Source organism: Liolophura sinensis, chromosome 7 (genome assembly GCF_032854445.1).
Source record: "Liolophura sinensis isolate JHLJ2023 chromosome 7, CUHK_Ljap_v2, whole genome shotgun sequence".
In the NCBI taxonomy this organism is placed as follows: Eukaryota; Metazoa; Mollusca; class Polyplacophora; order Chitonida; family Chitonidae; genus Liolophura; species Liolophura sinensis.
The window spans coordinates 49,252,178-49,324,266 of record NC_088301.1 but is presented as its reverse complement, the minus strand read 5'-3'; the positions used below and the strand labels follow the sequence as shown (position 1 = coordinate 49,324,266).

General features: G+C 38.2%; 3 protein-coding genes across 5 annotated transcripts in view; 1 reads left to right on the top strand and 2 right to left on the bottom strand.

Moving 5' to 3' along the window:
• The window catches only part of LOC135470143 (inactive histone-lysine N-methyltransferase 2E-like), a 24,880-nt gene extending 5,022 nt beyond the window's left edge, over positions 1-19,858 (top strand). The window contains exons 3-29 of one of the 3 annotated variants that reach the window (XM_064748917.1): positions 1,370-1,466; positions 2,323-2,552; positions 2,928-3,067; positions 3,559-3,791; positions 4,053-4,097; positions 5,456-5,526; positions 6,498-6,591; positions 6,860-6,934; positions 7,078-7,184; positions 7,571-7,688; positions 7,824-7,933; positions 8,610-8,693; positions 8,947-9,157; positions 9,511-9,636; positions 9,816-9,950; positions 10,100-10,167; positions 10,418-10,447; positions 10,842-11,010; positions 11,209-11,484; positions 12,123-12,258; positions 12,621-12,817; positions 13,125-14,330; positions 14,935-15,118; positions 15,744-15,881; positions 16,458-16,550; positions 16,856-17,014; positions 17,782-19,858. In XM_064748917.1, coding sequence (XP_064604987.1) covers positions 1,370-1,466; positions 2,323-2,552; positions 2,928-3,067; positions 3,559-3,791; positions 4,053-4,097; positions 5,456-5,526; positions 6,498-6,591; positions 6,860-6,934; positions 7,078-7,184; positions 7,571-7,688; positions 7,824-7,933; positions 8,610-8,693; positions 8,947-9,157; positions 9,511-9,636; positions 9,816-9,950; positions 10,100-10,167; positions 10,418-10,447; positions 10,842-11,010; positions 11,209-11,484; positions 12,123-12,258; positions 12,621-12,817; positions 13,125-14,330; positions 14,935-15,118; positions 15,744-15,881; positions 16,458-16,550; positions 16,856-17,014; positions 17,782-18,200 — 4,951 coding nt within the window. In that variant the 3' untranslated portion in view covers positions 18,201-19,858. Of the gene's footprint in view, positions 1-1,369; positions 1,467-2,322; positions 2,553-2,927; positions 3,068-3,558; positions 3,792-4,052; positions 4,098-5,455; positions 5,527-6,497; positions 6,592-6,859; positions 6,935-7,077; positions 7,185-7,570; positions 7,689-7,823; positions 7,934-8,609; positions 8,694-8,946; positions 9,158-9,510; positions 9,637-9,815; positions 9,951-10,099; positions 10,168-10,417; positions 10,448-10,841; positions 11,011-11,208; positions 11,485-12,122; positions 12,259-12,620; positions 12,818-13,124; positions 14,331-14,934; positions 15,119-15,743; positions 15,882-16,457; positions 16,551-16,855; positions 17,192-17,781 lie in introns of all 3 variants that reach the window. The other 2 variants (XM_064748915.1, XM_064748916.1) reach the window with 2 other exon arrangements.
• Positions 19,859-21,308: 1,450 nt separating this feature from the next.
• LOC135471416 (universal stress protein Sll1388-like) lies at positions 21,309-49,301 on the bottom strand. The gene is made up of 4 exons (XM_064750646.1): positions 49,045-49,301; positions 40,976-41,056; positions 23,084-23,175; positions 21,309-22,448 (listed from the first exon to the last, which is right to left on the bottom strand). The coding sequence occupies exons 1-4, from the start codon at positions 49,115-49,117 to the stop codon at positions 22,230-22,232; spliced, it is 465 nt and encodes a 154-aa protein (XP_064606716.1). The 5' UTR covers positions 49,118-49,301; the 3' UTR covers positions 21,309-22,229.
• Positions 49,302-53,539: 4,238 nt separating this feature from the next.
• Positions 53,540-62,784, bottom strand: LOC135471675 (indoleamine 2,3-dioxygenase 2-like). Its single transcript, XM_064750987.1, has 15 exons — positions 62,675-62,784; positions 61,230-61,345; positions 60,832-60,927; positions 60,426-60,539; positions 59,830-59,948; positions 59,295-59,309; positions 58,794-58,893; positions 57,962-58,079; positions 57,735-57,786; positions 57,261-57,330; positions 56,818-56,896; positions 56,297-56,395; positions 55,802-55,898; positions 54,347-54,423; positions 53,540-53,777 (listed from the first exon to the last, which is right to left on the bottom strand). Exons 2-15 carry the CDS (start codon positions 61,305-61,307, stop codon positions 53,716-53,718), a joined length of 1,176 nt encoding a protein of 391 aa, XP_064607057.1. The 5' UTR covers positions 61,308-61,345; positions 62,675-62,784; the 3' UTR covers positions 53,540-53,715.
• Positions 62,785-72,089: the final 9,305 nt, after the last annotated feature.

Genomic DNA, 72,089 nt, shown 5'->3' with positions numbered 1-72,089 from the left:
TGTTCCCAGAAAGGAGCCTACTTTTCCATGTCAGATTTTTCATCTGCCTCTTAAAAAATATCATACTTTTGTTTTAAAATTTTATAGGTAATAAGTTACGAATAGAGAAAATTTCACACGTTCTAATTTTAGAAATGATAGATTTACAAAATCTGCAGTTGTGGTTATTTTATTGTGTTAATACTGTTCAAAAGATTATCTTAACCATATAATCATTTGCTTCATGAAAATGGATAGTCAGTATTTCCACATGTGTTTTTTGTTGGTGCTAATGTCCAAATTAGCTTGCAGTGATTTGATTTTGTATGGAGTGTGGAATAAGCAAAAAAACGCTTTTTTCACATTTACTCCAGGACCGAAAATAAAATGTTTCGTCGTCATATGACTGAAAAATTGTTGAGAACGACGTTAAACCCCAAGCACTCACTCACTCTTAATTCAAGGGGGGTAATTGTGTAAAGTGGAAATCTTGAGTGTTTTGTTGGCCAGAGACCTGGCCTTAAGCCAGTTTCAGTTCTTGAGCCGATTTATCTGTGTTGTGTGAATGGCAACTGGCTTAAATGTCCCTGATACTTGGAGGTCATGATGACGTCGTAATTACTAAACTGGCTTAAATGTGACCATGTGAACGGGCAAATTGTTGTCATGTAACAAGGGAGGTAATTCAGTGTAGGCCTATTGATGGTAAGATTTAAAAAGTCTATCACCCCAATAAAAATCTCAGATGATTTATTTGTAATTGTTCTTTTGAACATTAGGCTGCTATATTTTAATGTTTTGCCCAGTTTCTTTTCTTAAAATCAATTTAGTATTAAGTGTTAATTTTGTACATGACTTAAAAGTTGTCTTCCTTGGATGTCCTTCTCAGAGGTTATAAGAGAGGTATTGAAAACACTTAAAGCCTGTGCCGTTTTGGTGGCCTAATGGTTAGAGCGTCCGCCTCAGAGTAGGAAGACCCTGTGATCAAACTTGGGTCAGTTCAAGCCGAAGACTTCCATAATGGTATTTGCTGCTGCCTTGCTTGCTGCTCAGCAGTGAGAGTGCAGAGCAAAGAAACAGGACTGGTTTGCTCGTTGTCAGTGTAATGTCATGTCTGGTGTATTCTGTATATTGCTTCAGTGGTGACAGTACTTTGGAGGCATGGACTTGCCTTGCCACAAGAGAGCATAGTGTATATACACACACCTACTGACTTGTCATCGTCATTTGACTGCAAAATTGTTAAATTTGATTGTTGATTTGAAATTATGTCAAAATACAAAACAGGACAAGATGTGAAAAGCTTTGAAATTTCAGTGTAACTGTTAAGTGGTTCAAATCCATGTACTAGAAAGACGTGTTCAATGTTTTTTACTGTTTTTGTTAACAGTCCTGATTCTATGGAGGCATCACCTGTACCCGAGGACCTTTATGTGTATCATCCTCCTCAGCAGACTTATTCCAGTTGTTTTGGACTTCCCTATCAGGTATGTAGGCTTGATTCTACAAGTTATTGTTTGACTGTTGGCTGTAGCAGGAGGGAAACCACTAGTCTTGGTAGTCCATATAAGTAAAGGTACCAAGGCAGCATTGATTTGACATGGAACTGTACAGACAACTCTGTAAATATCCCAGATAGGTAACAGTAGGTATAAGAATTATTTGTGCATGTAAACTTCTGCAATAGACACTCGACAACACGTTATGACTACCAGTTGCTGAGGATCTTGAGCTTTCTTGTTTGCGAGTCTGTAACAACTATTTCATGATCTAGCCTGAAAATAACATGAGAAAGCAGAGAAATATTGTGGGCCAGTCTGGTCTTACAGAAGTAAAGTATTACATGTTCACATTGCATACATGTGCCAATAAGAAATCCTAGATATGTTATACGTCGTGCACTTCTGCAGAGTCAAAAGTGACAGTACAGTTTTTTTGAGTAACAAGGCACTCATGATGTCTTCCTTGCTGTGTTCAGTCAGTGATTTCGTGTACCAGCTTTTTTTTTCGTTGAGAGGATTTTGAAATGTAATCTGTGTGTCTGTCCATCTTTCCATATGTAACAACTGATATTCTGAACAAGACATCTTGTACTGTTCTCAATCATGCAAGGTCAGCCAGCCTGGATTTTCTGGTGTCTCTCACCTTTCTCTTTAGGATTTACTATTTGGCACATAATGAAAACGACAGTTTGTCTCGTAATAACATAATTATGAGTGATATGTCAGCTACACAGCTTGTTTCTTAGTTAACTTTTCTAAGTCTTATACTTAATGACATTGTCCAGTCCATTCACGTCTTCAGATGGCTTTGCTTTTCTAACATCGTTCTGTTTAAATTCAGGACCATAACTATGGTGCACCTCCGCCCCCAACACCTCCCCAGTCACCACCACCATGTGTAAAGGTGAATGGGCATATTGATGTTGTTGAGGAAACGGTGAACATAGTAGTGGCAAAGGCTGTGAGCGAGTTAAACCAGGGAACAGGAGATAGCGGGGATGATAGTATAACAAGGTGCATATGTGATTACCAACATGATGATGGCTACATGATTTGCTGTGACAAATGCAGGTAAGAATATAGAATTCTTGTAGACATCACTTTTAAGTACTTAACTGCATACTTTTTTAGCCAAGAAAAGTAACAGAAATGGAGGCATTCATAACATAAACATAAGACGTGTCTAAATAGTCTTTTTTGTTATATTATGGGATGTTCATTTGTGAGGAAGTGATGAGTATCAGCAGGATTATGTGTATATTGTGAATATACATATCCATCTTCTTTCCTTCCCTATTTTCCATTATTTTTCTTGTGTGTTCTTTGTTTAAGAGCTCCAAAGTTTCCAAAATAGGTTTGTAAAACTCTAGCACCATCACAGCATGATGTCAGTTTATCCTAACCCATGGGGGCAAAGTCTCATTGTCTCTCGCTCTGTCCTAACAGTGTTTGGCAGCATATTGACTGTATGAGTATAGACCGAAACAACATCCCAGACGCTTACTGCTGTGAACAATGTGAACCCCGGGTTGTCGATAAACAGAAAGCCAGAGAACTTCAAGCCAGAAAACGAGAAGAAATGACGGGTGAGTGAGGGACGTGAAGAGGAGTTCAACTGAGAGCACGCAGATATACACTCAAACTGCAGCTCACTCTCCTCATATCCATGAAATGAGATACCAACGTGTGCATGTCACAGGACATTTTAACAATTTGGTTGGCATCAGTGGTATTTCAGTCATCAAAACAACTGAACCAGTGTAATGCAGATGTCATGAAAATAATTATTCAGTAGTACAGAATGATAAGGCTTTACCTTCACAGCTTTGTGACATACTTGCTGTAAGGGCTTTGGAGACTGTGAGCATGCTGAAGGCACAAAGTTTTGTAGATAACTTCTTCTGTTTTATTCTTAAGTGTTATGGATAACTTTTTGTTTATTCAGAACTTCAAGGATAAATAAGAAGTTTTTATCTGCAAGGTCCTGTTCCTTCAGCTATATGTCTTTCCCTTCGGTGTCTGTTGTGTTTAAATTTAATCTGTTGAAGTGGTTAGTAGAGTTAGGTTTTTTCTCCAGATTCCAGTGCAACAGATACAGATCCTGATGAAGCTGCTCACCATTTAGCCTTACTCAAAGCCCAAGCAAATGCAAACAAGAAAGGAAAGAGTAAGAAGGCGCTTAAGAAAGATATCACTAAGGACCTCAAGCCTCGAAAACAGAAAAAGGAGAAAGAGAAGAAAAAGGACCAGAAAGAGAAAAAAAGGAAACTTGGAAACACGAACAACACTGATGTATCAACAGTTAATAAGGTTAGTATCTTATTCTCCAGTTCGTGGTAAAACAGTGACTGGCTCTAGCCATGGTGCTTTATATGTGTATATGAGTATTTTATTACCATATCCCATATACAATAAATTATCTGGCAAGTTTTTCAAGTAGTGGCATGGTGTAACATCATTGTACTACTTTCAGATATTATACCTTCAGCATCGAGATATATTAATCTTTGTCATGTTTTTTGCGAAGTCCTAATTTTATATTTTAGTTGCTTTCCTTATCTTGTTCCACAGTTACAAAATAATAAAGAAAATGCCAAGAAACTTGCACAGCTTAAGGTGGGTAAAAATTGGAATATATGCATATTCTTCAACATTTTCAGCAGATTCTGCAACCAATATTTTGAAACATTCTGAGAGAACTATGGGGTGCGGAGAAATAATTTGCAGTTTTGTGAAGCTTGCCTCTTTAATGGCACAAACAAATCATTTTAACATTTTCATAATAATTGTGTGCATAATTTCTACTGAAAAAATGTTTTAATGGTTGAAAAGGTTGAAGACCGTAAATGATATGATGTTATTGATAATCTACAAATGGATCCTGAAGAGATGTTTGCATGTCTGAACCAGTGGCAGATTTTCGTGATCATTCTCTCTGTTTTTAGTTTTTGCTAAAAGCTTCATTATGATTACTTGAAACTTTGTATATATATTATCCAGTAGGAAAACTGCATGGTGAGGGCTATATGCCTAGAATCCAAAATACAAACAGACCAACGATTTTAGATTCACAATCAAGACTTTTATTGCGTTTGCACTGCTGATGGACTGATTTTTATTTGCACCTGTGCAATATGGCGTTGTTATTCATACTAAATAGGAGCATGGCCTTGTGTGTCCACATGTAAACATTTTGGCATTACTGCTATATTTGCAGAACTACTTTTGGTAATAGTTTCAAAATTTGTTGTCTTTTGATCTCTACCTCCAAAGCTGAAGCATACTGAAAATCAGACACATTGATTTAAAATTTACACGGTTATGCCCCTTGTTCATTTGTATTGGCCTTACAACTGTAGTTGAAGAACTACTTGACTTAAGAGTTGAAAATATGACGAACATGTGCCTTTTGATCATCAGGTTCAACACTGAGGCTGGTGGTGTCTGTCATGTGTACCCTACCAGTACTAATTGAGACCATAACGAATCAATTTTCTAGACTTCTTTCTTTACATCATTCATCGTGTTGAATTAATGGTTCATAGTTTTGTCACGATGACTTACAGATCATTTCGAGTTTGTGTCCATTTCGTTCTTCTGCAACCAAGTTTTGTCCTGTATTTGGATTTACACAGTTTTCCAGGCTTGCCTTCAGATTCAATTAAAACTTGTTACATATCTTCACCAGTTACAAAACAAATTCAGACTTCAGACAGTGCTGTCCATTCTCAACAATATTCTGGCTGTTTTTGTTGTGTTTGGCTTCAACAAGACAAGTTACAGTTTCAGTTTTTGGCTTGTTTGTTTGGTTTCTTCAGATTTATGGCTGCTTTTTTTCTGCTGTGGACTTTGCTACAGGGATATTTCTTACAGTTCAAATTTGCAGGGGTCATGGTTTGCTTTTGCCATAATTTAAGATTCCTTATTCAGTTTGTCGAGTTACCTTGAGATTCCAAAACTCTTGTTATTTACAGCCATGTAAGAAAAATCGTTCAGTGGATTTCCAGTTGGATGAAACCAGAGATGCTTGGAACAGCTCTGTGAGGTAGGTGTATATATACTCCATACGTTTGTTCATAAAAGAGAAGCAATTAGGACTGAGCTTTCTATATTTTTCCTCCATTAGCTGTGTTTTTTCTGTTTTCTGTGTTTTAAGCAGTAATTAATTTTCTTAGTCTTTCTTTAATACCATTTCAATGCACGAAAATTAATGAGCATTATGGTATAGGGATGTAGAAAGTTGCTTGGCAGAGTTCGTACAAAATGGACACTTATCATTCCATTTTTTGGCAGCCAGACAACATTCAGAGATCATGTGATAAACACATATACGATAAATAATTAAATTTAATACACTGTGGTAAGTGAAAAGTGGCTGAATCCCACATTGTTGATTTGGTCCAGTCATCTTTTTTATATTAATGATGTAAGCATTAGGAAACCCAGGATCAAACCGGTTTTGAAAACTGTCTGCATAATACATGAATATTTTTGCATAACACAGAAAGGTGTTGAAACGTGGTTTTCTAACTGAATTTGTCTTCGTATTCTAGCGTTTAACTTTATGGCATGCCAAGCAACTTTAGTAATTCAAGACAGTTATTAGCCACGATACCGAAATTCTCCAGTAGTCAAAAATAACAGTTCAATGGATATATACCAGCAGTTATGGCCCTGAAGGTGAAAAACGCCCTAGTAGTCCTTAATGACGTACGGGCAAAAAAGTACAACGGTTGTATGTTGCCTGCTTGACATTCTGTGCAGCAAAGATCATGTTACAGGGGGAGGAGCACTGTTATTGAAGTGTACCATTCATTATCAGTGTCCATTTGGAAATGAAAACAGTTTCGTTTTTCTCTGTGTTCTTACAAGCTAGATGATTGACAGATTGATGTAATGTAATTTTCTTTCACAAAGTGAAATAAGAATTTAACTTTGTGAAAGAAAATACATGTATTCCAGAGGTCAGATGTTATTTCCCACATTTCCACTGACTGGTCATTGCCTCTATTGTAGTCCATGGGCAGATGGGTATGAACCAGCCCGAAACAACCATTATTCTTCTGCTCTTCAAGAAATATTATCTGTGAACAAGTTCAATGGACAACATGTAAGTGATTGTTCATTTATTTGTACATGTTGGTTTTAATGACTGCAGGTTGAATTAAACTGCCATAGAAGAATACCATTTTAACATAGGACTAAAACCTTTGCATATGTATTCGTAAATAGGATTTGTATGGTTATTGACAAAATGGCATAATTTCAAGTGAATGACAAAATGGCATAAGTTGATTAATGAAATTTTTTAAAGTGTCAGAATTTCTTGTATTCTTTTGAATCGTCACCCTGATGTGTCTATCTTTTTTGGTTTCTAGGCAGATGAAGTCAAGAAGGTTGGAGAGCTGCAGGTTCAGCTCTGCTGTGTGGCTGATGTTAAGAAAAATAGAAAGGTAAAAGTGACTCTCTTGTCTTTTTGTAAAATATGGTATGATATTTATATTTTAGTAGTTAGTTTCATTGCATGATATTAAAGCAATGAATGTCCAAGAAAACCAGTGTAACTGACTGTCCATTTTGTGATTTTTGTACTTAGGGTTTGAAGGCTTCCATGCAGATCCAAGAAAATGAAGCTATCATAGAATATGTGGGCAGGGTCATGTTGAAAGATCAATATGACACAGAGAAAATCTTCTTCAAAATGTAAGTCTTGTATGAGCCAATAGTAAGAAGTATAATACTATTTCTGCATTATTCTATACTGTTCCTTAGAGTAAAGAAGGTATTCCAGAGATCTTTGAGAATCAAAATCATATTTTCTCTATTTACCAAGAACAGCTGAAATTATTGTCTTTCAGTAAATATCTGACTCGTGCCTGTACTGTATATAGTGTTGAAAGGGTTCTAAAGTTTGAATAAGTGATGATGGATCCCATTTTATAAATTTTAAAAACTTTATTACGGATTTGATCAGTGACATTTTGTGAGATATTTTGTGCATGTGTATTTAAAAAAGTCAGGATGTAAAATATATTATTTTATGTCTAATAGGTTATGTCCTCTTTTTTTTTTTCTTTGTTTTTTTGCAGACTTCATCCATTTGTACTATTTTACACCAAGTTTGATAACACGAGTTTGTGTATTGATGCCAGTAACTACGGAAATGATGCGCGGTTTGTTCGCAGGTCATGCACACCAAATGCTGAGGTAAATGATACATGTGTAATCTTTCAACAGGGTAAAAAACAGCAGTAATGATTCCAATTTTGATAATTTTATTACCTAACACTTTTGACTGTTTTAAATATGTAACTCCTCATAAGTATATGTTTTCTTTTTCAGATACGACACATTGTTTCATCTGGGAATATCCGGTTTTACATTTTCTCAACAACAGAGATTGCAAAGGGCACAGAAATTACAATCCCATTTGACTACCAGTATAAAGATTGGTAAGACATGTAGTAAAATTGCAGTTGAATAGCATGGTTTGTGTGAGGTACACGTGATCCAATCTCTTAAACCACACTTCAATCATTTACTGACATTAAAGTCCATGACTTGCACACAAAGGACCACATGACTCAGACATATTCAGGATTGGACTGATGATTTTAGCCAGTTCTCATTAGTACCATTGAGTCTTAGCAGTGGGATCACTCAATCAGTCTACTTCATACGGACAGCTTTTATAAGGTGTATTTCATGTCTGAGGATAGTTTTGATCCTTGAGAAGATGCTTTGAATTACCTTTAGGCGTTAATATTTTAGGTTGTGCAAAATGCACCTGTATGCAATTTTGGCTGATCGTTGTGCATGGTCCAGGAGTTCAAAAGCATTGCATTGAACAACCTATCTTTCTAATCTTACTGTTAAACAGTTCAGTAATTTTTGTGAAAGAACATTAATTGGATTCCTTGATATTTGCTAATCTTGATTTGCCAGGTACATACTTTTACTAGTTTACATGTAAAAGAACGATCCAGTGCATGTACATATTTCTCATCCTCCACAAGTACAGCTTGCTGGACTCTTTGGAGATAAATGGCATGAGAATTTTAGTACGTGCTAGAACAGTACATGTACATATTCATGGCTCTTAATATGTCACTTATTTTATATTTTCAGTTCATATAACGTGGAGTGCTCTTGCTCAAAAGTCAATTGTGTTGTGTCCAAAAAGAAAAGGAAACGCAACAGTGTTCAAAACAGGTACAACTGTTTAGTTTTCATTATTTTCCAGTAAAGAATATCCTTGGGTTTAGGAAATATAATATTACAATACATGGCAATAACACATGTAGTAAGCAGCAGAAAGTCCATAAAATGTGCTCAGATATGACATATACCTATTTATTGACCTTATTATAATATCCTTTGGTAATTTTGGTTAAAGTACAGGCATTCCTGAAACAAAGTTATTTACTGTTCAATATATTTCTTTGTGTTTCTGTATTTCTATCAGCAACGCAGATACAAGTCCAGTGGTATTCCGTACAAGCAAGCGTTGTCAGGCTCAAAAGGCAAGAGAGCAAGAAGTGAAGAAAGAAGAAGTACCTGTAATCCCTACAGTTGCTCCACCAGATACCAGTTTCTTGGAGAGCTTAGCTAATGCTGCTGTCGCAGTCTCAATGGCCGAACAATCTTTGTCAGAATTACCCTTGTCTTCCTCAGATGTGAGTATATTGTTGCTTTTGTTTTTTATTCTGAACTTTGGCAAAAAAACAGGAGTTTCAGTTTGGATCTGTGTCTCTGTCACACTTTGGTTACTGTGCATTGCAATAACTCCTGCAAATATGTGATAAAATTTGGTGCCTAGGCTCATTTTGTGGAATCTCTGATAAAACATTAGCCTGATCCATATGGTTGTTGAATATTTAATGAATAAGTTTTTGTTTGACCTTAATTACAGGTGGTTGCTACATTGGGTGCAGGTAAAAGTTTAGTCTACTGAAGTACACAGAATTCCCAGCAGAATTTGCTTCTTGTCTTTTTTGTTGCTATTTTTTATGTAAATCTATGCTTTCAGGATAGCCCGCATAAGGTGGATACTGTTGATAACAACCATATCTGTAGTTCAGATAATACAATATCATCTACTGGTCCGATGGAGGGAGAAACGGAAGAGCAGGCTGCTGAACGGGAAAGAAAGTTGGTAAGACTGTTAATTGAAAAATTTCATAGTTTCCAAAGAGAAGCATTATTTCATTCTGGTATCCCCAAAGTGTGTCATCATTTTGTCTACCCTAATCTTTATTTAGGAAGTAATTGGTGTTGGACAACATGTTATGATTATTTTGCACAAGATATGGTTAACTCAATTTTTTTTTTCAGACTCGAGAAGAGAGAAAAATGCAGGCAATAATGAAAGCATTTGAAAAGCTGGAGAAAAGAGAAGAACGAAGGAAAGAAGCATTGGCCAGGTTAGAAGTTGCCAAAAAGACGAAGGTGGAAAAATCACAGTCAGAGGTAAGAAATATGGAAGGTAGAGAAGTCGACAAAAATTTTGAAATGTTAAGAAGTTAGTTGTAGAAAGGAACAGTTTTTTTGCTTTCTAACTTTAGGATGTAGGGAAGAAAAAAAAAACAAGAGATAAATTCAACTTCTGTTCATTTTAGGACTTGGAATCTCTACCAGCTGTTGAAGTTAAACAAGAAGTTGTTGCTGAGCAGAAGCCACAAAAAGGGTGAGTTTCTGTGGCAAAAGTTTTAATTTAAATATCCGTGAAAGCAGTTCAGAGGTCAGTTGGATTTGACACCTGTATCATTGATAAAAGTTTGCCAAATTCTGAAGAGATTGGTGTTTTCATAGATTTGTGTGATGATCAAGCCTGAACTGAGTTTTGTAATTGGTTATATGTTTTTAACTGACATCAAGCAATATGTATGAAGTGACTTTCTAGGCATTGATGTTTATGTGCTTGGTTTTCTTTGCAGGAAGAGAAGGAAAAGTCATCCAGCGAGAAGGTATGAATCAGATTTTTTCATTGTATTAGGGGTCTCTGTGGCTGAAGGTGTTGGCATGTCAGTGCAGGGCAATGACCCAGGAGCCTCTCACCAATACGGTCGCTGTGAGTCAAACCCTTGTTGGCTCTCTCTTCAGCCGTACAGGGGAAATACGTCAGTAAGCAGCAGAGGGTTGTTAGTTTCCCCTGGACTCTGCCCGGTTTTCTTCCGCCATAATGTTGAGTGTGGCTTAAAACACCAATCAAATAAAGAAATAAATATTCATTATTTCGTTTTCGAAAAGTAAATCCTGTATCAGTGTTATTTTCGTGTAGCATTTACATGTACATCTAGTGTCAAGTTAAATAACGGGAAATGTTGTGAAATTTGTACATAAAGTAAGCATTGTTTTCAGACGCAGTCGTGTTAGCAGTGGCAATTCTGAGTGCACAGTAGGAAGTGAGGACAGCAATATGGGCATGCCAGCCAGTGCTCCAACAACTCCTTCTCCTAATGCAGAGGCCAACAACACACGATGTCCGAATTCATCAGATAAAAATTTTCGTTTTGTAAAAACCAAAAGGGTGAGTTTGATGTTCTTTGATAGACCATGTGAAATTACTACTGAATGTCAAAAAAAAAAAGAAACTTGCTATTTGACTTTCGGTCAGGTCACTGCTATGGCAATGTAATACTTCCAGTACTGGTTATGGTGGTTGTTGAGTGCTGCCATCAAACAAGCTGATCCAAAGTAAAATTGATCATTGTGCCTTGCTTTGTAGCATCTGATGAATGAGTGGCTAAGTGAGAAAACACAGGTGTGTCCTTTGCCACCAGTTACAAGTCAACCGAATGCACCTCCCACTTTGCCTGCCACTCTTAGTGCTCCTGCAACAACCTGCATCCCGAAAATAGAACCTTTGGAGGTAAATGTTGAGGAGACCATGTTTGTCACCTGCTTGCCAAGTCCAAGGAATACACTGGAGTACATGAGGAGGAACAGTCATAGCTCTGGGGACAAACAAGGACAAGGCTGCAGTATTGGCTCTGCCAAAAAGGTGTGTGAAGAGCTACTCTTTCTGCAAGGGCGCATTTTGTGAAAAACTAAGTGTTAGTAAGTTGAAATTGTAATAATGTATATTATAATTGTTATAATGTGTCATAAATACTGCAGTTTGTTTTTAGCACCCCTGAACAAAGCACAGGCATAACTTTGCCTTGCAGTGAACAGTGGCGGCATTCACCACTAATAGGGAAAGCAGTGTAAGCAAAATGTTAGTTGTATTTTCTTACAAAGTAATGCCTGAGCTCATAACATAAGCAGGAGTTTCCATCATTCATTAGCTGTGGGCATATTAATTATTAGGATCAATGGTAAGGTAAATGTTAGGGGTGGCATTGTAGAAAGTGGTGCATGTATTTAGCTGAAGGTTTACAGACATATAAAGCACAATGGTACAATGGAGATGTTTCATCACTGATGCTCTGTGTGCAAACGTATTAATTTCCGCAAATTACCAAATTCACAACTTCAGTATTTTATGTATTGAGTTGAAGTTTTATATTATCTGTCTTCTACAGTCAAGCACTTTGGTAGCCTTACTAGATTAAATGACCATACAGGTATTTTGATCCACAAACTGATTCTACAATTCTTCTGTGTTTGTAAGATTGTTGTTTTTTTTTCCTTCCACAGAGGTGGCTGCGTCAGGCAATGTGCGAGAGCACTCAAAGTTCTGATAGCGGTAAAGAGTCTCCAGCCCTGTGCTGTGATGATACCAGCCCATGTCACACTGCCACCATGCATAGTCCAGGGGGCTCCCCTCCTGTGGGTAAGTTTTCTTAGTGAAATACAATTCTGTAGACTCTTCACTATGCATTTCTCACATTTTCATGTGGTTTAAGGACTGGTCAGTCTGTTGTTGGAAATGTGTGACTGGATGTATTTTGATGTTTAATCATTTTGATGCATTGTCATCTGTGATGCACTGGGTGTATTGCTTCCATGTCAGACAGCAATTCAGCAGATAAGCTCTATGGTCACAAACATAAAAAAAACCAATTCTACCAAATTCTACTCCTGACACAAATCTTAATCAGATTTGAGTGTAAATTAATTGTCAAGGTTTTCTTGAGCTAAATATTGTTAAAATACCTGAAATGTTTTTATTCTTGTGTCCTGCTCGTGTTCCAGACTTTGTCACTCCATTAAAGAAGCGTCGTCTTGCCCGGGAATCTTTATCAGCTGACCAACCTCCCACTCCGTCCGCGCTCTCGCCTCCACTTTCCTGCACGGGGGATGAGCCAGCTGGATCTGCAGCCTTCAGTTTGGAGGATGCAACTAAGAGTTATCCCACTGTGCCTGAATCATCAGCATGCACAACACAGGAGGTCTGATATCTTGACAACTTTTCTTAAAACTATGATAACTATTTTGTAAGGGAGTCCTAATGAGAATCCTGTACACTATAAGTAGTGTTTTATTCCTCCTTGTATATCTAATTACTGGTGATTCTTGCTTCAGTAGTCTGGTTCATATCAGGTGCAGCAAATTTAAAATTCACACCTTAAAAGTGGAATAAACCTGTTATAATTTGAAACCTAGCATCTGCATCAAAAAACTATATATACCTGTGGCATGTGAAATCTGTGACTGTATGTCTCTCACCTCATGCTGGTTTTTTGTCTTGTATTACAGATGCCTGGTGGTGTTCATCCAGCAGGTAGTGAAGGTTTTGTGTCAGCAGAACATCCCAGCGGACCTCATTGTAAGGAAATGCTGGAGATGACTGTTGCTGACAGTTCAGTAGGCCAGGAGAAATCCAATGTGAATATTGACACTTCTGTTACCATGGCCACATCAAGTGAGGTGGTCACGGATAGTGCTTACGTGTGCAGCGAAGTGAGCACAGATACCAAATCGGCTATGGAGGCTGAGGAAGTCACAGACTCAAGCCTGTCACAAAGTTTTTCACAGGAAACACATTCAGTTTCAGAACAGGGCAATCTGGAAGGAGAGATGGAGAGTCACGAAAACAGTGACGTAGTGTCCTCCAATGTTATCTTGGCAGCACATGTGGACAAAGATAGAATATGTAGTTCCTCTGAAACTGATTGTAGTGCCCCTGTATGTAGTGCTGATACATCAACAGAGACAGCTGAGATTTCAAAATGCGCACAAGACTATTTGGAGAGCCATTCAAATCCACCGCAGCCGTCCTCTACTGCTGCCACATCAGATAGTAGTTCTAGTGTGAATGAAGATTCCGAAGTAATGGAAAGCCAGGGTAGTAGACTATGTGACTCTGCTGGAGCAAGGAGTTGCTTATTCAGTACCCAAAGTGATGTTTCATGTACATCACCTAAGTCAACCGAATCAGTTGACAGGACTACAGTGACTTGTGATGTCAATTTAGTGTCTGGCTCTGTAAGAGAGCAGAACAGTGGTAGTAATTTACATGTAGAAAGTAGCAGTACCTTAGAGAGATTGACAGACAGTGGTAGTGAGCCAGACCAGCCAGCATGTGATCCCTCAGTATCTAGTACATCACAGACTGTCCAAGCTCTGCATACTGCCTGTGTGGGCTCAGGGGATACTTTAGAAGCCAATGAGGCTTTTTCTCCCGGTGTTTCTAGTACAGTTTCAGACTTGCAGCGAGATCACGTCTCCTCATTATCAGGAGACAGCCTGAAGATAACTGGTAGTGTTGGGGAGCGTCTGCCAGCATCAGCCTGTGACAGTTCGATGGGCGTCAACCTACCTGTTGAACCACCCGCAGGAGTCTTTCACAGCTCAATGACAGTGATGTCTGCAGACTCCACCTCTACAGCTCCACCGCCCCCTTTGCCACCACCACCATTACCCCCACAGCCACCTCCACCACCTGTACCTGCCAAAAAGAAGGTATAACTGAACATTAATATTTAAGTAAATTCATTGCCACATATTTATGATAGAGGGTTGAACACTAATTAGACGATATTCATGGGTTACGGCCTACTAAAACCAGAGTGTACTAATATTACTGTATTTGACCTAAAATATCATTCTTGACTCCAGTCACTCGTTTTGCCCGATTCTTACATTTTCATTTTCTGAATTTCGACACTTCCCATATATAGATACTGCTTGGTGTGCTATGATGTCTAAATACATCTTAAAGCGTACACTATTCTCAAAGTACTAGCTTCTTCAGGCGTATGTGTGAAGGTCTGCTAGCAACCTGCAGATGGTCGTGGGTTTCCCCCGGGCTATGCCCGGTTTCCTCCCACCATAATGCTGGCCGCTGTCGTATAAGTGAAATATTCTTGAGTACGGCATAAAACACCAATCAAATAAATAAATAAATATAATTTTAGCCAAATTTTTGTACATGGTTTTGAATATTTGAAAATGATCATTGATTTGGTTTTATGTACTTCCATTTAACCAAGATATTTTCCCCTCCCAAACAACTTAGATTATACAGGGTGACCGTGTTAATGTATACCATTTTGGACATTTGCAGGTGAGTCTTTTAGAATATAGAAAAAGATTGAAGGAGAAGGGAAGTGGGACCAGCTCGAACGGCACTCCAAGTAAAACTGTTCCGGGTGCACCTGCCACTCCTCCAGCCCCGGGAAGAAACACCCCTACTCTTGCACCTTTACCTTTCTTTGATCCAGGAAGTCCAGGGAGACCAGAGTTCCGAGGTAACTTGTTGTTCAGTTTATTTTAATGAGACCAGGAGTGGTCATCAGTCATGCAGTTTATGATACAAATGATATCAGGAGTCCGTCATCATTCATTCAGTCTATCACGCAATAAAGAGCAAAGAAAAAAGAAGAAAAAAATGGCATGGATTGTCTCCCTTACTCCCTCCCATTGCATGCCAAATATTATACAGAAATCTTGACTAAGGCCAAGGCAATTATGGTCATGGTGATGAGGTAGAAAGTAAATGTCAGCAATAGACGAAAAGTATAATACTTGAGACATATCTCTTCATCTAGTGTGTGTGCCACATGATTAAAATGCTGATTATTCTGCACAAGAATATTAATGGGTATGCTAACCCCTAGCAAGCCCATGTGTGTCAGATTGGGTTTCAGATGTCAAACTTGTCCAGAGGTGGCAGAGATTTAAAATCTGCAAATTGGCACATGCTCTGTAAGGAGTGATAGTTGCAATGCTTTTTTTCCCCCCTGAAATATACTTATTTCACAGGTCCAAATGTCTGATGTATATTGCTTAATTTTATGGGATTAGATGTATTCTTTATTTTTTTGTTTTTGTTGTATATTTTGTCTTTCATTTTAATTTCTTGGGCTTCATCAGATGGGCTTAGCTCACCTTTAAAGAAAGATGAAGATGTGAGGTGGGGATCCAGATCACGAGATAAACCTCTCAGTCTGACCGAGCGACTACGGATGGAGTTTGGTTTGGATGACAGTGATGAGGAAGAGTCTAGTCCTGGTGAGTCCATTAAGATACAGTTACATATTTGTGTCCAGCTTTTAGCTTTCAGGTTTGGCTTCATTTACACCAATGCCTTGTTGAGTTTTTTGGCATTTGCTGGTTTTCATTTTTTTAATTGAACAAAGTCTTTCAATATTTGCAAATATGGTTATTGCTGTGCTTCTGTTCCATAAACTTTCTAGTTTAAAACACACCATCCCTTAATTTACGCTTTATCATATGCTTAATGAGTTATTTTTTTTTAATCAAACACATATTTGGAATTTCCTGCCTGTGAATGTTACAGGATACATCTTGAGTGATAACATTTCTGGTTGTTTACTTGAATTCTGTGGGATGAAATAAACATAGATTTAATTTAACATAGATGAAAATTAACTATACTGTCACTATACCTGTAATAATTATTACTTTGTAGAAAAATGTATGTTGATTAACTCTTTTTGTGTTGAAAATTTTCTCAAAGATATGTGTTATTGTGTTATTCTTGTAAATACTGGCTGTCTGTTATGACATGTTATGACAAACAAAAAAAACATTTGTACAATTTTCATTTTATTGCTGCTTGGGCAGACAAGAAAGTCGGCTCTCGGGAAACCTCGCAAACCCCCCCACCCCCGCCTCCACCTAGCAGTGTGCCACCACCTCCCCCTGGGAAGCCTGTGGGTGAGTGATGGCTTGACATGGCTTACTGCATGCTATTGCTGTTAGAGGCACGATGTTCATTGGAAAGCAGAAAGCCTTTGACTAATATTCTGCAGTTGTACATTTGTGTAAATTAGAAATAGCCTTGAGCATTTGCGCTGTCGTGACATGAAATATTAGTTGAAACTTACATACTGTATGTTTTACTGAGATTAATTGGAACAGTATTTGTTTATAAAAAGGTGACTATCTCTTTTTAGAAGCATGTTTTCTTCTGTGTGTGTTTTCTATGCACCTTTTGTCAAACATTGTTCATTTATTAACAGAGCTGAGTAGGGATGCGCAAAGTGCTCAAAATGCAGTTGTTCACCGACCCGTGTATGCTAACCACGACCCCCGTATACAAGGACTGGCAATACCACAGCCTGTACCACCGCCAGGAGGACAGCCAAGGCTGGGACCCCCAGTGCCTGGTCAGCCCCCGGGTAGGATTCCTTCACTGATGTCCCTACAGACATTTCCATCCCGACCACATCCGTCTCATCCTAACTCCACTCACCAGTCTCCCCATGTGTTCAACCAGTCCCCACCCCCTCCTCCGCCTGGGGCAGCTCCTCCTCCTCCTCACCCAGCAGCAGCACCTGCACCAACCCCATATCAAGGTATGTTATGTTATGAGAAGTGCATTAGCCTTGTCACAAAAGTATTTGTTTTAAGGGATGTACATGGTACCTCAGTCTAATCTTCAAGTTGTGCAACCCAATTTGTTTGCTTCATTATGATTTCATTTGGTATACTACATCCACAAAAGCCTTTGTAAGATATTGTGCATTATATGAAATTATTGAAAATGTTTCAAATGAATTGTTTGGCGAATGCAGTTTATTGTCTCAAAGAAATTAAATTTGACCATGCAGGATTGTGTTCAGTCTTTAAGCATGGAAGTGATTTTGTGGTAGCAAGTGCCACTGTCGTACTTTAGGACTTAGAGCATGAGAAACATCTCCTCAGGAAAATTAATGGATTATGCCTGAGAGTGATGCTCTTGGGTTGTCTTCCCCTTGTGTTGGATTGTACATTTAGGTGCATTTCTTAGTTTACCAGTATTCATTATGCAAGCTTTGTTTCTGCTGCAAGTTTCTGTTAGGTTTCCTCTAAATTGGATGGCCCAAGCTGTGTAATATGCTAATAGCTGATATTCTCCCTGTTTGTGGGTGGCTGCTGACAAAGACTTCTGTGTTTTGCCTTACAGGTGGGCTACATACAGCAAATCATGTGGGAAGTGTGAATAATACATCACGCATACCGGCTACGCATCATCCAGCAGTGTACACCACACCCACTCAATCACAACGCACAGTGGCTCATCCAAGTCCGGGCTTCCCCCAATCTAACAAGTCCAACTACAGCATGGGACCACTGCGGCAGAGGGCAGGGGGTCAGCCCAGTTATAATCACACCCAGTATTCAGCTCATGCGCCAACCAGACCACCCCTGTACTCTGCTGGGGCAGCCCCACCACCTCACCCATCCTCCAACAACCAGCCATACCCAAGCAAACCTCTCCCACAAACGGCAGCAGCTGCAGCCTCCCCACAGACACAACCCTACTCATCAAGGACTTCTTCCTCCTTTACATCGCACTCGTACAATCATAAGAAACACTATTAATTGGTGCATGGCGCCTTATGTCTGTGTAAACTGCTGCTGTTCACCTGCATTTCCGTGATCTCTGCTAAATTCTGCAAGGTGTTGCTGGTTCTGTACATAGGCTGATTCATTTTTTTTTTGTTTTTTTTTTTTACCATGGTTTCCTGGTTAAAATTGTTAGTGCTGGTGAGGAACCAAGTGTCACACTTTGGTGCAGAAAATTGTTTTTGTTTTTTTTTTTGCTATTTTGGCAACAATAGAGTTTTACAATTTTGAAAAATTATGATAACTTCTACATGATATTTGCATTTGCCTATTCTTTGTAGGCAATCATGTTGGCTCTGTTACTGCATTTTTAGCACTGTCTGTGTGAGTTGAGCTTCAGTAATTATTCATTCATCAAGTTGTACATTGTCATCCCATGATTCATTCAAATTCAGCTAATCTAATAATTGTAAATACATGCGTTGCTGGGCCTGGATCGTCTTTATCTTTGCGTACTGGCGAGAGCTGTCTAGAAACTGTTAATAGTAAGTCGTAAATAATGTCTATTTTGTGTAATGAACATTTTTGTATTTGCAGACCATGTGATGATGATAAAGTCATGTGCTATTCTGTAGTGGTATTGTACTAATTGTTCGTCTGTTATTTTTCCACAACCGGTAGTTTGTATGTATTAGGTCTGGGCAGGTATGGAGTTCAGTTCTCAGTGGTTTTACTCTGTCCTCAAGGTGTGTTTTTTTTTTTTTTTTTTTTTTTGTGCCAAAAGGATAGTGTTTGACTAGCATCAATATGGCAGCAGATACCAAAGTTTTGAAGGAAAACATTTATAGTTTTCCATGCTAACCTGTTCGGTTCTTACTCCAAGGCTATATTTAAAAGAAAAAAACCTTGCCTTCTTTTAACTCACATTTTTAGAATTATATTATTTCAAAATTTTGTGCTAACATTTGTCTCTCCTTTAATCAACAACCAACAGTAAAGAAGTACCTGTAATTTTTACTTTGAAACAGTTGTTGCAGTCAGTAATTTTTCTTCAATATTTTGGAGGGTGTATACAAATATCTGAGTATTTGCGACAGAAACGTCTGGCCAATGTCTTTTACGGATAGGTTCCTCTTTGTATTTTTGAAAATGTTCAGAGTTATCTATGGAACCTTTTGAGAATTCGCTGTCATTGTCAGTTTGTGTAAACTCTCACATTCAGACTTCGTCTGACACATCTAAATCATTCAAATAGTTTAAAACTTGATTGTAGCGTGTATGTGCTTGTAATATAATGCTGTTAACATCGAGTGCATTATATGAACAAATAAAACTGCAATTAAGTTCATAAACATGAGTTGTTTTATTTTAGTTTATAGAAGGTGCGATTAGAATGTGAGCTCCTGGTTCTGAGAATTAGGGTTGCCACTATATACAACCAAGTTGTCAAAAGCCAGATTGCTGATTTGAACATGCTGAAAAGTACAATGTATGAGAGCTTGTTGAATTTAACATAGGGGTGGAATTAACCTGCGGTATACTGACTTGCCAGTTTGATACCATATATGAGACCCTAATTCTCTAACCTTTTCAATCGCTTCTGGTCGAATCGGACCGAAATAGGTGCGGTAAGAAAGTGCAAATTTTAAAATCCCAGCACAATTCTCTAAATTTCCAGATCATAAGTATAAACTTGGTCAAAGCATCCATAAAAGTTACATGGCCTTGTAAGAGATGGTTGCTTAGTAATAACCGGCCTAAGATGTGTTCCTGGACCAAAACGCAAATTTTTCGTTCAAGCGAGGTAATGTGTTTTTAATTTACAGCATTACGATCAACGTTAACCAGAAAAATATCTTGACTGAAACTTCCATATGTGTATTTCAACATGCTATCAGTGTTTGGGTTTGGTTAACGTTTGTCTTCATATGTAAAACATAAACTTTATAATGTGATCAGTTTTGTCATTTTTGCAATTTTAAAATCGCTATTTCTTCCAGAGTATCACAGGTACCTTTCATAATACAGCGGACGAAGGAAGTCTGTGGGGAAAAAATTTAACCTTGAGAAAGAGTTCGAATCACGGTCTTTTTTTCATATTTGGAAAGACACTTGTGTGAGTAAAGATATGTGCCGCGTTGTATTAAATGTTATCATGATTTAGAACGGATAAACTAAGGTATCATGTAACGTTGAGCAACTACACCGAAATCCTACTTGAATCCTGGCTGAGAGCACATGCGGTCCTTGGCTATCATTAACACTAACGTGTTAACAATAGGGCTGAAAGTTAAATTTGTTATATATTTATTTAAGTGACTGGTGCTTAACTGCGTGCTCAATTGTTCAGAAAGTTGTATTCGTGGAGCAGTGATTTTCCCCATCACTCTACTGTGTCCAAAGAGATATTTCCGTGTGACTGGAGCATGCTACCATTTTTCGATTTTTTGACCTATACATCGCTTCAATGCACGTTTGGGGCTTTATAAGTCACATGCTTGCCAAATAAGAAAAAGAAGCAGCCTTGCGAGTGTGTCGCTCACAGTTATATTCATTTTCGCTTCTTGAGGTGCGCAGTTTCTTGGGATGGGGTCGATTCCGCGCGTTACCATACCAGATTCTTTCTTTCAAGTGAACGAAGAAACCGCTGAAGCAGTGAGTCTTTTTCCTTTTGGACAGTTCCAAAATAAGAAATTCCCCACTGCCTCTTTTAGACACACTGTTATATGTATTTTCCATTCGATTTTCTGCAAATTACTCATCCACGATGTAACCACACCATGTTTTATGGACAATTCTTATTTATGATTGGTCAAATTTGTGTCCCTAAATTACAGGCTTGAAAGTATCTAAAAGCCTTTATTCATGTGTTCAGGGGAGAATACTGTGTTAAGCTAGGTGTGCACCAGTACAGTCGTTGGCTGTGGGCCATTCACGTAACACACAAGTCGTGTGCGCACATGTCTTAACGTAGTGTTTTCGTCAGAGTAGATAAAATCTACCTGTTCGGTATCAGAGCACAATGGAATATTACTAATTTTGAATTTTTAGATATGTTTCAAGGTGAGACATGGGATTTTGTGCGTTGAAAACCTGGGAAGTGATAGGAACAAACAACCATGAAACTCAAACAGGCGAATATGTAAAGGTTTCTTTTTTTAATATGGAATAGTTATAGTATACATCTGTGATTTATGCGGAACAACACACTAGCAAAAGGAGGTATTTTAATTTCCGTATTTCCTTGTCCACTGACGAAAAGTAAAGACATCAGCCAGTTGCACTGGTTTTGAACACAATAGCATGACACAGACTACAGATCCCAAGATAAAACAGAAGTTTCCTGTTCAATACAACAGCACATCATACAGAAGAAGATCAATATATTTCACTTAATCGCTTCTTGATTGTTTCAGTACAACAGTACGCATGTGTTACGATGACCATACATTGTTTGGCAGAGCAAATGTGGCTCATCGACTGATATTCATGTGTCACTTAAGCATAGTTTCTTTTCTGTTGGCAGTGCAACAACTACTAAGGTAAAATTAGCAGGGAACACTCGAAAGAAACACAAAAACACTACGCATGAAATTGGTCTGCTAGGATATGATATGTCATACTACATGTACATATACATCAGCCTCTTGCGGACAGTATGTGTAAGTCCAAGAATATTACTATGCATAACGCGTCTTGCACGTGTTTCTTTTTAACAAACATAATACACAATCATAAGCCACCAGCCACTGGCTTTTAGAAAACATCAAGGAGAATAATCCCACGGCGGATCAGTAGGGGAAAGGCATACTAGGGTGCATCGATTTTGTCATACATAGCGTTTATTAAAAGGATCATATCACCATCAGTGCTGGGAATCTTCTCTACAACGACATGTCGCATGGAGACTTGTGAAACATACCAAGTACGTTACAAAGTGTCTTGGACAGTATTGTGTTCTCCGACAGGTTCCTCCAACGGTGCAAGGCCAAATTTATGCGTAAATATTAAAGCTCACACTTTCTACTGAATCTTTATACTGGATTTTTGTGACATGGGTTCGTGTCAATTCCGTTTGTCTTTGTCCTTGGTGTCAAATCTGCACACGAGCACCGGCACCATGGAATGGTGCACAACGAAGTCACTAACACTTCCCAGGAAGGCACGTTTGATTTTACCCAGGCCACGTGTTCCCGTTATGACCAGCGCTGCTTTCTCTTCTTTAGCCGCCTTCACGATGACTTCACCAGGCTTTCCAACACCAGTTTTAAATTTCCCAGCCAGCTGTAATACACAGATTACAAAGAAAACTTCAGATATGATATGCATGTATACATACGCTGGGTGAACCTACGTACGCCAACATGTAGAGTAGAGCCCATTTGGATACATCTGGAAAATATGTTTTACCTATAGGTTATAGCCTAACAAAAAATCATGTTATTGGATATATTTCTGCATATGGTGAGTGGGAAGTTTTTATCCTAAAGATCAGTTGAATTCTAGGCTAGGATTCATCGTGGATACAACAATACAATTAGCGTATACTGTGTTCGATGACCATACATTCAACGGGTCACTGGTGCATGTGTACCTCGCCGCCTCCTGAGAAATGTTGTAGGTTTGTAGAATAATTACTTTTAATTCGAGAATAGTATACTTAGGCTATTACGACAGTGTTCAGCTATATAAATGGCGGAAGCCAGTAAAAACCTGGAAAAAGCACAGAAAGCTCACCTCATGACACCTCATCCGTTTGATGAAAGGTTAAGTTGGTCAAAGTTATAAACGTATTGGACACAAATATATTTTGCCCTGACAGTATCGCCAGCGGTTTGCAACGATTAACGTAAGCTATACGTTCAAAGCTATCAGTCACATGTCAAACGTACACGCGCAGAAAATGATGGAATCCTTACGTCTGTCTTTTCCAGCTTGTCTTTGTACTTTTCGCTCAGCCTCTTCACTTTGGAATCTACTTCCTTCATCACTTGCTCCAGAACACTTTGACCTAGACAGGGGAGACAAAAGTGACATGGATATTAAAAGCTGCAGACTTCCATGCTTTAGGTGGTCCTGTTACAATTTCTCTTTTATTTATTTAATTATTTATATGATTGGTGTTTTACGCCGTACTCATGACTCACTTATACGACGGCGGCCAGCATTATGGTGGGATGAAACCAGGCAGAGATTTCTCCTTTAATTTAATTCTGTATACACGTGATAGTAGATTTATTTATTTGGTTGTTGTATTTGGTCATGATCAATAATTTTTCATTTATTCGATTATGGGAGGAGAGGAGAAAATTGCAATGCCCTGGTTAAACCACTCTGGCCAATCAATTTCCCACATGTGGCGTATAGATGTGCGCACCATATTAGTAGAAGCCAAGTGGTATTCAACGAATGTAAGCTTGCACACAAACAGTCACACGAACGTCACTAACGTCCAACAATCAGTGAAAGCAGGAGAATCTTCAATTTCTCTGTCCAAAGGTCGGTTTTGAACCCTTACTTCGTGTGTGCCAATGATTGAAAGTTTAATCACTAGCCCATGGCTCGCTCTACGCGTGGATAGAGACGAGTTAGTGTATTTGCAAGTACGCTGTATATCGGTGTGTTTATGGTCTGACTCCTTTGTTTTCAGTACTCGATGGAATTCTCAACCATACCACAAAATCCCATCCGGAACAAATATCATGTCGTCCAGCTGGAACGGTTCAACTGGCCCTACCAGTAGAAGAGTTCCTTGTACCAAAATCAATATCTGACGGTTCTAAATTGGTGAATGTGAACATGTATGTATCAATACTAACCGCAGAGAAACCTAGTATGGAACTAGCTGTATGAATTTTTCATGTAAATCTCATTTGACAATGCACTTTATATGTCCCAGGAGCATGTCATTCTGTAGAGAGCGGAATTCATACCGCAAATATCACTTGGGGCTTTTGGGTCCATTTGAGTCCTTTGGACTTTGTAGATCTATGGGTACATTGCTACAAGGAGCTCAAATGTGCGTAAAAGAACATTTTATGTTGTCTACACACACACACACACACACACACACACACACACACACACACACACACATATATATATATATAATATATATATATATATATATATATATATATATATATATATATATATATATATAAATCTGAAATGTTTCCAGTAATTTACAGATTGGGTAGCGTCTATGAATATATGGAATTAATATAAAGAAAGTGAATGTTGCGTACAAGGAGACATGGCTGAAAAGGAAACAAAACGCAGGTGTAGTCATTTTCTGTATTGATTGTACATAGCGACACCCATACAGTTCACATGTAATGTTGCCAAGGTAACAGTTGGCATCCATGATGCTCTTTCGCCGCCTGGCTTGACTTGCAAACAGGTAAAGTGTCATGTAGTTAATAACGTGAAAGAGCATTGTTCTTCTTGTAGGATCCTGGTGTTATTGGCAAACGTACAACTATACTTTTACGTATAGGTGCCTTAATGTGGACAATATTCTTTAGCTCGAGTAAACCCGTCCTATTCCTTTCATTCGGATCCTCTGCAAGAACGCTATGTTCCATTGAATTCTCTGGCCATTTGCATTGCGTGTATTGCCTCGTGACTGAGAAATGGCTAATCCGTCATCCACTCTTGTGACCTGGCTCACCCGAAAAGCCCGGATGCAGATAAGTACGCTGGTAACACTAATGATAAAGCCGCGGTACTAGAGTGGAAGCAACATAACCATTAATCATACAAAAGCCTCACTCTATACGCAGGCGATCCAGACAAGAACCAGCCCTGGTGTGTTCAACAGAGGAAAGGTACTAAAATCGGAAAACTATAAAAAAAACTCAGTCAAATTGAACTCCTGAGTGGCTGTGTTTGTAAAAATTTAAACTGCCGTGAGAGATATATACTTGGCGTATTTCACGAAGGCATCGATGCCACCACTGAACGGTAATTGCTCCTTCAACCCTACTTACTGTGCGTGACAATTTGACGAATTGTTCCATTGGGGACAAAGGCGATACTTAACAACCCTATCAGGCTAAAGGTCCGGGAAAAACAGAAGAAACCTACTCCAGGCACTTATCTGTAGGCTACATTTACTGGCTCCTGAGTATATCATAATACTGCGAAGGTGATTTATTAATAATGATGACTGATATGATGGAAATAATGCCGGGACATGATATTGTAAATAAATGACATTAAAGAAAATCCCAGTGTCGTTTATAGCTTCAAGTCAGCTTGGAACAGAAGATCATGCAGGTACAGGATGCTGGTTATCCCCATGACCACCTAACTCTTTCATCTCGTAGAAGCAGAGAATTCAGATTGAATATATATATATATATATATATATATATATATATATATATATATATATATATAATATATATATATATATTAAAAGATATAGGTATCTTTTATAAAATGCTTTTTTGCGTGGTGAAGAAATTAAATCTAATCAAAACGTCAGGGAGTTTGGCTGGGTCTCTGAGGTAAGGCACTAAACAGAAAACGCTCACAGAAAATGCGTTAACACCATCGTCACCCAATACCGTGAGCACATCATAGCCGTGAAATTTTCATATGTCGTCATTATACAAGCATGTGACACTAAAATTGACGTTTTTCTGTATATATTTACACATATAATCTCTTTTTCCCAAGTTTACACAAGAATATTTACACACATATTCTTGCATCCATGGGAACAGAGTACAGTTCTAATATTGATTGCGACATACCCGTGTGAAAGTTGTATAACCATTGCCTGGTCAATATCTAGTCATGTTTGCAAAGTAGGAGAGCGGTAGCTGCATGGCGTCTGTTGAAGCCTATTAATAATTCCAGCATCAAAAGCTGTCAGTAATATGGGAGTGGAACCGATATTTCAGGTATTTCCATAACTCAGTTTTACACGGCATGAATTTGTGTTTCGTGATGCCTCCAAACTATTGGGTTAAAATACCGAAAATTTCACTTGTTATTGCCGCATAAAAGTAACTAGAATGCTACAACATTTCCCATTACCACACGCTCATCTTAGGCGCGAGGAAACACCAGGCTGGTAGCATTGAATGCAGTGCGAAATGCGAATCAATTTATATGCATCATTACCCTGCAGTCTCCATCAAACTTAATTGTAGCTGCAGGGTTTTAGTTCATGTCCAAAGGGCTTGCGCCGTTCGATTGTGTACCATGAAGTTCAATGGGCTCATCCAAGACTGGTAATGATGGAATGGTGGACCGAGAAAAAGCTTACTACGATAAAACCTCATAGCTGACACAAAAGACACATGCAGCAGCTAAATTGCATGCTGTACCCGCCAGCATGATGAGCATTTGACACAACAATCTTAGATACGCCGCCGACCGGACAAAATGGGAAAGCCTTTTAATTATTTGACCCTGACCAACGCTCAAATAGAACGTTTGACCTTGCGTCGAACCTCAGACTGGTTGCACACAAGATTAGTTGTACCAGCTTAGTGAGCCTTTGGCCGAACACTGTCAACCAGTTTGTATAGATTTTGGTCCAGTGTTGGCACAACCAGCGTCATAGGCCGAATTCAGGCGACTACCGTGATGATCCACGAACACAATCCTGCCAGTCAGCGTGTTTGGTTTTCTTTCGAATGCTAGAAATCAGTGTGTTTAATTTACAGTTGTGTTAACCGGAGTGATGATCCTGTAACCGAATGTTTGCAACAAGTGCTAACATTGATTCTTCCGCAGACTGGTGGCAACTCTATTCAAAGACTGTGATAAGCATTTGGTCAGTTATTGTCAGCTAGGTTGCATTCCTTATTAGCTTTTTAACTCAACTTTTGACCACCGTGACGACTTCCTTATGACACACTTCAACAGTTACTGACATAACATGTTGACTGAACTAACGTCTTTGACCAACTTTTGACCGTCATCCGTCATATAAAACATGCCATTAATAACTAACGTGTTTAACGTAGCTCTAGTCAGACGCTGACAATGAACATATGGGACATTCCAATGTGACGGTCACCTAACGTGTTCAACCTAGTTTGGAAAAGATACTTCGCTTGTTTAACCCCTGACTGGTCACTGCAGCCAATACATTATAGGCTAATGTCAACTTGATTGTACCCCCCCCCCCCCCTCGCTCCCCAACCCCGGTCAAATTAGACACACACCAAACAAAGTTTTAGATAGTGTCAACTTGCGTGTTGGCTTAAACTAACTGCATTATTCGGCCGTTTTGTCTGCCATAGACAAAAGGCGAGTTGAGCCTTTGAATGTGTTGCAAAAAACTTAGCTTGTTCAATCTTTGAACAGTCCTATCAACCGGTTTGTAAACGTTTAGACACAACTAACGTGTGGCAAGCCACAGAAGGCAGTGAGAAAGCGTATTAAAGTTTTGGATTATCAATTCTTCAGTAACATGTAAATCCTGCATCAGTCTTAAATTGGTTTATTGAAACCTATTGCCACTCTTGGTAATTGGATAACTGACTCGTAGCAGAATACGTTTAATTTTTCCCTTTTATATAGAAGCCGCCCTTTAGAGCACTGAGTAGCCATATGGTGTTGTCTGGTAAATAGATTAATACTTTGTAAACTAATTTTAGTCGGCCCAAAGAGTTTTTAATGGTCGATTAGTAGAAACTAAGGGAAGTGGCACTAATGTGTGCTGAGGTCCATTATATGGTTTAAAGGGGCATTATTATTGGTGAAGAGCGTTCAGATATGACATTACACATTCACAACAATCGGTTCTTGTCTTGAACTTATGCATCATATGACCTAGAATCAGCCAGTACTGAGGGCACACTACATATGCTGGGGTTCCTCAATATGGTTATTTTATGTTTAGAAAGAAAAGAATTGTATAAAAATATCCCCGGCATAATGGGTATCCGTCTGAAAACTGGACTGACCATTGTACTCTACAATACATGTGTACCACATAACTATGTTTCCCCATAAAAACTTTATGGCGAAGGCAGGAATGAACAATTTACGATACAGCTTGGAGCCATATTAGTTTATGAAGAAAATGTTACCCATTAAATCCGTTCTTGGTTCCCCATTACAGAAACAAATTGTTCTGAATAGTGTATTATATTCTTCTGTAAAAGCTGGACCTGGAAAAGTAAGGGCAAAGCTTTTGCATACTCATAGTTTAAGTTACAGAATCCCAATAGATGTGTCATTGTTGAGCAGTATCCTTAACTCTGTAAGGTGAACCAGGAAGGTCAACGGAACCAGCTAGCTCAAGGAAAGCTGGAACAGCTCTGTGAATAAACAAGAAGTCTTCTCAGTGTAAAAATGCAATGCCTGATACGCCATAGATATAAACGCCTCTCAGGGCGGCAGGATCGCAGGCTAAACGTTGGAATCATGTTATTTGGGTTTAGGCGCCATGGACAAACCCGAAGGACACGTCTCAAGGGCATATCGAAAGACGGAAACCGTCTATTTTGCCCGCTTCTCCGGTAACAAGGAACGTATTCGATTCAATGGCTATTCTGACTACGCTCCTTTTGAAAGTTTACGGGAACGACAAATCATTTTCTAACTATGTGTGGGATACACCATAATCGCATGGAAATGCGGTTTGTATGCCTGATATGCTATCTCTTTGTTTTTGGTATGAGAGATGTTAACTTTTTCTCAAATTAGGTCATTCACTAGTGCTTAGATCACCCAGACAGGTATCCCGAAATTTTGATTTTTTAAAATAAACATTGCTTTTAATGTATCAAGAGCCGTTTAGCCTTTCCTTAAACCATAAAAGCTGAATCTGCTGATTTACGTTTTAGTTTAATATGTGACCACTTGTGTATATTTTGAACACTTTTTAGAAATTCGTTATAAACAAAGTCTTCATGTAGTATCCATTTGAAAGAGCCATGCACATGAAGACTAAACATGAGCTGATTGCGCACTGAGCAGATGGTAAAAAGGTTGGTTAGGTTTATCTTATGTTATCCTCCCGTAATACTCCCACAAAGCATGCTTGTTATTATTTCCGAGGCACGTAGAGGAATAACCCATAATGAAGTCATCTCCCAGCCTCGAAGGTGGGCTGAAGCATTGATGAGCCGCCTTGTAATAAGCACTTGCGTCGATTAACAGATGAATCACAACTCTTGACAGCGTGTGAACTAAACTATGTACATCTAAAAGAGAATTAATGGGTAGAACCGAAATGAGGAGCACAGAGATTCCTTCTTGTTCAAGCGGCGAAAGAGGCACGGAGTTGTTGAGACCCGTTATTCCGCTCAGTAAATGGCTCCGCACAGTGCAATATATATACGAAGCCCTACGATTCTCGGAATAGTGATTATTTGTACGCATAAACAGAGCAATAAAATGTCTTCAGTATTGACTAGGATACCTTAGCCGAAATAAATCTCACCGGAAAAACAAATCAATTCCGTTTGCAATCAAATGACGCAAGGTAAAATCCGGTTGTTTTGCTTGTAATAAAAATGTGTAAGCTTTAAATATATTCCTTCATGGCGTAAAACGTGGAAGCCACGGTAATTAAGCCCCCGTGTAAGAAGTATAAAAGCGTCTTTTTCGCATTTTAGATAAAACCCACAATAAAGGACGTCAAATGAGAACGGTGAGCCAAAGACGGTTAAGGCACTTTTTCAATGTACATTATTTACTATGTGTTGGCGTAAAGAAACCTTGTGTTCCACTGAATAGTTTAACATAATGGTAATAGAGTGGTATAACTCCGAAAAACGAAAGACTCATTTTGACTTAATATTTCGGCACTTTATTTTGCCATCATCAGGAGAAATAAATTTCACCCTGAACATTACAGACATACATTCAGGTATGGAGACAAAACCACAAAATACAGACGAGGTGTTAAATCAACATAAGATATAGATACAGGAGAATAAAACAGCAAGATAAGATAGCAGCCAGACATTATCTAAACCATGTTCTATAATATTATATAACGTTACACATGGATTTAAAGCGATTATAGAATTTGTGAAGCATTTTATGCCATAACAAAACAATCCAGCTGACAGTTAATAGCCACATTTCTCCCGCTGAGGGAACAAGAAGAGACCACGAAAAACTATATATGTCGTGGAATATTCAACAGTTTACCTCTAAGATTGCTGGAGTCGAACATGGCACTTTTGTTGCACCAGCTTTAGTATTGATTCGTAATCACCCCAGATGATAATTCATTCAGCACAGGTGTAAGTAGGCCTCAAAAATATGAAAACCTATTCATTAGACATGCCATTTGTAATGACTGAATTATTCGGGCGTATATCATCACATGGGCATAAAAGGAATGAAAAAATAACCTGGAGTGTGTTACCCAAAAATCTCCAGATATCACACGCCGCGGTAATCACCGAGAACAAGTGTTTATTCCGTTGCAAGGCTCTAGTAAACATCCTTCTATAACTACACACCTGCAAAAATTAACAATTAAGCACTGCGTATACTGTTGGACTATCACGAATGACGCTATCAACGTCTGATGGCGTTCTTTACTCCATTCAGTTTTCAAAACAAGCATTACACTGGGCCAACCATTATAGGAATAATGGCACATGCGTTTACGTGTAAAGTTCAAATTTCTAAACGATGCGCTACAATATACTTTGTATTTCCTGTAGAGCCAAGTAAAAAATTGGGATTAGTGAGGTGGCAAGCCCATATGGGCCCACCACTTGAACAGTGGCAGGTGTGGTATTGGGCGTCGATTCCGATGCCACTCACTCAATGCGCCAGGCATTAAAATATTTCATGTTTGTATAAAATATGAACACGAGTCTTGTAGAGTAAGATTGTTTAGATTGAAGACTTTCGAATTCTTACCTACTGATTGGGGACATTTTTGGAATGATTATTTATTTATTTATTTGATTGGTGTTTTACGCCGTACTCAAGAATATTTCACTTATGCGATGTCGGTTTTTGGAATGACAAAATAAGTACAACAATACACATTACATTAACCGATGAGCCAGTTCAGCTAACCATTGCCTGTCAGTTCCAAATATCCAGTTGGTGGCGTGTATGTGATAGGATTTCATAAATGAATGGCCATGGAATTTCTGGATGTTTTGTTCTCGTTACAACATTCTGTGACCTCAAGGGGGCATTCCCATACAACGTATCGCGTTGTATATTCATAACAAAGTAGTCGGAACAAAGTGCTGTGATAATCAGTTAGAGCAGTATATGTACAATGTTGGTAAACCTTTCCCGGCCATGTTTAATCTCTGAAATGAAATAAGAGTAAGTTCCTTTCTTTTATTGTCTCAGACAATCGGTGAGAAAGAAGGCATACGGAAATGTCTTGACGTAGTGTTACTTTCAGCTGAATCAGCAACCATCAAGGGTAATCTGTTAAAGGTAATTATGTGCTAATTTGATGTGCTGAAAATTAAATGGGACGTACATGTATGCTTGCAATGTTGAGGACAATAATACCCTGGACGATCGCAGCATTATCTGTTCAAATACGCTTGGCAAGTCTTGGAGATATTGGTGGAGCGTTCCCTTGGTGTTACGAACACACAAGCCAAATAAAAGCCTGTACTCTGAGTGATTTACGCCGGTTACATTAATCCAGGACAAAAACCGATTTGTTGATGACGGTTTAGTACCGGGTTCAGGTGTATAAACAACGGCGTTCTGTTTCTAATTACGATTGTATTACGAGGCGTTCCGTTCTTGGAATGAGACCTATCGCATTACAACTCCATGTGTTTCGGACTCGAAAAAAGATTGGTCATCCTTGGAAGTCACAATTAACCTGCTTTAAAAATAGAATCAGTATGGCGTCAAATCGGTGGCTTTGAAATTTATTGTTGTTTTGTAATCTTACTACTGAGTTACATGTAAGGAGATTTGGTGATGTTTTGTTGTGTCCTTTGTGGCATATTTGCTTAATTAATGCCGATCTGTTAAAAGATTCGGTAAAGATGTTCATGAAAATGCAAGATTGCGACCACAATAAAAGCACTTTCATAACTGGCGCTGTAGCATCGGCAGGGTGAAAAGTAAAAATAATAATTATTCATTATGGAAAGACACCCAAAGATGTCAGATATGACAGATGTATTACTTCATTGGTTCCTGGCTTGGGCACTGATATCACACAATTTGGCTGCTGATAAATAATCACGGGATTCCATAGAAAATACCTCAAAATGGGGATGTGCGCAGGCCATTCTTCATGGGTGTCAAAGGGCGGTAAAATTCCCACACGGGACAGTACACGGATCTCAAGGGGTGAATGGTTTACCGGGTCATATGATTATACTTGGCAAATCAATACATCCGATGGTAGTGTTGTTATAAATTTTTGCACGTACACGACTTTTAGTGCGATATGATAGATAGTCTTACCCTACAAAATTTAGGGTTCTCATTAGTGGTGCAGTAATTCACTTTGAAAATCACACAGCAGCAAACGTCAAGACATTTGGGTTAACCTGACAGTTCATTAGACTACAGAATTTTTGCAAATTTTGGGTAACTGAACTGTTTAAGAAACATTTCCTTTTGATTGACGGCTCGGTGCCACCTCCCCGATTGAGTCTATATGATGAAAAATATGACGTATGACGTACCTGTAGAATGCACAAGCTCTTCCCTGCCGCAACTGTACAGAACCGTCCTTGGTTTTGTCAGTCAGTATTGCCAGATCTTGTAGTAGAGCTGATACTTTTCAAGTTCCTCTTTCTAAAAGTCATTTCCAAGTACCACATGTCATGTTAGCATGAACCGTTGTTGTAGCAAAAATGCTTTCCTGTAGTTTAAATGCCAGTTCTGATAATACAGGCATCTATTCTTGCCTTGTAACTCAATGAAAAAAACGGGCGGATGAACATGTCATTGTTCATTGCCAGGTTTGCACACGTTTAGTAAAATAAACATCACATGCTGTCCTTTTTATAATATTGAACACTGAAAGCAGTGAAAACAAGTTTTTATCTTTGGAGACTGGAAAATACGTAACAATGCTCCTCAGAAGTTTTTCTGTCCATCCAGACTTCATTAATTTGTCTCTTGGGAATCCGTGTCAGTCATGATGGACATCGGCACTCGAAGGTGTTCGTTCACATCTAAGGGACTACTTTGATCAAGGCACAATGAAGTTTTTTTTATCAGCATAAATGGGTATGTTATCGTTGACAGAAACGCAAGATCAGGAGTGTATATCTGTTTGGCTAGACCTGGGCAACCAGCAAAGTACAATGACGCTTGTAGCCACGTGGACATAGCTAAGCCCCTTACATGCATTGGGCATCTAGGGATGTGTAAGGGGCATCTAGGAATGTATGTTTTTGTTTACCACTCTCCAAGCAAAACATCATGATAATTTGTTGTAGCACAAATATTCCAAGCCTAACTGCATAACATTAGTTTATGTTACCCCCCTCACCCCCCTCACCACCTCCTCCCCTCACCCCCGCTGATAAATTGCTGTTTGCTTCTCTTATCTTCTTGTGTTTCACCAATGCCAGCTCTCTGGGCCAACACATTATAGCATTAGATTACAAAAACTTGGATGCAAACGCTAGTTTGTGTTGAACACGAACACATCTACCTTCATTATCTCTAAATGCTAACAGGCTACAAACTGAAGATCCATTAACCTTGCTAAGACATACTATGTTCTTTGAGATGTGCGCTTCATGCATTATATCTTAATATTTATGCAGCTACTTTTCCCAAATGACCTATTCCTGACTCAAGCCCATGTCCATCTCTCTCTGTACACCTCTGTTACTTTCTCACTCACTATGCCGACTTTCCTGCCTTATGCCTGAGTACAAATCTTCCTGTTGCCGATTTGGGAAACCGTTAGTCCGCAGAATTCTTTGGCAGCCACATAGGTATGCGCAATGCGCGGACAGATGTGTCAAATATCGGAAACTGGCACCCTTCCACAGAACCTTATTCAACAAGTTTAACCTGTTTTCATGCACAAATTAACACGCCAACACTTGGATAACCTTGACAAACCCAGAACTACAAATACCCGCGGGAGAGAGATTGCAAACTTGCCAGTTTTTGCTTGATCTTTACACATTATATATATTATTTGTGCAACCTATATATTACAAAATATATTACGTTAGGCCATTTCTGGGATGGGATCCATCTTCTCCGGGAAATGCAGCTCTGAGAAACACATGAAAATGACGTTCACATTTACAGTCAACATCATTAGGTCGATTGACTAAATTTGTAAGACATCATAATTCTTGAACAAATTTTAAATATTGCAAAACTGTACCTGAAACGTGGGCATTAATTAGCCTTGGAATTGGCACCTTCTATCAGGCTATTCTTTCTTTTATGCTCACAAAGTTTCTCTCTGAGATGAGTTGGATTTTAAAACTTTATTAGTTTAAAATGAATATTTTATGGTAACCTAAATCTTATTTGGGTAGGAATATACCGAAGGGTTCTGCACATGGTGTCTAGGGTCTACTTGGCGCCTTGTAGCATTTGTTAAATCCTGCGTGTGTGTTAGCTAACCATTTTAGTCAACGTCACAAGCTATTACTGCGAAAACTAGTGAGTCAAGGTTATTCCATCAAATGTCTTCCCTCTAAGTTTCTTAAGCACAGTGAGCACAGTTCTCTTCTAAGTAAATATGGACATAACGTCCATAATCTCTGACAGTCTGCTTTATGATTGTTTCTAATTACACGTAGCCCGGTGCATAATATTCATCGTGTTGAATTCAATCGCCGCGTTGGATATATGGACAGTTGCAATCATAGCGTAACTGAGATACATATTTTATTATCGACAAGGGTGCCTCAGTGGCCGAGGAGGTTAGCTCACCAGAGCGGCATAATGACCCAGATGCCACCCACCTGGGACAGATCTGTTATATTTAGCCCCAGTTCCCACCAATGCGGTCGCTTTGACTTCAAGTCCAGCTCATGCTGGCTTCCTCTCGGGCCGTACGTGGGAAGGCCTGTCAGTAACCCGCGGATGATTTCGTCCTATAATTTCGTATCTTACATATTTTCTTAGTTCTTTGGTGGTGTGTGTTAAACGTCATTTTGGGAAGTATACATTCTACAGCATAACGCGTGGCCAAACAGTCCCGTTTCTTTGCTGCCTCCATGATTTAAAGGAAATGAAAAATAAGTTAAACTATCAAAAAGTTTAGATATCTTGGTACTACAGACGCAGTAAATATACAGGGCTTCGTAGAGATGTATACAGTGTATTTGTTTTCATAACAGACCCAATGGCATGCTGCTCGGCATGTTCTAGGCCGTTCTATGTAAATCCCACAGAACTTGGAGATCGAGTTTTACTCAGGCGTCTATCGAATTCCATGTACTAGGGAAATGTTTGTTAGTTTTTGACCAAAGGGTTCTGTTTTTACAACTAAGATATACGGTGTCGATCTCCGAGGCTTGGTGAAGGTAGGGCTGACCAGGGTGAGATTTAATCAGTATCTGAACATCTGTGAGACCAAATATGATAAAGGCTCCCTAGAAACGAATTTAATTGCTGACACGACATCGATTTTCCACTTTCTCTCGTACGCAGTGCCAACATTCCAACGGTTCCAGTATAATCGTCTTTTCGGATGACTGGGTAATCAAGCTGACACCAACAGACTTTCTTGAAAATGAAATGAATGAGAAAATTAAGTTGTAGAGTGTGAACCAAAGAACCACATCAATTGTAACTGAAGTGTTCGTCACTTTAGGCAATCAATGCCACTGCCTCGACTCATCAGATCCTTGCGACTACAACCCCGAATCACATACAGATATCATTAAACGGAAGCTGAGATATTTCTGCATCAACTCTCCCAGATAAAATCGAAACGTTATTGGACAAAAGCATTACCACATCTTTGGCTGTTACATGTTTTGATGAAACAATTAGCTTTGCTTTCCGGAGTGATAACAAAAATTTCTTCAAGATTTGATTACTACATTGAGAAGCCTTTGCTGGTTACTTTTAGTAACAACTCAATTGTCAGGAGAGCATGCACCACAGCGAACATTTAAACGCGCATGAACAAGAATTGCATTTTTATGAGGGCAGCTAATATTTCAATGATTCTAATAGTACTTTCTAATAGTACAGGTACATTAAATAATTATGCCGGAAATGAACAACCATTAATATAGTTTATGGTGGGGGAACTCAGGTGCAACAGAGTATAAAAGCGATACATAAGATCGTGAAGGTGCAGCTCTGTGTATCGTTGTGGGGTTCTTAAAGTGAAAAAAAAAACAATGAAGTTCACCCTACACACAGCTGAAAACTATGCGTAAAAATATTTTCACTTTTTTAAGATTGGTTTTAAGGACAGTTATAAATGCATTCAAATATTTCAATTCTATGAACCATGTGACTGGTGTCTGACGTTACAAGAAGATTTTCTTTCTCCAGGTACAGCTTTTAATTTTTTTCTTAGCTTATTATCCACCAGTAAAAGTTTGCTTAAATATTGCTCTAAAAATAGCGCTTATATGTTTATATATTATCGGCCATCTTATGATTGATTGTAAATCTAAAATAAATAAGTAAACATATTTTCAGAGACAGTTTTTCTTATCATGCTCACTTGAATCCAGTGACATATCGTACACCTATGAATGCTGAGGAAGTATCTCAACGGAGCTGTGGCAGAAGCCGGCAGCTATAGTGTACTGTAAATTAGCACTACTTTTTCCATTTGATTGCAGGAGGCGTATATACTATGCAAAATTCAGGCCTCTAAGGTATAATTAGATTTGTACAGATACTTAGAAGGGCTGTTCCTTGACTTGCATTTGGTCAACCTTGGAAAGGTCATCTACATTTGTACATTCTATAGGGACGATTTGGAATTTCTGCTGATGCCATATGCTAAAACTATTTCAGCACGAATAATTACCATAAGTGCAGGTTATATTTCCATTCAGCTTGACATGAAGGAAGTACTTTCTTCCGACAGCCTATGCGTAGCTATTCCATATGGTACAGGACGATACGTACTAAGGTCAGTAGATAGCTCCATGTATATAGCTTATTGCATATAGGCAATAATGTATTGTACATGTACAAGGACATACATGTTCATATCGTTTGAGTAACAACAATAAATAAGGTCTTCTCAATATATTACCTGTCTTGTATACTGTATGAACACGAATAACAACATATAAGAATTTATAAATAAGAATCTCGCTAATGTGTCTCCACTGGGACACATTAGCGAAATTAAAAACAGAAATGTCTTGCATTTTGGGATCAGTGTAAAAGTAAATGCTAGATTTATCTGTTACAATTAACAAACATGCCATGTCATAAACATATGACTATAAGAGAACATTATGTCCAAATAATATTATGAATGTTTATGATTCTGACAAAGGATGTAATATTCTGTCAACTGAAAAGAAAGTTTATACAGATATCTGTTATCATTCAGTAAAAGATTGAATTCTGTTAAATCAGAATTATGTTGAATCAAAACTCTATTAAGTTAACATAATACTCTCTAATTTCTCATACAAAATACTGTTGTACATGGTAAGAGAATGGGTTCTTTAGTTTTTTTTAACAGTTTTAAGGGTGGGAGAAACTACAGCGTTACTGACGACCTTTCCCACCTGTGCTATATTACTATTTTAGCATTTACCTGAACTGTTAGAATAAAACCCTAATTGAGGTAATTAACAAGATGCCAAATTTGACCGGTCACGTGTAATATATAATTCGCTGGGTTTCACTCTGTTTGCAGTTATATATATTGATGAAAGGACAAGTTAATGACGGTAATCCCATTGGAAAAGGGGGGGTTGGGCAAATTTCCTTGTCCAATGTTTAAAGACGTTATATTGACGGTAAAATTAGTCTTTAACCTATACGAAACAAGCAACAGAATTACCAATTACAGTCTGTAGAGTTTATGCATGAAACAACGCTTCCGAAAAATATTGGTGAAAGTGGTCAGATGGTAACACGAGAAATCTCGGTATTAGCCTTGCCTAAACAATAATTACCGACTTGTCGCCAAGGAGGAAGAGAAAGTATGGGGTGTATGGACTAGTGGGAGCTATAGTAACAGACTTTCATGATATTGGGTTGTCTGCAGTCTTCATTACTACGCTTGTTCTTCGGAACGGTCAGGTGCCAGGGTAACAAACTCCAGTCCCCAAGGACTTCGGGCGGATATTAGACGACATTACGACAGGCAAGCTAATAGAGGCCAACCACAAAGAGTGTTTATGACGAATACATTGATTTTTTAGCTTCAAGGCACTGGCTTTATCTGCATGCTGACAGCAGGGCTCCATGTGCAATAACTTCAGTTGCTTCAAACTTAATCTCCCTCACAGCATATAATATTGATTTTACAAAATAACACACACTACATATTTTGAAGCAGCAATTAAACAGCTATACAGTAGCTTTGCTGTTGTGGGAAAATTTTATTGATGAGGTATGTTTTCGCTTTCTTTATACCTTTAATATTTTTGTTACAAATTTAATAAATATTAGGGCATATGACACCTTGTTACTTAAACCTAATTTCACGTATGGGGCATATTAGTATGACACGATTGTAAATCTGATTTATCCAAAACGAAAATAGTCGTGGCATTATATTTAAATATCTATAATTTTACGTTAGTTCAGACGAACAGCAAAGCACTGTTCGCTTTTGAACCAGACCACCCTGTATATACCCTTCCGAAAAATATTGGTGCCGTACAAACATAATTTGTAATAGGAAAGGTCTACAAAGTGTATGATATCAAGCCGTCAGCGATGGGACGGTGGAAACTGATAAGTGCGTTTACATGTCACGTAACACTGATTTTTGTTCAGATGTTGTTCACTATATCACGTATATCTGCAATTCAGTGCAGGCCTATATAAATTTCAATCAGCAAGCATGCACATGTTTTGTTCCAGTTTGATTAATTTTCTGGAAATCGCGATAACATATGTATTACAAGCGAAATAATGCATTTGTCTTATAAAAATGTTATGAACAAATGAAGGTTTAGTCTGCAGATAGCATTCCTGTGAGACAGTCTCTTAGCATTACATGTGAAACGGGACCAAAGGCAGACAGCTGTCATCTGCACCTTCGCTCTCAGCGATCAACCCGTCGATGGTGAAGCAAAGCTAAGCGTGGCTTAAAACTGATATAGTCTGGCGCTGAAGGTTCCTAACCGACGGCTAGGGCTGTCCCTACGAGAAGTGATTTAACCAGGCGTCAGGGAAAATGCGCAGTCATCTCTTTTAAGACGCGAGTTTGGCCGTTATTTTTCAGATAATTCTAGTGAACTTCGTGTGTCAGATCTGATTTATCTGTCTAATTCCCCAGAGTCTCGTTCTATACATTGCACGGGTGCAACCAACATGCAGAGTATCTTAAAGTGAATCCTAGACGTTAACGCTGGTGAGCGATAACCACTTCGCGCATATAACAATGGATGGTTAAACGTTAAGCCAAGTGGCATCATGTTTATGACGGCGGTTTATGGAGAAGAACCTCGCACAAATTAGGGGATGTTTTTTTTTTACTACCGATATATTCTGGAATCTGTCATCTAGATAATCTGGAGATTATAGTCAGTCACTGCGGTGTTCTTTATGCACTCAGTTTACCTTGCATTCCAAGTAAATTGCAAAACATAACAGCAAAAACATAAGAGATGTGTGTGTCCGAACTGGCAACAAATGAAAACGATGGGAATTCAAACCAAGGCTCGTTTATAATTTGCCTTTTTCATTAGGTAAAATTCAATATCAGCATTATTTTACAGGTATAAATGAGTGGCTTATTCCACGCCAACTTCTGCAAATGGGACCAGAATATCAAATTAATCGAAATTATCTGCCGGTAATGTGAAAAACAGTATGTCTATAATCGAACATGCCGATGAATTCCCTTCAACATGTTCAGATGACTACATTTGACACATCTTGCCTATTGTTTGGATGTGTTATAAGTGAAACACGACGAAGCCCTTTGAAACGGAAAAAAATCAATTTACTCCCTTGAATTGTTTTTAACTATACTCCGTGTTACGAAAAACATATTAATGCTGTAAAGAATATGTTATCACTATTCTTTGCATGGCACCGTTTATTCATATCATGATTAATCCGCTATGTAAATCAATGAGACTGGAATTGATAAGACTATATACGGTATAGATTTGGGCTGTCACCCTAATAAGAAAGGTAGATACGAAGGTGTGACGGTCATGTTAACTGTTCATGATTATACAATCAATAAAGGTGCCGTAGGGTTACAAATGTACATCGGTATACGCCCAGATCAATGAAACTCCAAGTCATGTGGTGACACGATTAATATTAGTACAGATAAATTTCACTCATGGACATTGGATTTATCAGCTATAGATGAACCTGACAGCCATTTTATGCCTATAGCCCAACAAGCACCAAATCTACCTTTGCTGGGCATACCATCGTTTGTGACTTAATTATAGTCTTGAAGAAGAAATAAGGCATGGAGGCATTGAGCGGCAGGACTGTACAAAGTGTTCCACCAATAAACTATAAATCATCATCCACGAAGTAGTGGTGATAAGCAGAATAATAACGTCTGCAAGACAGGGTTTGTTTCGGGAGTTGAAACCGCCAGTTCAAGGCTAAACGCTTTGCCACGAGGAATCTCTGAAATGCCCATTACTGACAACATATGTTTACTGAGAGTGGAAAGGGGAAAATATCGAGGCTCTACCTCATACCCGATACAGATATGCTTTCGATGCATAGGTTTACAACGGTTCTATACTTACTGGCCATGGAAAACTCATGGTATTCCGGAGTGTGGATAAACACAACGAAGTCATCTGGTTTGCAGACGTTGTCGACGTAAACTGCAAAGATGAATGAGACAAAAACAAATCATTATCACTGCACATCTGGGTTATTTAGTTGTACTGATGACATTAATTTTAGAACAATTCAGTATTTCAGGCTTAAGGTGAAAATGTCATCCTGAGTCCAAGATCTTGCTATCCATGTCTTTTGTGCACTAGTATTCCAGCAATATTTACAGTCGTGAATAGGCCCAGATCTCTAGAAAGGAAGTAAGAAAGACTGTTCATGACTTTATTGTTACACTTGATTAAATAATAAACGTGACGCCTCAGATGAACAAATAACACACCAAGATAGTGTTACACAACGGAGACAATTGGATTAAATTAGAAATCTGATTAACAAATTATAGAGCAATATAATATAGGTCTATTAAGGTTATGTTAAAGCATAAAGCAAAACTAGATATGCAAATGTATGTATAAATGGACACTGTCATAACACTTGGGACCTGTTTATATGTACAAGTTAAAGACTATAACACATGGTTGAGTTGTTTGTAATCAGGAATCACCAAAGGTAAATAAGAGGAGGATAGGTTCTGAAGCGTGTATGTACCATGCTCCCTTAGCGCGTTTTTGTTCAACAAAGGTGACATGTGCAGCTGAGGAACTTCGACTGCGAATGCCTTTTAGAATATCTGCATTATAGTAACGAAGGGAAGCATATGTAAGTTGCGGATTGGTTTCCAAACAGCCTATGTTGCTTGTTAAAGCGACAGTACAGACATGTCTTTCACACCACCTCCTCAGATTTTTGAGAGCTGTGTTTTTATACGCATCTAATGGGTTTTTCCTGGGTTCATTTGCCGGTGGCAGATAGAGGGGCCCTTTAATGACCATGCAAAAGATGTTTTCCCTATACCGAAGTAATACATCACTTTATATATAGATGAGGGCCGCCAATATACAAGTTCAAGATGGTCGATGTAAGCTGTCTACTTGTCAGATCAGACCTGTTATTTGCCAGTACAGAACAGCAGGTTTACAGAGAGGTGAAATATAAACGAAACGATATGTGGATCCCTATCGTGTATCTGCAAACCACGGGCTTAAACCCTGTTGCTGAGATCACGCGCAAAAAGGACGTTTTGCGCGTGAAAGACATTTCCCAGAAGACTAACATCTGCATAGGTTAGGTCAAAATTTTTGCTTTGCGTATATAAGCGCGCCCATTATTCATGTCACATCCCGTATGAAAACGACTAATATGTTCCAAGACATAAACGTCAGATCCTACAAACGTCTTTCAAGTGGTAAACGAAGCATGTGGAATACAGAGAGGTGTGTATCCAACAAATAAGTTCTGTATGTGGTTCTTTATTTTAGTGCATTATCAGAATAATTGGATTTTATGGTACAGAATTTGAACAGAGTGGTAGCATAACCAAGAGCACCCAAGTGGAACAATGATCGCCCAAGAAAACGACTAACAAGCGAATAACAGCATCACTGTTTGAGTTATGATTATGTGTACAAAATGACCACACCCTACTTTTTGTAGACGATGGTACTTTAGGTTTAATTTGTCCAGAATCCATCGTGAGTTGGTTTTTACGGTTGTTACATGTTAGTTTCACTTAAAAGCTGTCAAAAGAAATCGTTTTGAGCCTCTACATAGATCACATTATTTAAGGAACGCTCTGCTGAGTAAAGATGTAGGCATATTTAGTGGAATCCTGAAAATTTTCATATATTATGCAAGAAAATCACGTAAATGCTGTCAAAATGTTAGGATTGTTTTTATTATATGTTTATTTATTTTATAAGAAACAGTTGCACGGATAGCTGCTTAAGAAAACTAAAGACTGAAAACACTATGCACCCACTAATTGATCTACCATAAAGTGTGACATTGGCGTTGCGTCATTGATAGGTGGGTACTGACATAATTGGTCTTATCTGTTTATTCATATTAGATGTTTCGGCATCGGTGAATGGGAAAAGCTGTTATCGTCTTTATTCAAGATTTCGGTGTCAGGGAATTTTCTGTGCAATTCGTATCTGGTCTGGTCAACATTTTTGTGTCTGGTAAAATATCTGTAAGAGTCAAAATGAATTCTTCAATCTGTCCCCATACGGAGAGATTGGCTTATCTGAGAAGTTAATTACTGTTATATAAATAGCATATTAAGTGGCTGGCCTTTTTATGTGTTCTCCACATGATTTCTACGTGCCCCTGCACCATATGTCGTTCTCATCCTTCGCGAAGGGCTGGCACACCACCGAGAGGCACAGACAATCCGGTATAAAGCCCGAGGGAGCGCCACATGCATAACGTGTGCTTGTTTGGCCTCTGCCCAGCAGCATTCGCTATCACAGTAGCATATCACACTCTGCACATATCCAACTGTATGGCATTCTTCTCATGTTTGACAACAAACCGGAACAAAGTGCTGCCTGTAGCCGTCCTTCAACGCCCCTACTAAATCTGTTCCCTTCAACAGCTTCACAGGATAAATACAGGATACACGTTGGCAGCTATCTTACATAACGGCTAGAAATGCATCAATAGGATTAACACTTCTGCAGGTGACATGCAAGATTTGAATGCAAATGTTAACCACTTAAAAAAGCCTGGAATCCAAGGAGAAGATTTTGATATAGTGTGTGAAATCTTTTTTTTCTTCTAATTTAAAAATAACACGTTTTTTAACACCCTTTTGCCAATAGGCCCATTCATTGATTGTATTTTCTAAATCAAATTTCTGGATCTACCGGCTGGCGTTTTACCCCAAATGTTATTTGGTCCTTAAAGTGTCCAATAATAAAGACTGCTGTTCAAAGTAGCTATTTTTCGTGATTCATGGTATTATTTATAAAAGCAGATTGACATCTCTGAGAATTTAATATGCTGTCTCCGCAACCTAATCACAAGCCTTGCTTTTTGTCCTGCAAGTGTATGATTGATTCATTGATCGATTTGATTTTATTGGTGTTGTACTCGCAAATATTTCACCAGGAGGAAACCGGACAGACCCCAAAAAGGTTTTATTTTTTTACAATTAGAGCTGTAAAGGCTTAACGATGAATTCGAGTCCATTATGTACTACCGAAGAGGGATCTGTTCGCATGGAACAGAACTGTAATAGTATTGCCAAAGTCTGGGTAATAAAATGCAAAAATACACAAAAGTGTGTTAGTGCATTGTCCACGTATCTTAATCAAAGATATCACAGGCAATGATTTGGGAATTTGTACGATTTCCCCAGAAAATGAGAAAGACATTAAGCCGAAAAGTTATATACCTAAACGTCAAAACAGACATTTGTTAACCGGTCGTCACCAAAAAGCAAGAGTATATATTGTAAGAAATTAGGACGGATTCATGCAAATAGAAGCAGCTAACAGTTCTCACAAACGTCTCAAAGAAGGTTCGAGGTGAATGAAAATCAGTCTGCAAATCGTGTACCTAGCTATTATATAAGTTGTTGATGATAATATATGTGTGTGAGTTACGCTTTGATAGCAACTGTTCAAGGCGCAGATCTAATTCAACACGATGAATATAGAGCCTCTAGCCTCGGTTTCAGGGGGAAAAAAAGACAGTTATGACGCCGAGATGGACGCTCGAATTATACTAATTGTAAAACATCCGAAATTTACAGTGAAGGCGCCTGATGGATTATATCGTTGACATACCGGTTTTTGCAATAGTAACTTGTCACGTTGAGTCATTGTCGATCGCATATTGTCATAAAGCAGTAACAGCGGGTGAATCTACAAATTCAAGCCCACTGCTGGTTTTGAATCTACACCTCGTGTGTCTCAGCGATTGAAAAACAAGTAGGGCCTACCTTCAACGACTGACCAAGGCCGGATTTAAGCCTTACTGATGTCGCGTAATGAATTTTATAAAACATAATACAAGAGAATGAAAAGCGTCAAAAATCAGCAAGTGTTTTTTGTTAGATTCTTCTGTACATGTCTAAACATAATTAAGTATCAGTTTTCTACATTGCTTGCTAGTAAATTAGTAAATTTCTTTTTAGACGCTACAGGTAGCTCAGTACGTGTCGGTCGGGCTGTCGAATAAAGTTTGGACATTCTATCTTTCACTATGGGCCATTCACTTAACTGGGTACGTGAGCTGAGCGCAAGACATCGACTTTTTGTAGGATGTCGTAGCTATTGCGAATGTGCATTTTTTTCCCTTTGCCAGCGTGCATGGTACATTCCCACGTCCGATCTATGTTTGTAGAGCTCGACAGGAGACAGAACCTGCATGGCGCTAACGGTATTTCCTACTTCATACTGTCGGCTTTTGATAAATGGGTTTAGCCCGTAGGTTTTCAGTCAACAAGCTTCCCCGCTGGTGGTGCATGTCATTGTTACGGCAGCAAGAGACATTCCAGGTCTAGGGACCTCCGCAGTCGAAAAGCCAGAAGTACGAACAAGTATTACAAGGGCGTTAGAATCTCTAGCGATCCGCATTGTGATCAACCACATAGACGGCGCTGTTATCCTTATGTACATATCTATCGCGTACATGGTATTTAACAACATAGATGGCGCTGGTTGCCGAATGTAACCGTCTGTCTTGTAAACAGCTTTTATACAGACCAGCATGTCATGTGTAACATCATAGATGGCGCCTCTTGTAATATGAGATCCTTACACATTAACGGGAAAGACGTATCTAATACCGCTTAACCTGGGGATAGGGGCAGTAAAGGCAGCCATGCTCATGTCTGCATGATTCCTTTATGAACTGTTGCAATCAAAGCGCGACTGAGATACCTTGTTTAATTGTTATTTGACCTGTAACTCATTTATGGACTACGAATTTGAACTGTGATATGGAATTCATGCCTGAAATATCAACTGTCTGCCCGGCATCATTGAAAACTAATGACCGCTTCTCTCTTGTGTGTTACCCGCTTTATTTTCTATTTGCATAACTTCTTACCTACCTTTGTCTTTGGGAGCTAGTGTTAAACGTTGTTTTGGAAATGGATCTTGCGATTATCGACTTGGAGCGCCCTTTACGGGCTACGAATGGTATACGTATGTCGGACATGACGCGTATTATCGCCCTTTTTCAAGAGAAATTAACAAATGTCTCCTACATGTAGGCCCCCTATGTCATTGTTTTACCTTTTAGGCGACAATTCATAGACTTCCATGTTCTATGTCATTTTCTAACATGATCTTTTACAACTTTTGTAAAGGCTCATTGCTAAATGTTTAATCCTAAAATGGTTTACTTTCGCATACAGTCAATATCAACATCCATGGGTTTAGATGGACTCGGATTGTCATTGTCACTTCTTGGTAAAATTATCTCGTTTCATCTGTACTTATAAACTTTACGCTTCATATCATGGACGTAGTTAACAAACAAGATGATTCAGACCGATACCGATTGGAAATCTAGTTGGATGCGTCATCAAGGGCCAAACTACAGCACAAAATCAATAGTTTCAACGGAAAATAACAGGTGTAAATAGGCCCCTATAGCTAGATTTGACCGCAAATCAATAACATGATAAAACGCTAATAAAAGCTACATGTTGAAGAAGAGATGGGTGCGGAGGTGTCATAAAGGATGTCGTGCCTGGAAACGTAATCATTGCCATAACGGTATTTGGCAGAAGGCAAAAGCAAACCGAATCCCCTCCCCGGTTTTATCACAGGAAGCATGTAACAAATTCCACTGACACGTGATTCGTTAACGAACCAATCTTTTTTCTGTGCCCGTGATCTGACTATAGTCATTATACTAATTTGAAGTGAAGGTCATTAAGACATGAAACACGACCAACACACAAGAAAACTTCAAATTCATCCCTTTCCTCTTCACGCCTTCATTAACCGCATAAACCAAAGTCCTGTAGCCAGATTGTGACACATTATTACGGTCTACTCTACGGTCTTCTCGCAACGCACTGTGAAACGTTATGTGCAAATTACCTGGATGGATGGAGTTTATTAAATTAAATATTGATTTGAATATTCAATATTAATTATAATATTTGAATTAATTATAATATTTGTTATATTATATATAAACGTTTGCGAATAAGGGAATCATTTCAAACCCTCACGGCGCCATGATCTAGTCTTAAACTAGCAAGTACATCCCCAAGTATAATCAAAGCCATTCTTAAGTGTCTTAAACGTACGTCTGGGTCGTTGGGTATACAGATATTTTGGGACAGATGCTGGCTTCATTCATTTCACTAGTTGTTAAACCCTTGAAAGTAGAGCCCATTTCATCTCGTCCGTCTAGCACATCTAGCTGGCCAATTTCACTGCCATGTGATTTGGGAATGCTCCAAAATGCCAGCTCATCTATGTTAGGCTAAGCTTTCGGAAAACTCTTCTCAATTCTTCCCCGTCTAGAGCGCTACTGCAACATGTATGACTACTTAGTTAACGTACACATCACAAGATTCCGTTCCCTATATATCATTCCTATGAGTGATATGCAGCATATCAGCCACATAATAAAAGAGCAGTCCCATGACCCATTGACCTTCAATTGCCAGGAATAAATGGTGATATCAAGAGAGCTTATCCCAAGCAGGCATTACACACGAATTTATGGAATTGGGAATTTATCAGAATCTCCTTCAGCGCGTCACTTAAAGCGACACGGACTTCCATCAGATGGGATTAGTGTTTGTTCTGAATGAGAAGGTTTTTCTGCCTTGGAGTAATCAATTCCAACGTGCTCTGCATACCAAAGTGTAGACTTGCGTCACATCTACAAGGACTTACAGAAAGACTGCCACAGAAACAGTTTGTAGATGTCAAAGCATTAAATTTCAGGATTACTCACTAAATCGTCCTGAAATTAAGACGAATAAAATAATAGCCGAACATGTCTATGCCATTGCAGCTGTACGAAGCTAGAGATTCTGTATCAATCATGCTTGGTTTTCAAGAAATCTAACAAGTATTGTCTCAACAAACATACTTTTCTTTGAGCATTGCAGTCTCTACATGAATCGATGGACTAGTAACACTGGACTGCTAAGACTCCAGTCAGTAAGCGCTCAATACTTGCTCTCGGACGATGTATGTAAGACGAAACTAGTGTAGAGTTTTGCTCCATGGTGAGGGATGGCTGGCGGCAGTGCTATCTTTGAGCCCAGGGCTGTGGCACCACAGATAGCAACGGTTAACCTTCTCGAGTACATCCTTGAGGATTCCCCTCTCCCACTGTGGACGACTCTTCGTATATATTTTCAAGGCATCTAGTAAATGCCACGCGGATGCTTCATCGTGTTCCCCTTTATCACTTCCGATATGTTTACAAGAAACCTCCTAGAATGTCAGGCCTGGCTAGAATGATGAGCCACGGAGCTCCGCTGGCCATATTGTGTTGTCCCAGTACTAGGGCTTTCAAATATAAGTTGCCATCAGTTAACTATGTCCAATTATAGTTGTCAATTTTCATCATTTTACTCTACAGATTAACTATATTCATTCAACTGGCGACTTAGAGATAGTATATTTTTCTTAATTGGCAAAAGAGTAATTCCAGCTGACTGCATATTCAGAATATGCACATTTCCATAGCAATGCTGCAGTTTTCATGCATTTCTGTTCAAAAAGTGTATTATCATGTTTAATTCCAATGTCATATTCTGTGACATTCGGGTCTTACGTAGGCATTTTTCACTACTGACTGTAGTGAAGGAAATTAATGTAATAACCTGATTTAATGTAGTCTCTGATGACCGTACCATGTCAAATATTGCAGTATAATACACTGCTGATGAAATCGCTATGTTAAAAACCTCATAGGTGTATATACCAGTAGGAGAACAAAGCTGAGTGTGGTAAACCTAAGCAATTACAAAGATGCACGCTGCTTCGTTAGCGGTCTATTGGTATTATGGAGACTTGATGTCGTACACAGCCAACCACGAGGGCTGCAACAATGTTTAGCATTGAGACCCGATACCAAGTCACAGGCGGTAACTGCTGTTCGGTTTTAAAGGAGCAATGGTTAATGGTTCGATATGACTACTTACATTGAAAGGCTAACTCCGAAGGCTCGCTGTCGTCCACTGCGATCAAAACGACTCTTGCGCCAGCCGCAGCCATGTTGTGTTATTTTTGAATCTACCCTGTATAGTGTTATATCATCTGTTGAACTTCTCCGTAATCCTCGGATATGGGCCACCTTATACCCGATTCACTTCATCGCCGTATCCTCTACTGCTCGCTCGTCGTGTGTTTTTGCCTATAGTATTGTTAAGATGCTTAGATATTGACTACAGTCACGTGATCCTGCCGACGCTGCCCAGGCTGCTTCCAGCTCAATGAAGCCATCTTCACCGTCCATAAATGCTTGATATCATCACACGGCTTTCATCTGAGCTCGCCCCAATAACAAAAATGAGTTTCTCCAACTGTGGCAGCCCATGCTCGGTCGATAACAAGAAAAATAAGTGTGTATACTTTGGAGCAGGAATTTCTAGGAGGTTCATAATGGCCAGCAACCAGAAGCATCAATAGGCAAAGCTCGACTCCTTTTTCAGAAGAACTAATCTGTGATCGAGTATGTCACTTGAAAAGGTCGGAATGGATTCAGTCAGCCGTAAAACAAAAAGCTTGAGCACTGATAACGTATCCAAAGGTCATGTCAGAAAATCCATGGATAAGCCAAACATTTGCCTATAACCTGTATAATTATAAGCTCTGAGAAACATGATCCATGTAAGGGATCGAAGTACCACAGATGCTTGTAAAGTGTCCTTCGCGCCTGATTTCAAGTTTCAGACAAATGCCAATCTAAAACCCAGTGATGAGTACGAGTTACGGACAAATAGCAATGTGGGTCCTCGCTTGGGTTGTGAGTAAAGTCTAAGTGTCAAATCTAAAATTCGTATATAAACTTGTAAATCATGAAGGGGCTTTTCAATCTGATAATCGCAAGATTAATTTCCAAAACAGCGTAAAAATCTCGTTACAAAAGGAATATGCAAGAGGTAATACATAAATAGTATGTGAACTTGGTAACATGTAGCTTAAGAAAAGCAGTCGTCAGTTTTCACCCACGCATGCAGGGAAGATCTTCTTGTCATGGCATGCAATTCAAATTTCAAACTTGTAGTCCATGAATAATGTCCAGGCTAAATGCAAATATGGTTGCACATGTTCCTACTGTTCATAAAACCACCAAGTTCATATGATCAGCATGCTTATACTTCCACAAACAAAGGTTATGATACAACTATGACAGTCATAAAAACAAATCGCCAAACATACATGTCAATGGCTACTCGGTTCCAAGCTGACTTGTCCATTGTTCTTTTGCAAGGAATGAGTGCAATATTGTCAGTTTTCCCACTGAATTTCATTGCAAAGTAAGGTACGAACAGCAGAACAGATGGCTTTGACCAGAAACACGCCTGTAATTACAAAACACGCCTGTAACAATGGTAAGAACCGGCGTGGTGAGTATCAAATCGGATAGTCTGTAACACACAAGTCTGGGTTGGGGAGAAAGACCTGGCCTCTCGACAAGTCTAAGGTACCAGTTGCACATCGAAATCATTTAAATACCAGTCATTTAAAAAAAAACAGTGATGCCTCGAGTGTCTGTAATAGGTTAGTTTGTAACGTACAAGTCTGGGTTGGGGAGTGTCATGTCCGTTAGTCTGCAGCATACAAGAGCGGGGTGGTGAGTGTCAAATCAGTTTGCCTTTAATATACAAAGCAAGATGAGTATAAAGCAACGTACAATAGATGGCGACAAGTCTGTTTGATTTCTGCACTTTATATCAAATTAGTCAGTCAGTTTTAAGCGATAACGGAGCTAATCCGTATAAAGAGTTTGAAAAAAATGCCAATTAAAAAGTGAAACCTACAGTAGTGCTCAAGGTTACTCCACCATCGCATCAGCTCAGCTTCAGTTAAACCAAGGTGGTATCATTGACAACAAAGACATCAATACATTAGTATGGCTTAAATTAGCGTTTGTTTCCAAAGGTTACACCAAGCGGTTAGAGAGACTTAAGATAAACTCGTGCGGTGATAAGAGTTAATGTTCCCCACACACGACACATCTCAGCATTCAAGCATCGATCGGTCGATATCCGTTACTTTAAAACTTGAATAAAGTAATTGCTGTTTTACATCGCTCTAACTTTTGATTTCCTCCGACGTCGTGCTTGCAAATCGAATTATCAGTGCTAGTAAAATATTTTATATAGCATAAATGGATCCCTTCAGACTGTGCATCCTTATAGATCATCTGTGGACATAAAACCCTAAAATCACTAATTTAAGGTACAAGTTGCAAATCGAATTGACCAATACATTGTTATAAAGTTAAACACAAATCAGGGCGGACTAACTCATAAAACTGACCACACTAAAGACAGTAAATTATTCTTGCCTAAATAAACAGTGTTGCCTCGAACTCTTAGTCTGGAGAAGTAACTGTAGACGTTAGTATCCAACATAGAATGTTATGCGATACAAAGGCTGTAAGAATAATTTAACGAAGGACAACCTGGACATTATCTATGGTCAGGGGACCGTTCTACAAAGCGTGCACAAACTTGCGGGAGGGTAACTGCCATATGGTAACACATACTGATGAGATACCTTGCCATAATAGTTGTACTTGTCGCAAAGTTACGTGCGCATTTTAGAATGGGTCCCTGGAGTATTTGCTTGAAATGTAAAAGCTAGTGGGGAACTGGAGTAATCAAATTTTTACCGACTGCATCCCAGATGTTATCACTTAATTGAATGCAAATCTGCCAATGATTTTCGTTTCGTCCTTTGCGTGTAACATATGGCTTTGGGGTTTCGAAAGACAGGAGGTAGACTTATCCGATGTGTCTGGTTCTCTATCCAACCTGCATGAATTTCACATTATCTTCACCCGCAGACCTATACGTAAATGGTTGGAGTCAGACATGTCAGATCCATATGGTGTGATCACCAGGCATGCCGGTAACATATTCACATCTACTTTATGGGCGTGTACAAATTCGGGTGGCCATACAATGAGACTTCAGACTGTAAAGGCTTCTGCCAGAAGGTCAATAGTCGGGAGTTCTAGTCCAAGTGATTAGTAGTAACAAATCAGTACTTGACGAGGTGCATTTAGTTCCCATCGGCCCTGTTCTCAACCTCATAAACATAGCCGCTGTCAAATATTCTTGAAACTGCGCAAAATACCAATTAAAACATACATAAATGTATTATAAATAAATAAAACATATACATAAATATATTAAATAATATAAACGTTAGGCACGGGGCACCAAACATGTTCGCGTGTAATGCTGTACCGATAAGAGAAACATATACCTTACTGTAGTGATCTTCGGATCATCTTTCGGTGGAAGTCATGTTTTGTGCTGATTTTTCTTTCGACATGGATGTCGTAATCTGCTGTATATCAAAGCTCTTTTTGATATCTGTACCTCAGAGATAAGTAAATAAAAATCGCCTTACCCAATAAAGATTAACATAGTTTCCTGATTTCTTAACATCTGCTGATTAAAGGCTTACGACTGATATACATAACAGGAGGGTAAATATGTCCGCTTTCCTCTGCCCACCTGCATTTTTCACTAAAGTGGTGTAAATAAAATATTTTACGCCATATAAAACTCAATAGAATTTATTTATTTATCTATTGGTTGAGTAAATCGAATTTTTTGTTTAACTCGTCAATGAACAAGGTTGTTAAATCTTCCGAGGAAGCCATCAGTTACCTGACAAAAAGTCCTGACCTAAAGCCGCAGTCTAAACTGGATTCGAGCTCAGATCGTCTTCCATGACTGCAAAAATCTTGATATGCTTGTAACGGGTTAATTTCCTGTTGCCAGGTTCTAGCTCTAAAGTAAATAGAGTGAAAGCCAACAATTATGTTTAACAGGCCACGTACATTCACCACTTTTTTGATGCTGATTTTGTCGACAGCAGCAAGAGTTACTCCCCATGTTTTGCTAGTGAAGTGAACATTTACAGACTGACATGCACTTCACATTGGCCTGAAAAAGACTTACTTAAAAACGTACCTAAGCTTTGGGATAGATTTCAGTCAATTCGTTACCGTACCTTTGTATACTGCTTGTATACTAGTATTCCATACGGATATTTACAGCAAACGCAGCTGCTCATACCAAATAATAAGATGTGAATGGATGTGTCAACGCTGCAGCTATCCGCCTCACCTGATGTGAAGAGGAAAACCATAATTCAGAATATTACCTTAATCCAGTTTAATTAGTCTCTGATAATATAGATACGATCCCATTTTAAATTTGATACATTGACCGTCACGTTGTAAATTGTTCGTAGATTGTATAAATCACCATGGCACATCAGTATTAAATAAACATAACGATAGCCATCTATCCATAAAACTGAATTTCACGATTTATTAAAGTAAATCAATCTTGAGTTTGATGCTATGCAACAATAAATAAGTAAAGCCACATAATGAGTTACAAAATATTGTTAAAATATGTCTATATTTCGCAAGGATTGCTTCCTTGATTAGTGAATTATTATATACATGACAAATCGGACTGATGGTTGCACAGATAATCCACGTCACTATATCGCAAGCAATCCAGTCCACAGCTTTATTTCTGACAACGACCGCTATTTGCCACTTTGCATTTGTTGCCTTTCCCGAAACAAAACATCCTGGAACCGATCCATAAGCATTATCACTTCGTTATGACGCTGTCTTTAGTTTCAGTCCTTAAACCCTTCAAAAACGGCATGACATCTGGAAACATGAAAAAGATTGATTACTTCAGCGGCACTAAACAATGGCTTCATCCAGATACCTGATATTATTTAGATAAGTGGACTTTCACCTAATGAATTAGACAAAAAAACACCGTTGCATCTTCAGCATATATTAGCAATCTGTCCGGTCCGATGGATTAAAATAGTGAGTCTGGAAAATATGCACCTGTCCTAAATACATTACCATGTTATAGCTCCAGAGCAGCTGCCACAGTCTGATATTTCATCAGGTAAACCTTTTCCGTCTTATAATGTATCAATACTTTACGCCTACTACCCTTCGCGGCTGCTATATTGGAATGTCAACTTCCTTTGATTCAGGGTGTCTTTTGGATACTTTTTTATTTCGGGTGAAAATTATGTTTTATGTTATGGGGTTTGATATATATGACAAGAAGTAGCAAATGCAAAAAAGCTTGAGCTCACAATGTAATACATACTACCTGAATTGTAAAGGTAGAAGAGTTGTGATAATTGTACTATTTAAAACATTGAATTTAAATGGAATTGAATACTTTTATTCAGGTTTGATTAAAAGAGTATTACTTGTTCCTCCGGTGCCTTTATCTTCTGATTTCTCCTTACTGTCCTGCTGATCCTTATTTGCCATTGACACAATATATCTGGAAAACAAACGTTGGCAAAAAACGCTTAATATTAAATATTAAAAAGAGTTATTATAATTATTAACGGGAAACGTAACATTTCTCATTCCATCGAGTGGAGAAAAGTTGTTCAAGGGGCATAACTACGGCTGGTACGGCATCACGCTTAGGGAAGATCAGTCTCAGCACAAACTTGCGTACGTGGATAAATTGCTTGTCTTGAACACACTCCCTCTAGACAATGTCTACACGTGTTTAACCTTTGTGAGTAATAATTTGTCTACAGTTTTGTTAAATGAATGTTTGACAAAACCCCCCTGATATCTACGCAGTCGTTACGGAGACATCAAAATCGGGATTTATCTTGCACCGCGATATCGATATCATCCATCCAATTTCGATATCATCCATAGTTATCAATGAAACAAGTAGTCGAGAATGTTCCGATTACTCCGGGTTTCTCTATCCAAAAACCTTACCACCGTCCTGTTAGTGAAAATTTCTCCAGTCCGAAGTAATGTAAAAATAAAGTCAACTACTAAATATGAATCAATTCCCAAAGAAGTATTCAAGAGGTGTTCTTAAAACGTTTAATTCATTCCCCAAGGCCAGTGAACAGAATAAATAGCAAATTACCTAGTCACTCATTTGTGGGCGACATTTTGTGATGCATCTGTCCAGACTGACTTCTCATTACACTGGAGTTCTCCTGTGCCATTTTGTATTAAACAAGGTCGCGCGACATGATCAGACATCAACATTTTGATAGGGAAATATACAAATAAAAATATCTTTCAATGGTCGTTTACATTTTCATCTCCGCCTGCAGGGGTTTCAACATTACCTGGCTGTATGCATCAAGGAATGTACACAGTAGGGCCTTTCATATAGATTAGATTCATTTCTGCCAATGTTGTGAAGAATAATTCTGGCTGAGGAAAAAGTATGCAACGAAATTTTCTTATTGTCAGCTCGCCCTGACAAATTACTCCAGCCCTCTGTCCAGCATGTAGACATGGCGACACTGGTACTTGCTCTAAGTTCTACATAAATTTATGATTATCCAGACCAAAATGCTTCCATTTAACTCTTAAAAGAACCTCAAGCCTTAATTTGTACATCAGTGGCGGTTTTTGAAGAACCATTTGAAGAAAAACTAACAATCAAGAGCCGACAAATTATGTGACTTCGATGCCAATGTTCACGTGACGATTTCATGGCTTGTGATTGGCCAAGTCCTTAAGAGCTTCTACACTATGGCTACGTGTGCGAAATATTGTCAATCCCTTATGTATAATTCTATTTTCTTGCCTTTTATATATTTTCCCTGATACCCATGACTATAAGCAGACTTTTTTTCAATTTGAACACCAGTAAAAAAATAAATCGAAATTACTTGGCTACAACTTGGATGTGGAAGCTTCGGAAATCTGCAGCCGCAGTCAAACAGTCATTATAGGCGCCCTTTAACTTTTCATCACAGCTAGACACTACTGAAAAGAAATAAAAGTGACGAGCGTATTAGAGGATATTTGTGGATTATCAACTTGCTTGATAAGCACTGAATACGTTTTGTTACATTGTGGAAATTAGGTCTCCACTTATGAAACTTTAATATGGCGTTCCACTGTCAATGTTAATTGTTACTTGTTAGCATATATTTTCTTAACAAATGATTTGTGTATGTTCAAGCTAGGTGAATTGCCTATATATGGTTCATCAAACCCTAAGTGTATAGGGTATGCTTTCTTGAGTTGGAGTCGTTTCTATATATATATATATATATTGGGCTAAATTTGGAAGGTAAAGTAGTTATGGCTTCTTCGTTTTTGTTTATAACCTAAAATTGGATCAGTATATGCTACATATACAGAAACAACTACAGTTTTACCAAATTCCCGAGTGGACGGTCGTTTCTCCAAGGCTTCAACAAACATTCTGTGTTCACGTACCATGTAGTCCTTCATTAGCAGGAGGAATGTTTTGGATTCTGTGACGGACAAAACCAAATGGTAAATAAACTTTATGTGACTGTAAAATATAGCTTCCAATTCTACGGCTGGATTTTTATAGTATTGATTCGTCACATTCCGAGAAAAAAGAAGTAATTTCCTCTGATCTGTACCCATTTTTCTTCTTTTGACATCCTTATGAGTAGGACGATAAATTACAATCAAATAATACCTCGGTCCGTTTGACTCTTCAGTGTCGCCGATAATATATATACTCAATGTACATGTATTCAGTTAATAGAATATATTTTTTTAAAATTTGTAAATTCTTTTATGTAATTAATTTTACGTGAAATAAAATTAAAATATCTGACTTTGTCATTTCTTAGGCGATGTGTGCTTTTCGAAATTGTCCAATTGGCCATCTTACTGTTTTATGAGAGACAGTGCGCCTTCCTACCTGGTTGTGAGTGCTGTATGCCCAAGAAGGCATCCAGGCAGGCAAATATCGATGTTTGAGCCCCAGTGTCACCAATGCACTATATAAGAATACAGACACGCAGAGCTTACACAATATATATATATACAATATATATATATGCCCCATCACCAATTTTCGCTAGTGAAACAATTTTCTAAGACAAATAGTTCTTCCAAATAAGCAAAGGAAAGTGTACGTTCACGTTCGATTGCATGATCTGAATGCGGAATTTTTGATCATAAAACAAGTGTACATTTCTTGGAATGTTACTCCAACGCCTAAGCGAGTAGGTCGAAAGAAGTAAACAGTTACCAAATAAAGCTGAAACAGATCCACGCGCTTTGCTAGTTTTGATCTTTTGCGTATTTTAGGAATATAACACGAAATATAAATGTATACAAATAAATCGCAAGCTGGCTTACTTTGACAGGCACATCACTGACACCCTCAAACAACAGACCATCTGGTAAAGCAGACCCTTCCTTACCCCATCTGTAAATAAAAGACTAACAGGGCTTGTACACGAATAACATAAAGGCTTCAAATTAAACCAATTCAAAGGTTCGAGTCAAAACCATTAATAAGAGGTTGAAGGTCAAATAATGACAATACTTAATAGAAGGTACCAAATCACAAAAGCCAACACTTTTAAACACCACTGAATAAGTTTGGCTTCAAAACATTTATAGAAATTACACAGACAACACTTTTGGGAACAAACTTGTTACGTGTTAACAAACGTGTTATTATTTGATACTGATGAGTCAGTGATTGAACAAGACCATCGGACTTTATTCCCGCCATTTAAGAGATATGTCATTATACGTATATTTAGGTATGGTGAAGAAACATTCAATTCGGTTCAATTCACTTCAATTAACAATCATGATGCTTACCCTCCTAGAAAAGGACGTAAATCGTTGTAGAAAGCTGCTGGGCTAACTTTATCTGGAAAATATTAACAAGCTTGTTATTTGAAGATAATTATCTGATGGTTTTGAATCGTTTAATGCCTATTTATACCTCTATTTTCTATTTTGTGAGACAACGATTTTCAGATACAACTAAATATTCATAATATAGGCAACATTTGTTTTTCAGATTAAGGCATGTCAGAACGTACCGTGTATATTAGTGAAGGTTTCCTTCATATTTACAAGAGCATCTCGTATTCCAATGAGTTCCGATGCCAGACCATCCATGTCCCCAATATCCATAGAGTAAGCGCCATTTACAATGCACTGATACAAAAAATTACATTTGTTATTCGTACGGTTTTAATCTGCTTAAACTATAAGGAGTGAAACCGTGTGTTTTAAGGTGCCTGCATTTAAATATAGATAAAATGTTTGTATTACGTATCGAATGTATACGAATGTATGTTTCGAAGCATAGATTTGAAATAGAAACATACATTGGAAAACTTATTAATTTTGCTAAAAGGACTTGCGCATCAGACACAGCAGTTGTACAGCAAGTGGACGATAACCCACCCACTGTGACCCACTGGTCGAACATGCAGCTAAGCCCGCCATGTGCTGTACAGGCGGGTGTCCCGTTCCTCTGGGTCGACCCGACCTGAACTGGCCATGTGACATCCAGCCCGGTGTCTCTTTCCCCTAGGCCATCCAGCTTTACGGCCACATCGCGTCCAGCCTGGTGTCCCGTTCATCTGGGTAGACTAGCTGAGCTGGCACGTGGCCCCCAGTCCGGTGTCCCATTTCCCTGAGTTAAACAGCAGCTAATGTCAGACTCTCTGGTGGTTTCCAAATAGCACGTTCATGAACATTACGAAGCAAACATATGCTTAGACTTCTCTCCCCGTGTACCTATGTCATGGTGTCATTTTTGTCATTAGTACAACAGTATGTTTACAAATTTGAAAGCAAGTGTGACTTGTCTCATGTCAATAGATTAAAAATACAAACTAATGATTGAATTATGTATTTAATTACCTTAAGAGCTGGTGCAAACTCCAACTCAACGGCATTGGTAATTATAAGAAACCAATCCGCATCTTCTCCTCCTGGAAGACTGTACAGACAACGCATGTTACTGAAAAGAAAACAAGTTGCTTGCAGTAACATTTTTCACCGTCATGTTTTTCTTTCTTAAATATGAGTAATGCATACAGGAAAATTACTAGAAATTCCGCTGCAAAAATGTATATCTAGAAGCTAGAATGGTTATTTCTTACAAGGCATATTGATTAGTGCTTACGAAATAGAATAACTACAATTAAAACGACTAAATGGTTTCTACTTTCTTAAGAAAATGATTACATAGCAGAATAGTTACTAGTTACAAGAAAGAAAGGTTATTACATGAGACACAGAATAATTACTACTTAAAAGACAGAATGATGTTTACTTGTGGCACAGAGTAGTTACTACAAACAAAGCAAATTACATAATAGAATCGCTAGTCCTCACAATATATAGAGCTGGGATACATACCTAAGCGACGGTAATCTAAAAAAAAATAATGTGAATAGCAAATAAAAAAACACTTAGTAGTATAAACGTGAGAACAAGCATTTGTTATGCAGGTGATACATTTTATGGCTGTTTATAGTAAAGATTACAGGATATCAGGTTAGTTTAATTTCACATCAAGGTCAGGACAAATTATTGTTTTTCTATTATGAATTATTTATTTATTTATTTGATTGGTGTTTTTCGCCGTACTCAAGAATATTTCACTTATACAACAGCGGCCAGCATTATGGTGGGAGGAAACCGGGCAGAGCCGGGGGAAACCCACGACCATCCGCAACTTTTCTGTTACGACGCGGGGCGAAGTCTTAAATAATTGCTATGGTAAGCTAATTATCAACCAACTCACTTCTAAAAACGAAAAAGGAAATTCCTGTGTTTGGAAGCCTCCACTGATGTCTGAGCACTGAGTGACAGTCGTTAAGTATCATTTATTTATATTTATTCAATTGATCGTTCCTTAGCTGGAACCATTATAAACGATAAACGCATTTACTCTGATGTATCTTTACGCTGCCAGTTAGCTAGAAACAATCCTGGGTGACTGACGACAGGCTTTACACCAAGAGTTTCTGAGACGTTCCAAAGTGGTATTGCCACACAAACTGGGAGTTTCTAGAAGAAACAGAATAAAAATAGAATTCAGTGCATTTCGCCTAAAATGCTTTTGATATAAGTGGCACGGGTCTTACACAAGATCTGGAAATTCTGCTCTTACAATAGATGTCCCAAATGATCTGAGCCCTCATAAGTATATCAGTGTCCATAATTGCACAAAGCGGCCATATTTTCGTTGAGAATGAACAAAACAACATGATGTTTCTACCCAGAACGTTATGAAAAAAATGTCCGGAAAACTATTTCGTGACGGCCCGACCGACTGATGAACTGACAGACGGACACACCTATAATCTGGTCTGATACCCGTAGGGAACTAATAAACAGCAACGCATATATGTGTTATAAATTATTAATGTATAACAGGAACACTTTTTCTGTTGCATCTGTTGACAAGATTAGTCATGTAAATCTTCAGAAAAGCCTTCTTAATGCCTAAAACTGAAACCCGTACACATCGGCATAGCAATATACCTTTGGTACGTTCTCGTCCTGCCAGACATATCCGGAAGCAATAACAGAGAGTTGGAGATGAGCCAAGCGTTGTTGTCGCTCGTCCTTCAACACGGAACTATCTAGGATAGGAAGCTGGTGAAAGATGCCAACAGAGAAGAGGAGAATTTCCAGACTATAAACAGCAAGGGACGTATTAGGCTGATAAGAAGTAGAAGTTTTACGTCATTTTATGATTGTGACAAAATGTAAACTCCTGAAATGGAACAACAAAAAAGTTTAGTCAAAATAAAAGCGAACTAATTCGTATCCTAGGCTCTCGCAACATCAAAGAGACAAAATATATACAATACGGTTTTAGTAAAAAAAATTATTCACGGATGAATGATTATTCTTACACAATATGTTTACACAAAAATGTTCCTACCTCGTCGACTGCATCTCGGAACACTCCCTTCTTGACCAATTCTGGTAATGATTTGGCCAACTTATGCCATACTTCAAATGGTTCTGGTAATCTTTCCTTTCAACAAATGCCATGAATGTTTATAGAAATCGAATTAAATAAATATGTTGACTGAAGTATTAATTTTTCAAATTAATACTGACTCGTACTTCTAAAATTAATCAGTATTTTCATCGATTGTCAAAATATATCAGAACGGTATTTAAAATAAACCAGTCGGCTGAGCGTGATGAATTATTTAATAGGCCATATTTCACCGGTTGCGTATGACTATTTGACAATTAACACACTGTCGTCCATGCTTTGCTTTTACTCTCTGTGCTAAACATCAATGCCTTTTGAGCTTAGAACTTACTTACCAAGGGATCTTCGATAAGAAAACCCGTGCAGTCAGAAATGTTGAACTCAGACAGTTTAAGTGGAACGACTGTCGACATAACTCCGCTTTGGAATGATTTCAGGAATATGTTTATGTCTAAAACATAGTTATACAGGCAATTGTAAAATTGTGTGATTTATGTGATAAATGTTTACAGGTGTAGTCTAAAATTTTAAACTTATTCGACGTATGTCAGGTTCATTGGTGCTTAACGAATATTTGCATAATCATCACGGTATAATTTACTAGCTATTTTTAACGTAAATTTATACTCTTGGTATAAGGCCATTATTTTGTGATCAGTCTAAAAAGCTGAATATTGACATGATCAAATGACATTTGTTATGACAGAGCTAGTATCTGGTGAAACTAACCACGTCAGGCTTGCCATTTGATGAAAACTGGCTACCCAGTGAAACGTGTCATCTGATGAAAACTGGCTACCTAGTGTACCTTCTGATGTGATTAAATTTGGCTCTCTAATGAAACTTGCAATTTCATGAAAAATGCATCTTTAGCTCAAACTTGCCATCTAATAGAAACTGTCTAATTATTGAAATCTCCGATATGATGAAAACTGTCTGTAGTTTAACTTGTCATCTGATGAAAATTGGCTTGTGACTGAAATTTACTGCATCAGTTGAAACTTGTCATGTGATAAAACCTGACCAACTTGTGAAACCTGTCATCTGATGAAAACTGGCTGTGTTCGGTGAAACTGGCCATCTGCTAAAAACGGTCATGGTTGTGAAACTGGTTGGAAAGAAATCAGGTTAATTCTACTTATTTTTGCTAACTATTAAAACTTACAACCTGATGAATTTTTATTACCTGGTGAAATATACTACCGTGTAAATATATTTGTTATCTATTAGAATTAAACTTATGATAAACAAATTTGGTCAAGGCTACGCAGAAAAGCTGTGGAAAACTTCTCCCAAGCTCTGTTACTGATACACTATCATTTATGACACAAGAATACTCGTATCAGTGCTAAGTCTTGATAATTCCAGGTTCAAAAACAGGGCACTCACGAAATAATCTCACTGTGCCTTGTGTCGACTTTTCCAAACCACGTCTGGCCAATCATATCATTGCACACAACGTAAGGTCCAATATTACATATTGAGAGGATCGTGAGCCGTTACTTCAGCTGACACAATCGGATCAGCATATGAACGGTGGCAGTATGCGGCTACCAAGGTATAGAGCGACTACACCAGTGTGAGTGAGGCTCTCTTGGATGATGATAGCTGACCAAAAGCTCTAGAACGTTTACACCATCTTATCCGAGAGCTCATGTATAAGAGTGCCTTTGTTGTGACAGAGTAGGCCGTTATAGAAGATTTCTTAAGCACTTTCACCTTACTTAGATGTAATATCTGCATGTTATAGGACTATCTACATCTAGTCTACGTGTCTTACCAGTGTTGATACCCGAATGCCCTATATCCCCACGACAAAAGTGCGCTGAGGCGATACCTATATGCCGCACAGTGCGTGTTTGAATCCTGTTAACTTTGCATAGTGCGTTCAAAAATAGGTCACTGCCTGAACTATGGGAGTTCAGTCGTGCCATGCGTTGATTCGTTCCCCCCGGCGAGCGTACGAAACAAATAGATGTTATACATGCCTGAATACAGTTTGAAAATTCCAATTTCACAATTGAGAGTTGTTCTTTTCTCCGTCAGATTTGTTTTCATATGAGTAACAAGTCAGTCTATATTGCGTCTACACCTTACTATGTCTTACTCCTTTCCCAGTCATACTTAAGACTAAAAATAGACTTTAGGCCCGTATGCAAGAAAATGGTTTAAGTCGTCACTCGGTTTAAGTTTGCCTTAAGTTGAGATAAAAAGGTAATTCGTGATACACCAACCTCGATTAGTTTAAGTTATTGTTTAAAGAGCTTGAATATTTCTTGAACTTCCCCTGAGGTAGATTTAACTTTGAGATGAGCATTTGGCTGTTTGCTTCCAAATTGGAAGGGTGGATTTTCTATACGCTCTCGACGCACAAGATCGAACAGAACCACATGAGCGTGATCGTTCAAATCTCTTTGACCTGTTTTCAAGCGTCGACATCCACACACGATATCGCACTTTGTCTCAGACACAGGTCTAGTAGACACGGCCTTTATCTGTGTACGCAATATTTCCATGTTAGGTTGTGTTGCTCTGTGGCATATTTTAATTTTAATGTTGAACAATTTCATTTTTTCATTCGGAGTTTTGCATGCTGGGGATTTTTCTCTTCGCGGCTCATGGTTCAGCCGGGTTTCTGTTCATTTAACAGTTTTGGCTGTTAAGTAGTATCCAGATATTTTTATATCACTTGCCAACAATATCATATTCTGCAGTTCTATTTGAATATGGTCATTTTTTCTGCTATAACTTTTGAAAGATTGTCCACGCGTAGCAGAACCCGATAAAAGCCATCCATGTATAAAGTTGTTTTCTATCATGTGTAAGTCAGGTCAAGGAAAAATCGACATGAGCTGGATTAAAATTGACTGGAGAAAGGATAAATTATGGGCTTTTAATGAACAGCGAAAAAACCCTTATTTCACGCAGTTGTTACATGCCGGTCAGAATTTAACTCATGGTTTCGCGTTAGTTTCAAGCGTAGATGACCCATTTCCGTCATCAGAAGGGTTATCAAGCGATGTTAGCAGAAGTTAGTTGTGTATGGAGATATGCCTCTGAACTACTCATTGTACCTCCTCCTGTTTGGTGTCTTTCGTGTTGTTTTGGTGGTAATTTCTTTCTTTGCATTTGCTCTTGCATTTTCCTATTGGGTTTTTAATTGGGATACGCCCCATTTTGCAACGCCTCGCTATCAATGTCCAGGCGTGCTCTTTCTGCACCATTGCTTCACCGTCATGTCATTTGTTTTCAATCACAGATTTATGATATTCAATCAAATCTAGTAGCAATTTTTCGTCTAGTTTAGATAAAGTTTTGATGCGTTTTCCTTTAAAAATACATTATACTATAGACAGATATTCTGATGCTGTGCATGGAATACAGCGATGTTAAAAATGCGCTATATCATACCAAACGATCAGTCATATATATGCGGCAAAGCCATCCTTAAATTAAATACCAATGACATGAGTCAGCAATGGAATCATCTGATCACTGTTAAGTGATATGAAGTTAGGCTTGAGCCAAAGAGATAATCTCAAGATTAGTTAATTCAAACTTGGCGCAGATACGATTAAGATTATTATGTAGCGTTTAGTATATCCTGACTTAACCCAAAACTTAATCCCTGTTGGTGCATACGGACCTTAACGCCTTCAGCACTGAGAGCCTTGAACAAGGAACTGGAACTGGCTGACCCGGTGTCGGTCTAATGTGACTGAAGGGTGGGGTGTCGTGTCTGGTGTATTTGGCATGATACTTCAGTGGATGACTGACGCCATGGACTCACTCTGCCACAAAAAGACACAGTCTATGTATACGTATCTAATGACTGCTCGTCGTCATATGACTGAAAAATTGCATAGTATGACGTAGAACACGTAACATACATCCGTACTCTCCTTAATAAACACATTCAAATCGGATGGACAGTATCGCCAAATAAGTTAATTAGCGGTTTCGAGGACATTTCGAGGAGTTCTCATTTTCTAAAATGAGTTAATTTGATGTCCATCGAACCTTTTTTTTTGGAAAAACAGAGAATGGCAAGCAAACCTTAACTCTTAACTCGCCCTTCCTCTGTTCGTCTGTTGTATTGGTGACATGCACAATTTTTTTTATTGTTGCCTTAACGCCATTCTGAAGAATTTCTCACTATTAAGATGGCGGCTGGTCTATTCTATTCTTTAATGTTATAGGACTTGGAGGAAATCGGAATTTATATTGGTGGCAAGCAAGTCGTCACTAGTGAACTTCATGTAAAACAACGCCAAATAGTAAAAGCTGATCGGAGTCTCGAAAATTCCCGTCAGGGAAGAGTATTTAACCCACGTCACACAACTATTTAGCCGGGTATGACGTCACGTGCAAGTTACGAATTATTTAGGGCGATGCACTCTCAGTCTTGCCTCTGAGCTGGGGAGTGCAGATCACTGATTGGTTGATATTATCTCACGGGCATTAATAGCTTGATGATTCACTGTAACTTTCTGTACTGTTAGTTTTTAACTTTTTAGAATTTTGTCTATTTTAGATAGAACTAAAAACTTTTTGCCTATTGTTACTATCCATACCCCGCTTGATTGTTACCATGGTAGCAAAATGCTACGACAACCATTCCGTCGTTTGACTGAACTTTTGATAGATTGTAGATGACGGCAGAGCATTTTGAGTATTTCCAGACCAGTGACGTAGAATACATTGCACACAGTCTTCAGTCTATGTTATAATCACAATAAAATGTCAGAAACTTTCGATGTTTTGGGTGTTTGATGGAGTAAAGATTAAATTCGTCACACAACGCATAGGATATAACAAATGTTACAAGGCGAAATCTGTACACGCTATATGCAGGATTCTTTGGTATCTTTCTATCCAAAGAAGAACACTTAACAATGTAAATATTGAAGCTATCCTCTTTTGGTATAGAATGTGTGACTGGTAACTATCTCAGTAAAGAAAATTTGCTACTTCGAAGTAACAACTGAGAATACGTTTTACAAAAAAAAAATCATGAAAAAGTTTATTTGCAGCATATTTTTAAAAAGTTTTAACAACAGTAATACCACAAATTCATCATGATAGATTTTCAAACAATAACAATCGGCTAATTTTAACAGATACTCCTAAGACACAGGATTACAATGTTTGAGACTGTAATATAAATTCTTATACAATCAAAATACCTTTCAAAGTTTAAAGACACATAAAGTAAAGTAAGTTTTTTTGCTGTACGTGTTCTATGAATAGGTGACTTTTCACCAGCTGCTATCTAATTTAGTAGTATAATAATGGCATTATAATGATTCACAAGAAAATGCATTATGCAGGGAAACCAGCGCTTGGGAAAATTAACAACATTTTCATGTGCAGAATTTCCTTTTTCTGTTTAGCATTATAATATTGTCTTCGTATATAGACAACATATATTCCAGAAAGAAAAAAAAAACGACAAAAACTTTGTACTGCTGAACTTATCCTTAACCTATAAGCTCGGGAGACGATTAATTAATAAGAAATCTATAACATGATTCAGTTAAATGGTACACTGGTATGAAATTAATTGATGTATGCCTAACGCGTTGCTATCACGGTATGATGTAATCCTCATGTTCCAAAGCCCATGAGCTGTTCCATAACCTCTGCAACCAAGAGAGAAAGTCACCTTTATTATTTGACTGGTAACAGAATGGAAATTAAAAAAGAGCATCAATTTTATACAAATTCCTTCAACAGTTCCAAAAGCGTTCTCAAACATTTCTCAAAAAAATAAAATAATACGGAAAAAATGTAAACTAATGTTCTTTTTATCACCTTTGACAGCTTTCTTTTCGGGTCCTTTTTTGTTAGCTATTACAACAATATAAGTAGAGATAATTGAATGTAAATGTTGTTAAGAAAGTTGGAATTTCCCTGAAATCACCTAATAAACAGTGGAACTAATTTATTTTTGCATACTTTGCTATCGCTTTCCCCGATTATTGTCCAAATTCCCTTGCCTAAATATGAGCTATTCGGGCAATTTTTATTGGGCAAAAGTTCATTGGCACAAAGCCGACATAATACTGACAATGAATTGCGGAATCATTATAATGTAGAATTTTTTTTATTTTTGATTCTCGACTGCCAGGGGCCATGAGGTTATAATTGCATACGCTTCTTATCCCTCGTTCCACCAGCAACTTCCTCCTCTAAAAAGCTAAAGGCGGAGCTACAGGCAGAGAGAGAAAAATACTAAAATATTGTTAAATTCTGATTATGACAAGAGCACCTATACTGATATACAATACTCCGTAAACCGTAAGACTGTAAATCAGTTGATGGATACTTACTTCAAAATTCGGATTGGTAATTCCTAAACTCGATTAAAGCAGCCAGACACTGATTGTATGCTTTGTGAAGCTCTTCATCCCAACTATTCATTACTGAAAAGAAGCAGAAGTAGTACTACGTCTCGACGAATAATGTATGATCAATAACACCACCATAAGGAAAGAAATACAGTTTAAAATTTAAAATTTCATTTAAAAGTCTGACTTTTTTAATTAACCGAATTTCTGTTAAATAATACTTAAATATGTTGCATACGGAATTCTCTTGTTGAGGGACGATCCTAAAACAGCTGCATAAATCTTGTATAGCTTGTCTTCTTTTTTTTCAAAATATACTGTGGTTTTTCTGTGGTTGATTGGTTGGTTGGTACTGAATTCGTATTTGGTTACTTGACGGAGATGCCCGTCAGCATCAAACTGTTGTCAATGCCGACATATCTCCAGTGTTACGAAACACGCCAGTATTGATGTCACTCCCAAAAGGGATGCGTGTCACAAAGCGATTTCCTGCCAATCGAATCCAACGCTGAATATGTTCATCCAGTCGATTATTACTCTATATTGTATATATGCATTGATTGATGCTGATGCTCAACTATTCAACCGCTACATTCTTTCCATAGGTCTGGTGTGCATAATACAAGTATAGATATTTAATTGCCCATTCACACAATAATGATGCATCCCCTAGAACATCCCATTGTACTTCTAACATCTGAAGCAGTTAATTTTAACTTCAGAAATATAGGAGAATTAAGATTTTTTTCATCTGCATTAAGACATTTACCTAATTTACCAATGTTTCTGTCTATCTATGGTACCTACATATACGTATTTCGGAAATAATTCACTTGTGGTGAAATGACAAGTTCCAGCCGACTAGCCGTAAATATATTTACCCAATTCACGCTGAATGTCCAGGAAGACGTTGGCGCTGGACACAGTGGAAGTTTGACCGACCGAGGCACTCACACACTGTAACAAATAAATATACGCTGAATAGCTGCCGGAACAGGCAAGGAATAAATGTCCATTTCTAACAACATGTTTATGATAATATTATATTCTTATTTATGCCTACAGTATAGAGAGTAAAACCATGGATGAGTAATTATAGACCATTGAGGTCTAATAAATTGCAATTAATATCGCTGCATTGTTTTTACCTAATTCTGCTTAAGCCATGGTGCTAGGGTGCATGTAATTTGCTACTATTTATATGAATAGTTAGAATAAAACCCTACCTGACGTAATTTGACAAGAGAATGTGAAATATTCTTGAGAAGGGCGAAAAACAATAATCAAATAGATAAAACAATTCATACCAGGCCATTTGCATTCTGATGAGATATATCTAGGCTTTCAAGTCTGAAACTTACGATATAATTAAGACGTACATAGTAACTTCTATGCACCTTTGTATCGCATACAATCTTTACTATCTAGCTCTTTCAAAGATACTTTGCCATACTAAATATATCTAACAGCGTGCGAAGAGTGAATAACTATGTACTGACCATACTAGAAACGGAACAAACTCTTCGAACAAAACTAACCTTACGTGAAACCTGGTCCCCTTAACACATTGTTTACAATCTTTCCACCAATAAAATCATTTTCTTGTTTTGGAAATATCATTTTAAGAACATTTTTGCGCACATAACATCACATGCAGTTTTGTATAAGTGTATGCTAAAATCATACATACTTTGGAATTAAGAGAATGATTCTTTCATCATCACTAGAGAGTCTCTTATTGCTATCAATGCTCACGACAGACCATCACTGTCGCCGGTATCTACAAAGTAGGCTTCCTTTACACTCCACTGCTACGAAGAACGACAAACATTTTAAATATATATTTTATTACAAAAACAAATAAACTGAACACATAGAGCTAGAAGTGTGGCCTTGAAATATCAATGTATTGGAGTTGCAAGTTACGTCTCCATGACGTTGGTAATAATGACAGTCACCGTCTTCCCTGCCAGTCAAACTGCACAAGACAACCACGTTACTGAAAGAGAAATGCCACGCCTATAGTTCCGTATGAATTTAATTACGTGTTAAATGGATAGTTTACCTCCAAAATCACTGAAAATCTTGGGTTGTTCTCAAAATAAAGCAGGCTTTACATCGTATTGTAGTTTTCGTATCGTAAGTACTTTTAAAGCTGTGAAGCAATATGCTGTGTTATAATACATACATCAGAAAAAGTGTGTCTGCTTACCTAGTGGATATTGGCCTACAAAGAGAAATGAGGGACTTACTCACAGCTGGCCAAAAATAATAACAGCAGATTGAAGAATTACAATACAACAAATAAAAATTAAAACGCATGAACATTTACACAACTTCACTGTTGGAAAACATTGGAAGTACTTGAAAGCAAATTGAAGCAAATGCAACCACCACAGATACTTTCCTAAAGTTTTTATGCCTTCTCATTATTGGAATTTGACTTTCTTTTAAAATTTGTTATGTAAACGGGCCTTGGCGTTAAATTAGTCATGGAAACATACATTACACAATGGCCTTTAGTACTTAGTATATGCAAGGGATTGGAATGCTGTAGGTTTACATATACGTACTACGATGGATCTTCAAGCTGCCAGTTTGCCAGAAAGATTCATTCCAAAAAGATTCATTGAAACATTCCAAAGCGGTATAGTTACACCAGCAGGGAGTAGCGGTATAGTTACACCAGCAGGGAGTAGCGGTATAGTTACACCAGCAGGGAGTAGCGGTATAGTTACACCAGCAGGGAGTAGCGGTATAGTTACACCAGCAGGGAGTAGCGGTATAGTTACACCAGCAGGGAGTACCTGAAAATATACAATGGTATGACATTCAAATCAAAGATTGACTCTCCACCTCCTCTACCTAGCCGGCCTCACACCGCCTCCAAAAAGAATGTTCATGCTGTAACATATCTATATTTTTCAGTTCTATAAAACTGTCTTTTCTATATTAGTTTTGTTAGCAAAACTTCAGTATGAACTTCACTATCAGCTTTTATGTGTTCTCATTACTGGAAAGTGAGTAGGGAGTACGTGAATGCAATGGTATGATACTCAATACAAAGTCTGACTCTCCGCCTTCCCTACCTAGCCTACCTCACCCGGCTTCCGAGCAGAATGTTCATGCTGTAACATATCTATTTTACAATCAAATCATCATTTTTATATATACGTCTTCTTAAATATCCACCTTATTATCTGTTATAATCAAATCGACAAGCTTCTTATTTTATATTTGGCTCCAGCTTTAATCAATACGTTAATATTTTTCTGGAAAACAGAACTCGCAAGTACTCAAATGCACGAGCCATGTCATTAAATAAATATTTATCTGGATTAGATGATAGATTTGTTGGTGCTTAGCCAATACGAAAACGTCACCTTCAAAGGATGTCTATTCTCTTTTTTGTTCACACACTGAACAATATCTGTAAATATGCACAATTCAGCTGACCATGAGCGCCAAAGCTAAATGTTATAAACTTTTACTACAAGCGAAATTTGACACAAAAACGTGCGGAGAGAGTAAAGTGTATATCTAATATCTGAATTCTATACCTTTGCGACATTATCCTTACCCTCCTGCCAGACATAGCCGGAAGCAATGACAGAGAGCTGGAGATGAGCCAAGCGTTGTCGTCGCTTGTCCTGTAACACGGAGCTATCTCGGACGGGAACGTGGTGGTAGAATCAATGTACGGGTTAATCCACTCGGTTGATTGGAATACGTCCATTTTAAATATCATTTGTTCGTGATGGATAGGTAAAATACAAATGATAGAGTCAAACACCTGTATAAGTGCCTTACTACATACGAAATAGTGAAAGTGTACTAAAACGTACATATGAAACCATCATACGGTTATCGCTGCTCTGGTATTACTCTCTGTCTTATGTATTAATATGAGTGCACGCCATTCATGCTTGAATCCATATTGCACCTGTTCGGATTATTATTATTCTCACTTAAGTTGTGGAGCGTTTTTTGAGAAAATAATCAATCATACATTTATGAAACTTCAGTGTGTTTTAGACAGACATGCCAAAATATCGTTCACCTGTGTTAAAAAACAAAATACTAAATTTGATACATTTTACATGTAGATGCTATATAGTCTATATACGAAACATTGATGACTAGGAAGAATATACGCTTTCTAATAATATCTCATAATAATAATAATAATAATAATAATAATAATAATAATAATGCATAAAGACACCATTAAGTCGAGCGGAAATGACGCCACACAGGCCGGAAATGCTTGCTTGAAACCCGGCATCACTGCTTTACATATTTTTCATTTTATATCACCAGCTATTGCTCTTCGTGTGTCTGCATTCAAGTGACCACCTTCCGCTGTATGCGGATATGCCTCCATTGGTATACAATGTGGACCATCTGTTAAATGCAACCTGAGATACTTGAGAGTGTAGAGAATAACTTACCTCTTTAACCTTTTCTCGCTTTCTCACCAAAGAAAAGACATGCCAAGGATCAAAGTTGTGTGGTAACTTTGTCTTCAAATTTGGGAAATATAAACAATACGTACATTTTAAAAGAAAGTGTTTTGTAATTAAATAATTATGACATCACCAGATATTGTGATACATTAGTAAATTCAACATATTAGTTTATGTAAATATCAGAGTCGAATACACCAGGTTTAACAAAATCTCGATGAAAGTCTCAAAATTACCTCCCTTTATTCAGCTTGCCTACCAAGGCATTACTTCATTCAAGGCATACTCACATTAGGATTCTATGCAATCAACAACGAGGCTTACCAATGTGTTTTCCAGGAGGAAGCCTGTGAGCTCAGAAATGTCAAATTCAGACAAT

Coding starts and splice junctions, on each gene's coding strand:
- LOC135471675 (XM_064750987.1), bottom strand. CDS start 61,307: ATGTCGACAGTCGTTCCACTTAAACTGTCTGAGTTCAACATTTCTGAC. Junction 58,080..58,793: donor AGTTTGCACCAGCTCTTAAG/GTAATTAAATAC, acceptor TTTTTGTATCAG/TGCATTGTAAATGGCGCTTA. Junction 56,897..57,260: donor TCAGTGATGTGCCTGTCAAA/GTAAGCCAGCTT, acceptor ATTCTTATATAG/TGCATTGGTGACACTGGGGC.
- LOC135471416 (XM_064750646.1), bottom strand. CDS start 49,117: ATGGCTGCGGCTGGCGCAAGAGTCGTTTTGATCGCAGTGGACGACAGC. Junction 23,176..40,975: donor CCATGAGTTTTCCATGGCCA/GTAAGTATAGAA, acceptor TCCCCTGTCTAG/GTCAAAGTGTTCTGGAGCAA. Junction 22,449..23,083: donor ACAAGCTGGAAAAGACAGAC/GTAAGGATTCCA, acceptor TGTGTATTACAG/CTGGCTGGGAAATTTAAAAC.